Source organism: Anas platyrhynchos, chromosome 7 (assembly GCF_047663525.1).
Source record: "Anas platyrhynchos isolate ZD024472 breed Pekin duck chromosome 7, IASCAAS_PekinDuck_T2T, whole genome shotgun sequence".
NCBI lineage: Eukaryota > Metazoa > Chordata > Aves > Anseriformes > Anatidae > Anas > Anas platyrhynchos.
Window position 1 is genome coordinate 40,533,348 of NC_092593.1, and position 72,089 is coordinate 40,605,436.

Sequence of the window (72,089 nt, forward strand, 5' to 3'; positions counted from 1 at the left end):
AACTCCCCAGGGGAGCCTTTATGCAGCCCCACATGCAACTGGACCCTCCTTGTTCACTGTTTACGAGCAACCCTAAATATACCCCTAGCCACCATGGCAGAAGACTGAAAACTCGGGCTACAGAAAATGCGTTTCAAACCCCATTCACCCACCCAGAAGTGCCCCCAAAGGAAGGCTTTGGGTACAACTGAACTCCCCAGGGGAGCCTTTATGCAGCCCCACATGCAACTGGACCCTCAGGGTTCACTCTTTCACCGCAAGCCTAAATATAGCCCTAGGCGCAATGGGAGAAGACTGAAAAAGCGGGCCCCAGAAAACGCATTGCGATTCCCCTTGGACCATGCAAAAGTGCCCCCAGAGGAAGGCTTTGGGTACAACTGGACTCCCCAGGGGAGCCTTAACGCAGCCCCACATGCAACTGGACCCTCCGGGTTCACTCTTTCACCGCAAGCCTAAATGTAGCCCTAGCACGCCTGGCAGTCGACTGAAAGCTCGGGCCACAGAAAATGTGTTACGAGCCCCATTCGCCCATCCAAAAGTGCCCCCAAAGGAAGGCTTTGGGTACATCTGAACTCCCCAGGGGAGCCTTTATGCAGGCCCATATGCAACTGGACCCTCCGTGTTCGCTCTTTACAGCAACCCTAAATATAACCCTAGCCAACATGGCAAAAAACTGAAAACTCGGGCCACAGAAAAAGCGTTTCAAGCCCCTTTCGCCCATCCAGAAGTGCCCCCAAAGGAAGGCTTTGGGTACAAGTGAACTCCCCAGGGGAGCCTTTATGCAGGCCCATATGCAACTGGACCCCCCGTGTTCGCTGTTTACAAGCAACCCTAAATATAACACTAGCCAGCATGGCAGAAAACTGAAAACTCGGGCCATAGAAAAACTGTTAGAAGCCTAATTCGCCCATCCAAAAGTGCCACCAGAGGAAGGCTTTGGGTACAAGTGAACTCCCCAGGGGAGCCTTTATGCAGCCCCACATGGAACTGGACCCTCCGTATTCGCTCTTTCACCGCAAGCCTAAATATAGCCCTCGGCGCAATGGGAGAAAACTGAAAAAGCGGGCCACAGAAAACGCATTGCGATTCCCCTTGGACCATCCAAAAGTGCCCCCAAAGGAAGGCTTTGGGTACAACAGAACTCGCCAGGGGAGCCTTAACGCAGCCCCACATGCAATTGCACCCTCCGTATTCGCTCTTTCACAGCAACCCTAAATATAACCCTGGCCCGCCTGGCAGTCGAGTGAAAAGTTGGGCCCCAGAAAATGCATTAAAAGCCTAATTCGCCCATCCAAAAGTGCCCCCAGAGGAAGGCTTTGGGTACAACTGAACTCCCCAGGGGAGCCTTTATGCAGGCCCACATGCAACTGGACTCTCCGTGTTCACTCTTTCACCGCAAGCCTAAATATTGCCATAGCACGCCTGGCAGTCGACTGAAAGCTCGGGCCACAGAAAATGTGATACGAGCCTCATTCGCCCATCCAAAAGTGCCCCCAAAGGAAGGCTTTGGGTACATCTGAACTCCCCAGGGGAGCCTTTATGCAGCCCCACATGCAACTGGACCCTCCGTATTCGCTCTTTCACAGCAACCCTAAATATAACCCTAGCCAACATGGCAAAAAACTGAAAACTCGGGCCACAGAAAAAGCGTTTCAAGCCCCTTTCGCCCATCCAGAAGTGCCCCCAAAGGAAGGCTTTGGGTACAAGTGAACTCCCCAGGGGAGCCTTTATCCAGGCCCATATGCAACTGGACCCCCCGTGTTCGCTGTTTACAAGCAACCCTAAATATAACACTAGCCAGCATGGCAGAAAACTGAAAACTCGGGCCATAGAAAAACTGTTAGAAGCCTAATTCGCCCATCCAAAAGTGCCACCAGAGGAAGGCTTTGGGTACAAGTGAACTCCCCAGGGGAGCCTTTATGCAGCCCCACATGGAACTGGACCCTCCGTATTCGCTCTTTCACCGCAAGCCTAAATATAGCCCTCGGCGCAATGGGAGAAAACTGAAAAAGCGGGCCACAGAAAACGCATTGCGATTCCCCTTGGACCATCCAAAAGTGCCCCCAAAGGAAGGCTTTGGGTACAACAGAACTCGCCAGGGGAGCCTTAACGCAGCCCCACATGCAATTGCACCCTCCGTATTCGCTCTTTCACAGCAACCCTAAATATAACCCTGGCCCGCATGGCAGTCGAGTGAAAAGTTGGGCCCCAGAAAATGCATTAAAAGCCTAATTCGCCCATCCAAAAGTGCCCCCAGAGGAAGGCTTTGGGTACAACTGAACTCCCCAGGGGAGCCTTTATGCAGGCCCACATGCAACTGGACTCTCCGGGTTCACTCTTTCACCGCAAGCCTAAATATTGCCATAGCACGCCTGGCAGTCGACTGAAAGCTCGGGCCACAGAAAATGTGATACGAGCCTCATTCGCCCATCCAAAAGTGCCCCCAAAGGAAGGCTTTGGGTACATCTGAACTCCCCAGGGGAGCCTTTATGCAGCCCCACATGCAACTGGACCCTCCGTATTCGCTCTTTCACAGCAACCCTAAATATAACCCTAGCCAGCATGGCAGATGACTGAAAAATCGGGCCCCAGAAAACGTGCTTCAAGCCCCATTCGCCCATCCAATAGTGCCCCCAAAGGAAGGCTTTGGGTACATCTGAACTCCCCAGGGGAGCCTTAATACAGGCCCATATGCAACTGGACCCCCCTTGTTCGCTGTTTACAAGCAACCCTAAATATAACACTAGCCAGCATGGCAGAAAACTGAAAACTCGAGCTCACAGAAAAAGCGTTTCAAGCCCCATTCACCCATCCAGAAGTGCCCCCAAAGGAAGGCTTTGGGTACAAGTGAACTCCCCCGGGGAGCCTTTATGCAGCTCCACATGCAACTGGACTCTCCGGGTTCACTCTTTCACAGCAACCCTAAATATAGCCCTGGCCCGCCTGGCAGTCGACTGAAAACTCGGGCCCCAGAAAATGCGTTAAAAGCCTAATTCGCCAACCAAAAGTGCCCCCAGTGAAGGCTTTGGGTACAACTGAACTCCCCAGGGGAGCCTTTACGCAGCCCCACATGCAACTGGACCCTCCGTATTCGCTCTTTCACAGCAACCCTAAATATAGCCCTGGCCCGCCTGGCAGTCGACTGAAAACTCGGGCCCCAGAAAATGCATTAAAAGCCTAATTCGCCCATCTAAAATGCCCCCAGAGGAAGGTTTTGGGTACAACTGAACTCCCCAGGGGAGCCTTTACGCAGCCCCACATGCAACTGGACCCTCCGGGTTCGCTCTTTCACAGCAACCCTAAATATAACCCTAGCCAGCATGGCAGAAGACTGAAAACTCGGGCCACAGAAAAAGCGTTTCAAGCCCATTTCGCCCATCCAGAAGTGCCCCCAAAGGAAGGCTTTGGGTACAAGTGAACTCCCTAGGGGAGCCTTTATGCAGCCCCACATGCAACTGGACCCTCCGTATTCGCTCTTTCACAGCAAACCTAAATATATCCCTGGCCCGCCTGGCAGTCGACTGAAAACTCGGGCCCCAGAAAATGCGTTAAAAGCCTAATTCGCCCATCCAAAAGTGCCCCCAGAGGAAGGCTTTGGGTACAACTGAACTCCCCAGGGGAGCCTTAACGCAGCCCCACATGCAACTGGACCCTCCGTATTCGCTCTTTCACAGCAACCCTAAATATAACCCTGCCATGCATGGCAGAAGACTGAAAAGTCGGGATCAAGAAAATGCGTTTCAAGCCCCATTCACCCATCCAGAAGTGCCCCCAAAGGAAGGCTTTGGGTACAAGTGAACTCCCCAGGGGAGCCTTTACGCAGCCCCACATGCAACTGGACCCTCCTTGTTCACTGTTTACGAGCAACCCTAAATATACCCCTAGCCACCATGGCAGAAGACTGAAAACTCGGGCTCCAGAAAAATCGTTAAAAGCCCCTTTCGCCCATCCAGAAGTGCCCCCAAAGGAAGGCTTTGGGTACAAGTGAACTCCCCAGGGGAGCCTTTATGCAGCCCCACATGCAACTGGACCCACCGGGTTCACTCTTTCACCGCAAGCCTAAATATAGCCCTCGGCGCAATGGGAGAAGACTGAAAACGCGGGTCCCAGAAAACGCATTGCGATTCCCCTTGGACCATCCAAAAGTGCCCCCAAAGGAAGGCTTTGGGTACAACTGAACTCCCCAGGGGAGCCTTTATGCAGCCCCACATGCAACTGGACCCTCCGGGTTCACTCTTTTACCGCAAGCCTAAATATAGCACTAGCACGCATGGCATTCGACTGAAAGCTCGGGCCACAGAAAATGTGTTACGAGCCACATTCGCCCATCCAAAAGTGCTCCCAAACGAAGGCTTTGGGTACAACTGAACTCCCCAGGGGAGCCTTTACGCAGCCCCACATGCAATTGGACCCTCCGTATTCGCTCTTTCACAGCAACCCTAAATATAACCCTGGCCCGCATGGCAGACGACTAAAAAATCGGGCCCCAGAAAACGTGCTACAAGCCCCATTAGCCCATCCAAAAGTGCCCCCAAAGGAAGACTTTGGGTACAAGTGAACTCCCCAGGGGAGCCTTTATGCAGGCCCATACGCAACTGGACCCCCCGTGTTCGCTGTTTACAAGCAACCCTAAATATAACCCTAGCCAGCATGGCAGAAGACTGAAAACTCGGGCTCCAGAAAATGCGTTTCAAGCCCCATTCACCCATCCAGAAGTGCCCCCAAAGGAAGGCTTTGGGTACAAGTGAACTCCCCAGGGGAGCCTTTATGCAGCCCCACATGCAACTGGACCCTCCTTGTTCACTGTTTACGAGCAACCCTAAATATACCCCTAGCCACCATGGCAGAAGACTGAAAACTCGGGCTCCAGAAAAATCGTTAAAAGCCCCTTTCGCCCATCCAGAAGTGCCCCCAAAGGAAGGCTTTGGGTACAAGTGAACTCCCCAGGGGAGCCTTTATGCAGCCCCACATGCAACTGGACCCACCGGGTTCACTCTTTCACCGCAAGCCTAAATATAGCCCTCGGCGCAATGGGAGAAGACTGAAAACGCGGGTCCCAGAAAACGCATTGCGATTCCCCTTGGACCATCCAAAAGTGCCCCCAAAGGAAGGCTTTGGGTACAACTGAACTCCCCAGGGGAGCCTTTATGCAGCCCCACATGCAACTGGACTCTCCGGGTTCACTCTTTTACCGCAAGCCTAAATATAGCACTAGCACGCATGGCATTCGACTGAAAGCTCGGGCCACAGAAAATGTGTTACGAGCCACATTCGCCCATCCAAAAGTGCTCCCAAACGAAGGCTTTGGGTACAACTGAACTCCCCAGGGGAGCCTTTACGCAGCCCCACATGCAACTGGACCCTCCTTGTTCACTGTTTACGAGCAACCCTAAATATACCCCTAGCCACCATGGCAGAAGACTGAAAACTCGGGCTCCAGAAAATGCGTTTCAAGCCCCATTCACCCATCCAGAAGTGCCCCCAGAGGAAGGCTTTGGGTACATCTGAACTCCCCAGGGGAGCCTTTATGCAGCCCCACATGCAACTGGACCCTTTGTGTTCGCTCTTTACAGCAACCCTAAATATAACCCTAGCCAGCATGGCAGAAGACTGAAAACTCGGGCCACAGAAAAAGCGTTTCAAGCCCCTTTCGCACATCCAGAAGTGCCCCCAAAGGAAGGCTTTGGGTACAACTGAACTCTCCATGGGAGCCTTTATGCAGCCCCATATGCAACTGGACCCTCCGGGTTCACTCTTTCACCGCAAGTCTAAATATAGCCCTAGCACGCCTGGCAGTCGACTGAAAGCTCGGGCCACAGAAAATGTGTTACGAGCCCCGTTCGCCCATCCAAAAGTGCCCCCAAAGGAAGGCTTTGGGTACAACTGAACTCTCCAGGGGAGCCTTTATGCAGCCCCACATGCAACTGGACCCTCCTTGTTCACTGTTTACGAGCAACCCTAAATATACCCCTAGCTACCATGGCAGAAGACTGAAAACTCGGGCTCCAGAAAATGCGTTTCAAGCCCCATTCACCCATCCAGAAGTGCCCCCAAAGGAAGGCTTTGGGTACAAGTGAACTCCCCAGGGGAGCCTTTATGCAGCCCCACATGCAACTGGACCCTCCTTGTTCACTGTTTACGAGCAACCCTAAATATACCCCTAGCCACCATGGCAGAAGACTGAAAACTCGGGCTACAGAAAATGCGTTTCAAACCCCATTCACCCACCCAGAAGTGCCCCCAAAGGAAGGCTTTGGGTACAACTGAACTCCCCAGGGGAGCCTTTATGCAGCCCCACATGCAACTGGACCCTCAGGGTTCACTCTTTCACCGCAAGCCTAAATATAGCCCTAGGCGCAATGGGAGAAGACTGAAAAAGCGGGCCCCAGAAAACGCATTGCGATTCCCCTTGGACCATGCAAAAGTGCCCCCAGAGGAAGGCTTTGGGTACAACTGGACTCCCCAGGGGAGCCTTAACGCAGCCCCACATGCAACTGGACCCTCCGGGTTCACTCTTTCACCGCAAGACTAAATGTAGCCCTAGCACGCCTGGCAGTCGACTGAAAGCTCGGGCCACAGAAAATGTGTTACGAGCCCCATTCGCCCATCCAAAAGTGCCCCCAAAGGAAGGCTTTGGGTACATCTGAACTCCCCAGGGGAGCCTTTATGCAGGCCCATATGCAACTGGACCCTCCGTGTTCGCTCTTTACAGCAACCCTAAATATAACCCTAGCCAACATGGCAAAAAACTGAAAACTCGGGCCACAGAAAAAGCGTTTCAAGCCCCTTTCGCCCATCCAGAAGTGCCCCCAAAGGAAGGCTTTGGGTACAAGTGAACTCCCCAGGGGAGCCTTTATGCAGGCCCATATGCAACTGGACCCCCCGTGTTCGCTGTTTACAAGCAACCCTAAATATAACACTAGCCAGCATGGCAGAAAACTGAAAACTCGGGCCATAGAAAAACTGTTAGAAGCCTAATTCGCCCATCCAAAAGTGCCACCAGAGGAAGGCTTTGGGTACAAGTGAACTCCCCAGGGGAGCCTTTATGCAGCCCCACATGGAACTGGACCCTCCGTATTCGCTCTTTCACCGCAAGCCTAAATATAGCCCTCGGCGCAATGGGAGAAAACTGAAAAAGCGGGCCACAGAAAACGCATTGCGATTCCCCTTGGACCATCCAAAAGTGCCCCCAAAGGAAGGCTTTGGGTACAACAGAACTCGCCAGGGGAGCCTTAACGCAGCCCCACATGCAATTGCACCCTCCGTATTCGCTCTTTCACAGCAACCCTAAATATAACCCTGGCCCGCCTGGCAGTCGAGTGAAAAGTTGGGCCCCAGAAAATGCATTAAAAGCCTAATTCGCCCATCCAAAAGTGCCCCCAGAGGAAGGCTTTGGGTACAACTGAACTCCCCAGGGGAGCCTTTATGCAGGCCCACATGCAACTGGACTCTCCGGGTTCACTCTTTCACCGCAAGCCTAAATATTGCCATAGCACGCCTGGCAGTCGACTGAAAGCTCGGGCCACAGAAAATGTGATACGAGCCTCATTCGCCCATCCAAAAGTGCCCCCAAAGGAAGGCTTTGGGTACATCTGAACTCCCCAGGGGAGCCTTTATGCAGCCCCACATGCAACTGGACCCTCCGTATTCGCTCTTTCACAGCAACCCTAAATATAACCCTAGCCAACATGGCAAAAAACTGAAAACTCGGGCCACAGAAAAAGCGTTTCAAGCCCCTTTCGCCCATCCAGAAGTGCCCCCAAAGGAAGGCTTTGGGTACAAGTGAACTCCCCAGGGGAGCCTTTATCCAGGCCCATATGCAACTGGACCCCCCGTGTTCGCTGTTTACAAGCAACCCTAAATATAACACTAGCCAGCATGGCAGAAAACTGAAAACTCGGGCCATAGAAAAACTGTTAGAAGCCTAATTCGCCCATCCAAAAGTGCCACCAGAGGAAGGCTTTGGGTACAAGTGAACTCCCCAGGGGAGCCTTTATGCAGCCCCACATGGAACTGGACCCTCCGTATTCGCTCTTTCACCGCAAGCCTAAATATAGCCCTCGGCGCAATGGGAGAAAACTGAAAAAGCGGGCCACAGAAAACGCATTGCGATTCCCCTTGGACCATCCAAAAGTGCCCCCAAAGGAAGGCTTTGGGTACAACAGAACTCGCCAGGGGAGCCTTAACGCAGCCCCACATGCAATTGCACCCTCCGTATTCGCTCTTTCACAGCAACCCTAAATATAACCCTGGCCCGCATGGCAGTCGAGTGAAAAGTTGGGCCCCAGAAAATGCATTAAAAGCCTAATTCGCCCATCCAAAAGTGCCCCCAGAGGAAGGCTTTGGGTACAACTGAACTCCCCAGGGGAGCCTTTATGCAGGCCCACATGCAACTGGACTCTCCGGGTTCACTCTTTCACCGCAAGCCTAAATATTGCCATAGCACGCCTGGCAGTCGACTGAAAGCTCGGGCCACAGAAAATGTGATACGAGCCTCATTCGCCCATCCAAAAGTGCCCCCAAAGGAAGGCTTTGGGTACATCTGAACTCCCCAGGGGAGCCTTTATGCAGCCCCACATGCAACTGGACCCTCCGTATTCGCTCTTTCACAGCAACCCTAAATATAACCCTAGCCAGCATGGCAGATGACTGAAAAATCGGGCCCCAGAAAACGTGCTTCAAGCCCCATTCGCCCATCCAATAGTGCCCCCAAAGGAAGGCTTTGGGTACATCTGAACTCCCCAGGGGAGCCTTAATACAGGCCCATATGCAACTGGACCCCCCTTGTTCGCTGTTTACAAGCAACCCTAAATATAACACTAGCCAGCATGGCAGAAAACTGAAAACTCGAGCTCACAGAAAAAGCGTTTCAAGCCCCATTCACCCATCCAGAAGTGCCCCCAAAGGAAGGCTTTGGGTACAAGTGAACTCCCCCGGGGAGCCTTTATGCAGCTCCACATGCAACTGGACTCTCCGGGTTCACTCTTTCACAGCAACCCTAAATATAGCCCTGGCCCGCCTGGCAGTCGACTGAAAACTCGGGCCCCAGAAAATGCGTTAAAAGCCTAATTCGCCAACCAAAAGTGCCCCCAGTGAAGGCTTTGGGTACAACTGAACTCCCCAGGGGAGCCTTTACGCAGCCCCACATGCAACTGGACCCTCCGTATTCGCTCTTTCACAGCAACCCTAAATATAGCCCTGGCCCGCCTGGCAGTCGACTGAAAACTCGGGCCCCAGAAAATGCATTAAAAGCCTAATTCGCCCATCTAAAATGCCCCCAGAGGAAGGTTTTGGGTACAACTGAACTCCCCAGGGGAGCCTTTACGCAGCCCCACATGCAACTGGACCCTCCGGGTTCGCTCTTTCACAGCAACCCTAAATATAACCCTAGCCAGCATGGCAGAAGACTGAAAACTCGGGCCACAGAAAAAGCGTTTCAAGCCCATTTCGCCCATCCAGAAGTGCCCCCAAAGGAAGGCTTTGGGTACAAGTGAACTCCCTAGGGGAGCCTTTATGCAGCCCCACATGCAACTGGACCCTCCGTATTCGCTCTTTCACAGCAACCCTAAATATATCCCTGGCCCGCCTGGCAGTCGACTGAAAACTCGGGCCCCAGAAAATGCGTTAAAAGCCTAATTCGCCCATCCAAAAGTGCCCCCAGAGGAAGGCTTTGGGTACAACTGAACTCCCCAGGGGAGCCTTAACGCAGCCCCACATGCAACTGGACCCTCCGGGTTCACTCTTTCACTGCAAGCCTAAATATATCCCTCGGCGCAATGGGAGAAGACTGAAAAAGCGGGCCCGAGATAATGCGTTAAAAGCCTAATTCGCCCATCGAAAAGTGCCCCCAGTGGAAGGCTTTGGGTACAACTGAACTCCCCAGGGGAGCCTTTACGCAGCCCCACATGCAACTGGACCCTCCTTGTTCACAGTTTACGAGCAACCCTAAATATACCCCTAGCCACCATGGCAGAAGACTGAAAACTCGGGCTCCAGAAAATGCGTTTCAAGCCCAATTCACCCATTCAGAAGTGCCCCCAAAGGAAGGCTTTGGGTACATCTCAACTCCCCAGGGGAGCCTTTATGCAGCCCCACATGCAGCTGGACCCTCCTTGTTCACTGTTTACGAGCAACCCTAAATATACCCCTAGCCACCATGGCAGAAGACTGAAAACTCGGGCTCCAGAAAATGCGTTTCAAGCCCCATTCACCCATCCAGAAGTGCCCCCAAAGGAAGGCTTTGGGTACAACTGAACTCCCCAGGGGAGCCTTTATGCAGCCCCACATGCAACTGGACCCTCCGGGTTCACTCTTTCACCGCAAGCCTAAATATAGCCCTAGCACGCCTGGCAGTCGACTGAAAGCTCGGGCCACAGAAAATGTGTTACGAGCCCCATTCGCCCATCCAAAAGTGCCCCCAAAGGAAGGCTTTGGGTACATCTGAACTCCCCACGGGAGCCTTTATGGAGCCCCACATGCAACTGGACCCTCCGTGTTCGCTCTTTACAGCAACCCTAAATATAACCCTAGCCAACATGGCAGATGACTGAAAACTCGGGCCACAGAAAAAGCGTTTCAAGCCCCTTTCGCCCATCCAGAAGTGCCCCCAAAGGAAGGCTTTGGGTACAAGTGAACTCCCCAGGGGAGCCTTTACGCACCCCCACATGCAACTTGACGCTCTGTATTCGCTCTTTCACAGCAACCCTAAATATAACCCTGGCCCGCATGGCAGACGACTGAAAAATCGGGCCCGAGAAAACGTGCTACAATCCCCATTCGACCATCCAGAAGTGCCCCCAAAGGAAGGCTTTGGGTACAACTGAACTCCCCAGGGGAGCCTTTACGCAGCCCCACATGCAACTGGACCCTCCTTGTTCACTGTTTACGAGCAACCCTAAATATACCCCTAGCCAGCATGGCAGAAGACCGAAAATTCGGGCTCCAGAAAATGCGTTTCAAGCCCCATTCACCCATCCAGAAGTGCCCCCAAAGGAAGGCTTTGGGTACAAGTGAACTCCCCAGGGGAGCCTTTATGCAGCCCCACATGCAACTGGACCCTCCGGGTTCACTCTTTCCCCGCAAGCCTAAATATAGCCCTGGGCGCAATGGGAGAAGACTGAAAAAGCGGGCCTCAGAAAACGCATTGCGATTCCCCTTGGACCATCCAAAAGTGCCCCCAAAGGAAGGCTTTGGGTACAACTGGACTCCCCAGGGGAGCCTTAACGCAGCCCCACATGCAACTGGACCCTCCGTATTCGCTCTTTCACAGCAACCCTAAATATAGCCCTGGCCCGCCTGGCAGTCGACTGAAAACTCGGGCTCCAGAAAATGCGTTTCAAGCCCCTTTCGCCCATCCAGAAGTGCCCCCAAAGGAAGGCTTTGGGTACAAGTGAACTCCCCAGGGGAGCCTTTATGCAGCCCCACATGCAACTGGACCCTCCGTATTCGCTCTTTCACTGCAACCCTAAATATAACCCTGGCCCGCATGGCAGACGACTGAAAAATCGGGCCCCAGAAAACGTGCAACAAGCTCCATTCGACCATCCAAAAGTGCCCCCAAAGGAACGCTTTGGGTACAACTGAACTCCCCAGGGGAGCCTTTATGCAGGCCCATATGCAACTGGACCCCCGTGTTCGCTGTTTACAAGCAACCCTAAATATAACACTAGCCAGCAAGGCAGAAAACTGAAAACTCGGGCTCCATAAAATGCGTTTCAAACCCCATTCACCCATCCAGAAGTGCCCCCAAAGGAAGGCTTTGGGTACAAGTGAACTCCCCAGGGGAGCCTTTATGCAGCCCCACATGCAACTGGACTCTCCGGGTTCACTCTTTCACAGCAACCCTAAATATAACCCTGGCCCGCCTGGCAGTCGACTGAAAACTCGGGCCCCAGAAAATGCGTTAAAAGCCTAATTCGCCCATCCAAAAGTGCCCCCAGAGGAAGGCTTTGGGTACAACTGAACTCCCCAGGGGAGCCTTTACGCAGCCCCACATGCAACTGGACCATCCTTGTTCACTGTTTACGAGAAACCCTAAATATACCCCTAGCCACCATGGCAATAGACTGAAAACTCGGGCTCCAGAAAAATCGTTAAAAGCCCCTTTCGCCCATCCAGAAGTGCCCCCAAAGGAAGGCTTTGGGTACAAGTGAACTCCCCAGGGGAGCCTTTATGCAGCCCCACATGCAACTGGACCCTCCGGGTTCACTCTTTCACTGCAACCCTAAATATAGCCCTCGGCGCAATGGGAGAAGACTGAAAAAGCGGGCCTCAGAAAACGCATTGCGATTCCCCTTGGACCATGCAAAAGTGTTCCCAAAGGAAGGCTTTGTGTACAACTGAACTCCACAGGCGAGCCTTAACGCAGCCCCACATGCAACTGGACCCTCCGTATTCGCTCTTTCACAGCAACCCTAAATATAGCCCTGGCCCGCATGGAAGTCGACTGAAAACTCGAGCCCCAGAAAATGCGTTAAAAGCCTAATTCGCCCATCGAAAAGTGCCCCCAGAGGAAGGCTTTGGGTACAAGTGAACTCCCCAGGGGAGCCGTTACGCAGCCCCACATGCAACTGGACCCTCCTTGTTCACTGTTTACGAGCAACCAAAATAAACCCCTAGCCACCATGGCAGAAGACTGAAAACTCGGGCTCCAGAAAATGCGTTTCAAGCCCCATTCACCCATCCAGAAGTGCCCCCAAAGGAAGGCTTTGGGTACAAGTGAACTCCCCAGGGGAGCCTTTATGCAGCCCCACATGCAACTGGACCCTCCGGGTTCACTCTTTCACCGCAAGACTAAATGTAGCCCTAGCACGCCTGGCAGTCGACTGAAAGCTCGGGCCACAGAAAATGTGTTACAAGCCCCATTCGCCCATCCAAAAGTGCCCCCAAAGGAAGGCTTTGGATACATCTGAACTCCCCAGGGGAGCCTTAACGCAGCCCCACATGCAACTGGACCCTCCTTGTTCACTGTTTACGAGCAACCCTAAATATACCCCTAGCCACCATGGCAGAAGACTGAAAACTCGGGCTCCAGAAAATGCGTTTCAAGCCCATTTCGCCCATCCAGAAGTGCCCCCAAAGGAAGGCTTTGGGTACAAGTGAACTCCCCAGGGGAGCCTTTATGCAGCACCACATGCAACTGGACCCTCCGGGTTCACTCTCTCACCGCAAGCCTTAATATAGCCCTAGCACGCCTGGCAGGCGACTGAAAGCTCGGGCCACAGAAAATGTGTTACGAGCCCCATTCGCCCATCCAAAAGTGCCCCCAAAGGAAGGCTTTGGGTACATCTGAACTCCCCAGGGGAGCCTTTATGCAGCCCCACATGCAACTGGACCCTCCTTGTTCACTGTTTACGAGCAACCCTAAATATACCCCTAGCCACCATGGCAGAAGACTGAAAACTCGGGCTCCAGAAAAAGCGTTTCAAGCCCCATTCACCCATCCAGAAGTGCCCCCAAAGGAAGGCTTTGGGTCCAACTGAACTCCCCAGGGGAGCCTTTATGCAGCCCCACATGCAACTGGACCCTCCGGGTTCACTCTTTCACCGCAAGCCTAAATATAGCCCTAGCACGCCTGGCAGTCGACTGAAAGCTCGGGCCACAGAAAATGTGTTACGAGCCCATTTGCCCATCCAAAAGTGCCCCCAAAGGAAGGCTTTGGGTACATCTGAACTCCCCAGGGGAGCCTTTATGCAGCCCCACATGCAACTGGACCCTCCGTGTTCGCTCTTTACAGCAACCCTAAATATAACCCTAGCCAGCATGGCAGAAGACTGAAAACTCGGGCCACAGAAAAAGCGTTTCAAGCCCCTTTCGCCCATCCAGAAGTGCCCCCAAAGGAAGGCTTTGGGTACAACTGAACTCCCCAGCGGAGCCTTTATGCAGCCCCACATGCAACTGGACCCTTTGGGTTCGCTCTTTCACAGCAACCCTAAATATAACCCTGGCCCGCATGGGAGACGACTGATAATTCGGGCTCCAGAAAAACGGTTAAAAGCCTAATTAGCCCATCCAAATGTGCCACCAAAGGAAGGCTTTGGGTACAACTGGACTCCCCAGGGGAGCCTTTATGCAGCCCCACATGCAACTGGACCCTCCGGGTTCACTCTTTCACCGCAAGCCTAAATATAGCCCTAGCACGCCTGGCAGTCGACTGAAAGCTCGGGCCACAGAAAATGTGTTACGAGCCTCATTCGCCCATCCAAAAGTGCCCCCAAAGGAAGGCTTTGGGTCCAACTGAACTCCCCAGGGGAGCCTTAACGCAGCCCCACATGCAACTGGACCCTCCGTATTCGCTCTTACACAGCAACCCTAAATATAGCCCTGGCCCGCCTGGCAGTCGACTGAAAACTCGGGCTCCAGAAAATGCAATAAAAGCCTAATTCACCCATCCAAAAGTGCCCCCAGAGGAAGGCTTTGGGTACAAGTGAACTCCCCAGGGGAGCCTTTATGCAGCCCCACATGCAACTGGACCCTTCGGGTTCACTCTTTCACCGCAAGCCTAAATATAGCCCTAGCACGCCTGGAAGGCGACAGAAAGCTCGGGCCACAGAAAATGTGTTACGAGCCCCATTCGCCCATCCAAAAGTGCCCCCAAAGGAAGGCTTTGGGTACATCTGAACTCCCCAGGGGAGCCTTTACGCAGCCCCACATGCAACTGGACCCTCCGTGTTCGCTCTTTACAGCAACCCTAAATATAACCCTAGCCAGCATGGCAGAAGACTGAAAACTCGGGCTCCATAAAATGCGTTTCAAACCCCATTCACCCATCCAGAAGTGCCCCCAAAGGAAGGCTTTGGGTACATCTGAACTCCCCAGGGGAGCCTTTATGCAGCCCCACATGCAACTGGACCCTCCGTATTCGCTCTTTCACAGCAACCCTAAATATAACCCTGGCCCGCATGGCAGACGACTGAAAAATCGGGCCCCAGAAAACGTGCTACAAGCCCCATTTGACTATCCAAAAGTGCCCCCAAACGAAGGCTTTGGGTACAACTGAACTCCCCAGGGGAGCCTTTATGAAGGCCCATACGCAACTGGACCCCCCGTGTTCGCTGTTTACAAGCAACCCTAAATATAACACTAGCCAGCATGGCAGAAAACTGAAAACTCAGGCCACAGAAAAACTGTGAAAAGCCTAATTCGCCCATCCAAAAGTGCCCCCAGAGGAAGGCTTTGGGTACAAGTGAACTCCGCAGGGGAGCCTTAACGCAGCCCCACATGCAACTGGACCCTCCGTATTCGCTCTTTCACAGCAACCCTAAATATAGCCCTGGCCCGCCCGGCAGTCGACTGAAAACTTGGGCCCCAGAAAATGCGTTAAAAGCCTAATTCGCCCATCCAAAAGTGCCCCCAGAGGAAGGCTTTGGGTACAAGTGAACTCCCCCGGGGAGCCTTTATGCAGCCCCACATGCAACTGGACCCTCCTTGTTCACTGTTTACGAGCAACCAAAATAAACCCCTAGCCACCATGGCAGAAGACTGAAAACTCGGGCTCCAGAAAATCCGTTTCAAGCCCCATTCACCCATCCAGATGTGCCCCCAAAGGACGGCTTTGGGTACAAGTGAACTCCCCAGGGGAGCCTTTATGCAGCCCCACATGCAACTGGACCCTCCGGGTTCACTCTTTCACCGCAAGCCTAAATATAGCCCTAGCACGCCTGGCAGTCGACTGAAAGCTCGGGCCACAGAAAATGTGTTACGAGCCCCATTCGCCCATCCAAAAGTGCCCCCAAAGGAAGGCTTTGGGTACATCTGAACTCCCCAGGGGAGCCTTTATGCAGCCCCACATGCAACTGGACCCTCCTTGTTCACTGTTTACGAGGAACCCTAAATATACCCCTAGCCAGCATGGCAGAAGACTGAAAACTCGGGCTCCAGAAAATGCGTTTCAAGCCCCATTCACCCATCCAGAAGTGCCCCCAAAGGAAGGCTTTGGGTTCAGCTGAACTCCCCAGGGGAGCCTTTATGCAGCCCCACATGCAACTGGACCCTCCGCGTTCACTCTTTCACCGCAAGCCTAAATATAGCCCTAGCACGCCTGGCAGTCGACTGAAAGCTCGGGCCACAGAAAATGTGTTACGAGCCCCATTCGCCCATCCAAAAGTGCACCCAAAGGAAGGCTTTGGGTACATCTGAACTCCCCAGGGGAGCCTTTACGCAGCCTCACATGCAACTGGACCCTCTGTGTTCGCTCTTTACAGCAACCCTAAATATAACACTAGCCAGCATGGCAGAAGACTGAAAACTCGGGCTCCAGAAAAAGCGTTTCAAGCCCCTTTCGCCCATCCAGAAGTGTCCCCAGAGGAAGGCTTTGGGTACAAGTGAACTCCCCAGGGGAGCCTTTATGCAGCCCCACATGCAACTGGACCCTCCGGGTTCACTCTTTCACCGCAAGCCTAAATATAACCCTGGCCCGCCTGGCAGTCGACTGAAAACTCGGGCCACAGAAAATGCGTTGAAACCCAAATTCGCCCATCAAAAAGTGCCCCCAGAGGAAGGCTTTGGGTACAACTGAACTCCTCGGGGGAGCCTTAACGCAGCCCCACATGCAACTGGACCCTCCGTATTCGCTCTTTCACAGCAACCCAAAATATAGCCCTGGCCCGCCTGGCAGTCGACTGAAAACTCGGGCCCGAGAAAATGCATTAAAAGCCTAATTCGCCCCTCCAAAAGTGCCCCCAGAGGAAGGCTTTGGGTACAACTGAACTCCCCAGGGGAGCCTTTACGCAGCCCCACATGCAACTGGACCCTCCTTGTTAACTGTTTACGAGCAACCCTAAATATACCCCTAGCCACCATGGCAGAAGACTGAAAACTCGGGCTCCAGAAAATGCGTTTTAAGCCCCATTCACCCATCCAGAAGTGTCCCCAAAGGAAGGCTTTGGGTACAAGTGAACTCCCCAGGGGAGCCTTTATGCAGCCCCACATGCAACTGGACTCTCCGGGTTCACTCTTTCGCCGCAATCCTAAATATAGCCCTAGCACGCCTGGCAGTCGACTGAAAGCTCGGGCCACAGAAAATATGTTACGAGCCCCATATGCCCATCCAAAAGTGCCCCCAAAGGAAGGCTTTGGGTACATCTGAACTCCCCAGGGGAGCCTTTACGCATCCCCACATGCAACTGGACCCTCCGTGTTCGCTCTTTACAGCAACCCTAAATATAACCCTAGCCAGCATGGCAGAAGACTGAAAACTCGGGCCACAGAAAAAGCGTTTCAAGCCACATTCGCCCATCCAGAAGTGCCCCCAAAGGAAGGCTTTGGGTACAAGTGAACTCCCCAGGGGAGCCTTTATGCAGCCCCACATGCAACTGGACCCTCCGGGTTCACTCTTTCACCGCAAGCCTAAATATAGCCCTCGGCGCAATGGGAGAAGACTGAAAAAGCGAGCCTCAGAAAACGCATTGCTATTCCCCTTGGACCATGCAAAAGTGCCTCGAAAGGAAGGCTTTGGGTACAACTGGACTCCCCAGGGGAGCCTTTATGCAGCCCCACATGCAACTGGACCCTCCGTATTCGCTCTTTCACAGCAACCCTAAATATAGCCCTGGCCCGCCTGGCAGTCGACTGAAAACTCGGGCCCCAGAAAATGCATTAAAAGCTTAATTCGCCCATCCAAAAGCGCCCCCAGAGGAAGGCTTTGGGTACAACTGAACTCCCCAGGGGAGCCTTTACGCAGCCCCACATGCAACTGGACCCTCCTTGTTCACTGTTTACGAGCAACCCTAAATATACCCCTAGCCACCATGGCAGAAGACTGAAAACTCGGGCTCCAGAAAATGCGTTTCAAGCCCCATTCACCCATCCAGAAGTGCCCCCAAAGGAAGGCTTTGGGTACAACTGAACTCCCCAGGGGAGCCTTTATGCAGCCCCACATGCAACTGGACCCTCCGCGTTCACTCTTTCACCGCAAGCCTAAATATAGCCCTAGCACGCCTGGCAGTCGACTGAAAGCTCGGGCCACAGAAAATGTGTTACGAGCCCCATTCGCCCATCCAAAAGTGCCCCCAAAGGAAGGCTTTGGGTACATCTGAACTCCCCAGGGGAGCCTTTACGCAGCCCCACATGCAACTGGACCCTCCGTGTTCGCTCTTTACAGCAACCCTAAATATAACCCTAGCCAGCATAGCAGAAGACTGAAAACTCGGGCCACAGAAAAAGCTTTTCAAGCCCCTTTCGCCCATCCAGAAGTGCCCCCAAAGGAAGGCTTTGGGTTCAGCTGAACTCCCCAGGGGAGCCTTTATGCAGCCCCACATGCAACTGGACCCTCCAGGTTCACTCTTTCACAGCAACCCTAAATATAACCCTGGCCCGCCTGGCAGTCGACTGAAAGCTCGGGCCACAGAAAATGTGTTACGAGCCCCATTCGCCCATCCAGAAGTGCCCCCAAAGGAAGGCTTTGGGTACATCTGAACTCCCCAGGGGAGCCTTTATGCAGCCCCACATGCAACTGGACCCTCCTTGTTCACTGTTTACGAGCAACCCTAAGTATAACCCTAGCCAGCATGGCAGAAGACTGAAAACTCGGGCTCCAGAAAAAGCGTTTCAAGCCCCTTTCGCCCATCCAGAAGTGCCCGCAAAGGAAGGCTTTGGGTCCAACTGAACTCCCCAGGGGAGCCTTTACGCAGCCCCACATGCAACTGGACCCTCCGGGTTCACTCTTTCACAGGAACCCTAAATATAGCCCTAGCACGCCTGGCAGTCGACTGAAAGCTCGGGCCACAGAAAATGTGTTACGAGCCCCATTCGCCCATCCAAAAGTGCCCCCAAAGGAAGGCTTTGGGTACATCTGAACTCCCCAGGGGAGCCTTTACGCAGCCCCACATGCAACTGGACCCTCCGTGTTCGCTCTTTCACAGCAACCATAAATATAACCCTAGACACCATGGCAGAAGACTGAAAACTCGGGCCACAGAAAAAGCGTTTCAAACCCCTTTCGACCATCCAGAAGTGCCCCCAAAGGAAGGCTTTGGGTACAAGTGAACTCCCCAGGGGAGCCTTTATGCAGCCCCACATGCAACTGGACCCTCCGTATTCGCTCTTTCACAGCAACCCTAAATATAACCCTGGCCCGCATGGCAGACGACTGAAAAATCGGGCCCCAGAAAACGTGCTACAAGCCCCATTTGTCCATCCAAAAGTGCCCCCAAACGAAGGCTTTGGGTACAACTGAACTCCCCAGGGGAGCATTTATGCAGCCCCACATGCAACTGGACCCTCCGGGTTCACTCTTTCACCGCAAGCCTAAATATAGCCCTAGCACGCCTGGCAGTCGACTGAAAGCTCGGGCCACAGAAAATGTGTTACGAGCCCCATTCGCCCATCCAAAAGTGCCCCCAAAGGAAGGCTTTGGGTACATCTGAACTCCCCAGGGGAGCCTTAACGCAGCCCCACATGCAACTGGACCCTCCTTGTTAACTGTTTACGAGCAACCCTAAATATACCCCTAGCCACCATGGCAGAAGACTGAAAACTCGGGCTCCAGAAAATGCGTTTCAAGCCCCATTCACCCATCCAGAAGTGCCCCCAAAGGAAGGCTTTGGGTACAACTGAACTCCCCAGGGGAGCCTTTATGCAGCCCCACATGCATCTGGACCCTCCGGGTTCACTCTTTCAAAGCAACCCTAAATATAACCCTGGCCCGCCTGGCAGTCGACTGAAAGCTCGGGCCACAGAAAATGTGTTACGAGCCATATTCGCCCATCCAGAAGTGCCCCCAAAGGAAGGCTTTGGGTACATCTGAACTCCCCAGGGGAGCCTTTACGCAGCCCCACATGCAACTGGACCCTCCTTGTTCACTGTTTACGAGCAACCCTAAATATAACCCTAGCCAGCATGGCAGAAGACTGAAAACTCGGGCTCCAGAAAATGCGTTTCAAGCCCCATTCACCCATCCAGAAGTGCCCCCAAAGGAAGGCTTTGGGTCCAACTGAACTCCCCAGGGGAGCCTTTATGCAGCCCCACATGCAACTGGACCCTCCGTATTCGCTCTTTCACAGCAACCCTAAATATAACCCTGGCCCGCATGGGAGACGACTGAAAAATCGGGCCCCAGAAAACGTGCTACAAGCCCCATTTCACCATCCAAAAGTGCCCCCAAACGAAGGCTTTGGGTACAACTGAACTCCCCAGGGGAGCCTTTATGAAGGCCCATACGCAACTGGACCCCCCGTGTTCGCTGTTTACAAGCAACCCTAAATATAACACTAGCCAGCATGGCAGAAAACTGAAAACTCGGGCCACAGAAAAACTGTGAAAAGCCTAATTCGCCCATCCAAAAGTGCCCCCAGAGGAAGTCTTTGGGTAGAACTGGACTGCCCAGGGGAGCCTTAACGCAGCCCCACATGCAACTGGACCCTCCTTGTTCACTGTTTACGAGCAACCCTAAATATAACCCTGGCCCGCATGGTAGACGACTGAAAACTCGGCCCCCAGAAAACGTGCTACAAGCCCCATTCGACCATCCAAAAGTGCCCCCAAAGGAAGGTTTGGGGACAAGTGAACTCCCCAGGGGAGCCTTAACGCAGCCCCACATGCAACTGGACCCTCCTTGTTCACTGTTTATGAGCAACCCTATATATAACCCTAGCCACCATGGCAGAAGACTGAAAACTCGGGCTCCAGAAAATGCGTTTCAAGCCCCATTCACTCATCCAGAAGTGCCCCCAAAGGAAGGCTTTGGGTACAAGTGAACTCCCCAGGGGAGCCTTTATGCAGCCCCACATGCAACTGGACCCTCCGTATTCGCTCTTTCACCGCAAGCCTAAATATAGCCCTTGCACACCTGGCAGTCGACTGAAAGCTCGGGCCACAGAAAATGTGTTACGAGCCCCATTCGCCCATCCAAAAGTGCCCCCAAAGGAAGGCTTTGGGTACATCTGAACTCCCCAGGGGAGCCTTTACGCAGCCCCACATGCTACTGGACCCTCCTTGTTCACTGTTTACCAGCAACCCTAAATATAACCCTGGCCCGCATGGAGACGACTGAAAAATCGGGCCCCAGAAAACGTGCTACAAGCCCCATTCGACAATCCAAAAGTGCCCCCAAAGAAAGGCTTTGGGTACAACTGAACTCGCCAGGGAAGCCTTTATGCAGCCCCACATGCAACTGAACCCTCCGTATTCGCTCTTTACAGCAACCCTAAATATAACCATAGCCAGCATGGTAGACGACTGAAAATTCTGGCCCCAGAAAACGTGTTACAAGCCCCATTCGACCATCCAAAAGTGCCCCCAAAGGAAGGCTTTGGGTACAACTGAACTCGCCAGGGGAACCTTTATGCAGGCCCATACGCAACTGGACCCCCCGTGTTCGCTGTTTACAAGCAACCCTAAATATAACACTAGCCAGCATGGCAGAAAACTGAAAACTCGGGCTCCAGAAAATGCGTTTCAAGCCCCATTCACCCATCCAGAAGTGCCCCCAAAGGAAGGCTTTGGGTACAAGTGAATTCCCCAGGGGAGCCTTTATGCAGCCCCACATGCAACTGGACCCTCCGTATTCGCTCTTTCACCGCAAGCCTAAATATAGCCCTCGGCGCAATGGGAGAATAATGAAAAAGCGGGCCTCAGAAAACGCATTGCGATTCCCCTTGGACCATCCAAAAGTGCCCCCAAAGGAAGGCTTTGGGTACAACTGGACTCCCCAGGGGAGCCTTAACGCAGCCCCACATGCAACTGGACCCTCCGGGTTCACTCTTTCACCGCAAGCCTAAATATAGCCCTCGGCGCAATGGGAGAAGACTGAAAAAGCGGGCCTCAGAAAACGCATTGCGATTCCCCTTGGACCATCCAAAAGTGCCCCCAGAGGAAGGCTTTGGGTACAACTGAACTCCCCAGGGGAGCCTTTACGCAGCCCCACATGCAACTGGACCCTCCGGGTTCACTCTTTCACAGCAACCCTAAATATAACCCTGGCCCGCATGGCAGTCGACTGAAAACTCGGGTCCCAGAAAAAGCGTTTCAAGCCCCTTTCGCCCATCCAGAAGTGCCCCCAAAGGAAGGCTTTGGGTACAAGTGAACTCCCCAGGGGAGCCTTTACGCAGCCCCATACGCAACTGGACCCCCCGTGTTCGCTGTTTACATGCAACCCTAAATATAACACTAGCCAGCATGGCTGAAAACTGAAAACTCGGGCCTCAGAAAATGTGTTACGAGCCCCATTCGCCCATCCAAAAGTGCCCCCAAAGGAAGGCTTTGGGTACAACTGAACTCCCCAGGGGAGACTTTACGCAGCCCCACATGCAACTGGACCCTCCTTGTTCACTGTTTACGAGCAACCCTAAATATAACCCTAGCCACCATGGCAGAAGACTGAAAACTCGGGCTCCAGAAAATGCGTTTCAAGCCCCATTCACCCATCCAGAAGTGCCCCCAAAGGAAGGCTTTGGGTACAACTGAACTCCCCAGGGGAGCCTTTATGCAGCCCCACATGCAACTGGACCCTCTGGGTTCACTCTTTCACAGCAAGCATAAATATAGCCCTAGCACGCCTGGCAGTCGACTGAAAGCTCGGGCCACAGAAAATGTGTTACGAACCCCATTCGCCCATCCAAAAGTGCCCCCAAAGGAAGGCTTTGGGTACATCTGAACTCCCCAGGGGAGACTTTACGCAGCCCCACATGCAACTGGACCCTCCGTGTTCGCTCTTTACAGCAACCCTAAATATAACCCTAGCCAGCATGGCAGAAGACTGAAAACTCGGGCCACAGAAAAAGCGTTTCAAGCCCCTTTCGCCCATCCAGAAGTGCCCCCAAAGGAAGGCTTTGGGTACAAGTGAACTCCCCAGGGGAGCCTTTATGCAGCCCCACATGCAACTGGACCCTCCGTATTCGCTCTTTCACAGCAACCCTAAATATAACCCTGGCCTGCATGGCAGACGACTGAAAAATCGGGCCCCAGAAAACGTGCTACAAGCCCCATTCGACCATCGTAAAGTGCCCCAAAGGAAGGCTTTGGGTACAAGTGAACTCCCCAGGGGAGCCTTTATGCAGGCCCATACGCAACTGGACCCCCCGTGTTCGCTGTTTACAAGCAACCCTAAATATAACACTAGCCAGCATGGAAGAAATCTGAAAACTCGGGCCCCAGAATAAGCGTTTCAAGCCCCTTTCGCCCATCCAGAAGTGCCCCGAAATGAAGGCTTTGGGTACAAGTGAACTCCCCAGGGGAGCCTTTATGCAGCCCCACATGCAACTGGACCCTCCGGGTTCACTCTTTCACCGCAAGACTAAATATAGCCCTAGCACGCCTGGCAGTCGACTGAAAGCTCGGGCCACAGAAAATGTGTTACGAGCCCCATTCGCCCATCCAAAAGTGCCCCCAAAGGAAGGCTTTGGGTACATCTGAACTCCCCAGGGGAGCCTTTACGCAGCCCCACATGCAACTGGACCCTCCGTGTTCGCTCTTTACAGCAACCCTAAATATAACCCTAGCCAGCATGGCAGAAGACTGAAAACTCGGGCCACAGAAAAAGCGTTTCAAGCCCCTTTCACCCATCCAGAAGTGCCCCCAAAGGAAGGCTTTGGGTACAAGTGAACTCCCCAGGGGAGCCTTTATGCAGCCCCACATGCAACTGGACCCTCCGTATTCGCTCTTTCACCGCAAGCCTAAATATAGCCCTTGCACACCTGGCAGTCGACTGAAAGCTCGGGCCACAGAAAATGTGTTACGAGCCCCATTCGCCCATCCAAAAGTGCCCCCAAAGGAAGGCTTTGGGTACATCTGAACTCCCCAGGGGAGCCTTTACGCAGCCCCACATGCTACTGGACCCTCCTTGTTCACTGTTTACCAGCAACCCTAAATATAACCCTGGCCCGCATGGAGACGACTGAAAAATCGGGCCCCAGAAAACGTGCTACAAGCCCCATTCGACAATCCAAAAGTGCCCCCAAAGAAAGGCTTTGGGTACAACTGAACTCGCCAGGGAAGCCTTTATGCAGCCCCACATGCAACTGAACCCTCCGTATTCGCTCTTTACAGCAACCCTAAATATAACCATAGCCAGCATGGTAGACGACTGAAAATTCTGGCCCCAGAAAACGTGTTACAAGCCCCATTCGACCATCCAAAAGTGCCCCCAAAGGAAGGCTTTGGGTACAACTGAACTCGCCAGGGGAACCTTTATGCAGGCCCATACGCAACTGGACCCCCCGTGTTCGCTGTTTACAAGCAACCCTAAATATAACACTAGCCAGCATGGCAGAAAACTGAAAACTCGGGCTCCAGAAAATGCGTTTCAAGCCCCATTCACCCATCCAGAAGTGCCCCCAAAGGAAGGCTTTGGGTACAAGTGAATTCCCCAGGGGAGCCTTTATGCAGCCCCACATGCAACTGGACCCTCCGTATTCGCTCTTTCACCGCAAGCCTAAATATAGCCCTCGGCGCAATGGGAGAATAATGAAAAAGCGGGCCTCAGAAAACGCATTGCGATTCCCCTTGGACCATCCAAAAGTGCCCCCAAAGGAAGGCTTTGGGTACAACTGGACTCCCCAGGGGAGCCTTAACGCAGCCCCACATGCAACTGGACCCTCCGGGTTCACTCTTTCACCGCAAGCCTAAATATAGCCCTCGGCGCAATGGGAGAAGACTGAAAAAGCGGGCCTCAGAAAACGCATTGCGATTCCCCTTGGACCATCCAAAAGTGCCCCCAGAGGAAGGCTTTGGGTACAACTGAACTCCCCAGGGGAGCCTTTACGCAGCCCCACATGCAACTGGACCCTCCGGGTTCACTCTTTCACAGCAACCCTAAATATAACCCTGGCCCGCATGGCAGTCGACTGAAAACTCGGGTCCCAGAAAAAGCGTTTCAAGCCCCTTTCGCCCATCCAGAAGTGCCCCCAAAGGAAGGCTTTGGGTACAAGTGAACTCCCCAGGGGAGCCTTTACGCAGCCCCATACGCAACTGGACCCCCCGTGTTCGCTGTTTACATGCAACCCTAAATATAACACTAGCCAGCATGGCTGAAAACTGAAAACTCGGGCCTCAGAAAATGTGTTACGAGCCCCATTCGCCCATCCAAAAGTGCCCCCAAAGGAAGGCTTTGGGTACAACTGAACTCCCCAGGGGAGCCTTTATGCAGCCCCACATGCAACTGGACCCTCCTTGTTCACTGTTTACGAGCAATCCTAAATATAACCCTAGCCACCATGGCAGAAGACTGAAAACTCGGGCTCCAGAAAATGTGTTACGAACCCCATTCGCCCATCCAAAAGTGCCCCCAAAGGAAGGCTTTGGGTACATCTGAACTCCCCAGGGGAGACTTTACGCAGCCCCACATGCAACTGGACCCTCCGTGTTCGCTCTTTACAGCAACCCTAAATATAACCCTAGCCAGCATGGCAGAAGACTGAAAACTCGGGCCACAGAAAAAGCGTTTCAAGCCCCTTTCGCCCATCCAGAAGTGCCCCCAAAGGAAGGCTTTGGGTACAAGTGAACTCCCCAGGGGAGCCTTTATGCAGCCCCACATGCAACTGGACCCTCCGTATTCGCTCTTTCACAGCAACCCTAAATATAACCCTGGCCTGCATGGCAGACGACTGAAAAATCGGGCCCCAGAAAACGTGCTACAAGCCCCATTCGACCATCGTAAAGTGCCCCAAAGGAAGGCTTTGGGTACAAGTGAACTCCCCAGGGGAGCCTTTATGCAGGCCCATACGCAACTGGACCCCCCGTGTTCGCTGTTTACAAGCAACCCTAAATATAACACTAGCCAGCATGGAAGAAATCTGAAAACTCGGGCCCCAGAATAAGCGTTTCAAGCCCCTTTCGCCCATCCAGAAGTGCCCCGAAATGAAGGCTTTGGGTACAAGTGAACTCCCCAGGGGAGCCTTTATGCAGCCCCACATGCAACTGGACCCTCCGGGTTCACTCTTTCACCGCAAGACTAAATATAGCCCTAGCACGCCTGGCAGTCGACTGAAAGCTCGGGCCACAGAAAATGTGTTACGAGCCCCATTCGCCCATCCAAAAGTGCCCCCAAAGGAAGGCTTTGGGTACATCTGAACTCCCCAGGGGAGCCTTTACGCAGCCCCACATGCAACTGGACCCTCCGTGTTCGCTCTTTACAGCAACCCTAAATATAACCCTAGCCAGCATGGCAGAAGACTGAAAACTCGGGCCACAGAAAAAGCGTTTCAAGCCCCTTTCGCCCATCCAGAAGTGCCCCCAAAGGAAGGCTTTGGGTACAAGTGAACTCCCCAGGGGAGCCTTTATGCAGCCCCACATGCAACTGGACCCTCCTTGTTCACTGTTTACGAGAAATCCTAAATATAACCCTAGCCACCATGGCAGACGACTGAAAACTCGGGCCCGAGAAAATGCGTTAAAAGCATAATTCGCCCATCGAAAAGTGCCCCCAGAGGAAGGCTTTGGGTACAACTGGACTCCCCAGGGGAGCCTTAACGCAGCCCCACATGCAACTGGACCCTCCTTGTTCACTGTTTACAAGCAACCCTAAATATACCCCTAGCCACAATAGCAGAAGACTGAAAACTCGGGCTCCAGAAAATGCGTTTCAAGCCCCATTCACGCATCTGGAAGTGCCCCCAGAGGAAGGCTTTGGGTACAACTGGACGCCCCAGGGGAGCCTTTATGCAGCACAACATGCAACTGGACCCTCTGTATTCGCTCTTTCACAGCAACCCTAAATATAGCCCTGGCCCGCCTTGCAGTCGACTGAAAACTCGGGCCACAGAAAAAGCGTTTCAAGCCCCTTTCGCCCATCCAGAAGTACCCCCAAAGGAAGGCTTTGGGTACAAGTGAACTCCCCAGGGGAGCCTTTATGCAGCCCCACATGCAACTGGACCCTCAGTATTCGCTCTTTCACAGCAACCCTAAATATAACCCTGCCCCGCATGGCAGACGACTGAAAAATCAGGCCCCAGAAAACGTGCTACAAGCCGCATTCGACCATCGAAAAGTGCCCCCAAAGGAAGGCTTTGAGTACAACTGGACTCCCCAGGGGAGCCTTAACGCAGCCCCACATGCAACTGGACCCTCCGTATTCGCTCTTTCACAGCAACCCTAAATATAGCCCTGGCCCGCCTGGCAGTCGACTGAAAACATGGGCCCCAGAAAATGAATTAAAAGCCTAATTCGCCCATCCAAAAGTGCCCCCAAAGGAAGGCTTTGGGTACAACTGAACTCCCCAGGGAAGCCTTTCGCAGCCCCACATGCAACTGGACCCTCCTTGTTCACTGTTTACGAGCAACCCTAAATATACCCCTAGCCACCATGGCAGAAGACTGAAAACTCGGGCTCCAGAAAATGCGTTTCAAGCCCCATTCACCCATCCAGAAGTGCCCCCAAAGGAAGGCTTTGGGTACAAGTGAACTCCCCAGGGGAGCCTTTACGCAGCCCCACATGCAACTGGACCCTCCGGGTTCACTCTTTCACCGCAAGCCTAAATATATCCCTCGGCGCAATTGCAGAAGACTGAAAAAGCGGGCATCAGAAAACGCATTGCGATTCCCCTTGGACCATCAATAAGTGCCCCCAAAGGAAGGCTTTGGGTACAACTGGACTCCCCAGGGGAGCCTTAACGCAGCCCCACATGCAACTGGACCCTCCTTGTTCACTGTTTACGAGCAACCCTAAATATACCCCTAGCCACCATGGCAGAAGACTGAAAACTCGGGCTCCAGAAAATGCGTTTAAAGCCCCATTCACCCATCCAGAAGTGCCCCCAAAGGAAGGCTTTGGGTACAACTGAACTCCCCAGGGGAGCCTTTATGCAGCCCCACATGCAACTGGACGCTCCGGGTTCACTCTTTCCCCGCAAGCCTAAATATAGCCCTAGCACGCCTGGCAGTCGACTGAAAGCTCGGGCCACAGAAAATGTGTAACGAGCCCCATTCGCCCATCCAAAAGTGCCCCCAAAGGAAGGCTTTGGGTACATCTGAACTCCCCAGGGGAGCCTTTATGCAGCCCCACATGCAACTGGACCCTCCGTGTTCGCTCTTTCACAGCAACCCTAAATATAACCCTGGCCCGCATGGTAGACGACTGAAAAATCGGGCCCCAGAAAACGTGCTACAAGCCCCATTCGACCATCCAAAAGTGCCCCCAAAGGAAGGCTTTGGGTACAACTGAACTCCCCAGGGGAGCCTTTATGCAGGCCCATACGCAACTGGACCCCCCGTGTTCGCTGTTTACAAGCAACCCTAAATATAACACTAGCCAGCATGGCAGAAAACTGAAAACTCGGGCTCCAGAAAGTGCATTTCAAGCCCCATTCACCCATCCAGAAGTGCCCCCAAAGGAAGGCTTTGGGTACAACTGAACTCCCCAGGGGAGCCTTTATGCAGCCCCACATGCAGCTGGACCCTCCGGGTTCACTCTTTCACCGCAAGCCTAAATATAGCCCTAGCACGCCTGGCAGTCGACTGAAAGCTCGGGCCACAGAAAATATGTTACGAGCCCCATTCGCCCATCCAAATGTTCCCCCAAGGGAAGGCTTTGGGTACATCTGAACTCCCCAGGGGAGCCTTTACGCAGCCCCACATGCAACTGGACCCTCCTTGTTCACTGTTTACGAGCATCCCTAAATATACTCCTAGCCACCATGGCAGAAGACTGAAAACTCGGGCTCCAGAAAATGCGTTTCAAGCCCCATTCACCCATCCAGAAGTGCCCCCAAAGGAAGGCTTTGGGTACAACTGGACTCCCCAGGGGAGCCTTAACGCAGCCCCACATGCAACTGGACCCTCCGGGTTCACTCTTTCACCGCAAGCCTAAATATAGCCCTCGGCTCAATGGGAGAAGACTGAAAAAGCGGGCCTCAGAAAACGCATTGCGATTCCCCTTGGACCATCCAAAAGTGCCCCCAGAGGAAGGCTTTGGGTACAACTGAACTCCCCAGGGGAGCCTTTACGCAGCCCCACATGCAACTGGACCCTCCGGGTTCACTCTTTCACAGCAACCCTAAATATAACCCTGGCCCGCATGGCAGTCGACTGAAAACTCGGGTCCCAGAAAAAGCGTTTCAAGCCCCTTTCGCCCATCCAGAAGTGCCCCCAAAGGAAGGCTTTGGGTACAAGTGAACTCCCCAGGGGAGCCTTTACGCAGCCCCATACGCAACTGGACCCCCCGTGTTCGCTGTTTACATGCAACCCTAAATATAACACTAGCCAGCATGGCTGAAAACTGAAAACTCGGGCCTCAGAAAATGTGTTACGAGTCCCATTCGCCCATCCAAAAGTGCCCCCAAAGGAAGGCTTTGGGTACAACTGAACTCCCCATGGGAGCCTTTATGCAGCCCCACATGCAACTGGACCCTCTGGGTTCACTCTTTCACAGCAAGCATAAATATAGCCCTAGCACGCCTGGCAGTCGACTGAAAGCTCGGGCCACAGAAAATGTGTTACGAACCCCATTCGCCCATCCAAAAGTGCCCCCAAAGGAAGGCTTTGGGTACATCTGAACTCCCCAGGGGAGACTTTACGCAGCCCCACATGCAACTGGACCCTCCGTGTTCGCTCTTTACAGCAACCCTAAATATAACCCTAGCCAGCATGGCAGAAGACTGAAAACTCGGGCCACAGAAAAAGCGTTTCAAGCCCCTTTCGCCCATCCAGAAGTGCCCCCAAAGGAAGGCTTTGGGTACAAGTGAACTCCCCAGGGGAGCCTTTATGCAGCCCCACATGCAACTGGACCCTCCGTATTCGCTCTTTCACAGCAACCCTAAATATAACCCTGGCCTGCATGGCAGACGACTGAAAAATCGGGCCCCAGAAAACGTGCTACAAGCCCCATTCGACCATCGTAAAGTGCCCCAAAGGAAGGCTTTGGGTACAAGTGAACTCCCCAGGGGAGCCTTTATGCAGGCCCATACGCAACTGGACCCCCCGTGTTCGCTGTTTACAAGCAACCCTAAATATAACACTAGCCAGCATGGAAGAAATCTGAAAACTCGGGCCCCAGAATAAGCGTTTCAAGCCCCTTTCGCCCATCCAGAAGTGCCCCGAAATGAAGGCTTTGGGTACAAGTGAACTCCCCAGGGGAGCCTTTATGCAGCCCCACATGCAACTGGACCCTCCGGGTTCACTCTTTCACCGCAAGACTAAATATAGCCCTAGCACGCCTGGCAGTCGACTGAAAGCTCGGGCCACAGAAAATGTGTTACGAGCCCCATTCGCCCATCCAAAAGTTCCCCCAAAGGAAGGCTTTGGGTACATCTGAACTCCCCAGGGGAGCCTTTACGCAGCCCCACATGCAACTGGACCCTCCGTGTTCGCTCTTTACAGCAACCCTAAATATAACCCTAGCCAGCATGGCAGAAGACTGAAAACTCGGGCCACAGAAAAAGCGTTTCAAGCCCCTTTCGCCCATCCAGAAGTGCCCCCAAAGGAAGGCTTTGGGTACAAGTGAACTCCCCAGGGGAGCCTTTATGCAGCCCCACATGCAACTGGACCCTCCTTGTTCACTGTTTACGAGAAATCCTAAATATAACCGTAGCCACCATGGCAGACGACTGAAAACTCGGGCCCGAGAAAATGCGTTAAAAGCATAATTCGCCCATCGAAAAGTGCCCCCAGAGGAAGGCTTTGGGTACAACTGGACTCCCCAGGGGAGCCTTAACGCAGCCCCACATGCAACTGGACCCTCCTTGTTCACTGTTTACAAGCAACCCTAAATATACCCCTAGCCACCATAGCAGAAGACTGAAAACTCGGGCTCCAGAAAATGCGTTTCAAGCCCCATTCACGCATCTGGAAGTGCCCCCAGAGGAAGGCTTTGGGTACAACTGGACGCCCCAGGGGAGCCTTTATGCAGCCCCACATGCAACTGGACCCTCCGTATTCGCTCTTTCACAGCAACCCTAAATATAGCCCTGGCCCGCCTGGCAGTCGACTGAAAACATGGGCCCCAGAAAATGAATTAAAAGCCTAATTCGCCCATCCAAAAGTGCCCCCAAAGGAAGGCTTTGGGTACAACTGAACTCCCCAGGGAAGCCTTTCGCAGCCCCACATGCAACTGGACCCTCCTTGTTCACTGTTTACGAGCAACCCTAAATATACCCCTAGCCACCATGGCAGAAGACTGAAAACTCGGGCTCCAGAAAATGCGTTTCAAGCCCCATTCACCCATCCAGAAGTGCCCCCAAAGGAAGGCTTTGGGTACAAGTGAACTCCCCAGGGGAGCCTTTACGCAGCCCCACATGCAACTGGACCCTCCGGGTTCACTCTTTCACCGCAAGCCTAAATATATCCCTCGGCGCAATTGCAGAAGACTGAAAAAGCGGGCATCAGAAAACGCATTGCGATTCCCCTTGGACCATCAATAAGTGCCCCCAAAGGAAGGCTTTGGGTACAACTGGACTCCCCAGGGGAGCCTTAACGCAGCCCCACATGCAACTGGACCCTCCTTGTTCACTGTTTACGAGCAACCCTAAATATACCCCTAGCCACCATGGCAGAAGACTGAAAACTCGGGCTCCAGAAAATGCGTTTAAAGCCCCATTCACCCATCCAGAAGTGCCCCCAAAGGAAGGCTTTGGGTACAACTGAACTCCCCAGGGGAGCCTTTATGCAGCCCCACATGCAACTGGACGCTCCGGGTTCACTCTTTCCCCGCAAGCCTAAATATAGCCCTAGCACGCCTGGCAGTCGACTGAAAGCTCGGGCCACAGAAAATGTGTAACGAGCCCCATTCGCCCATCCAAAAGTGCCCCCAAAGGAAGGCTTTGGGTACATCTGAACTCCCCAGGGGAGCCTTTATGCAGCCCCACATGCAACTGGACCCTCCGTGTTCGCTCTTTCACAGCAACCCTAAATATAACCCTGGCCCGCATGGTAGACGACTGAAAAATCGGGCCCCAGAAAACGTGCTACAAGCCCCATTCGACCATCCAAAAGTGCCCCCAAAGGAAGGCTTTGGGTACAACTGAACTCCCCAGGGGAGCCTTTATGCAGGCCCATACGCAACTGGACCCCCCGTGTTCGCTGTTTACAAGCAACCCTAAATATAACACTAGCCAGCATGGCAGAAAACTGAAAACTCGGGCTCCAGAAAGTGCATTTCAAGCCCCATTCACCCATCCAGAAGTGCCCCCAAAGGAAGGCTTTGGGTACAACTGAACTCCCCAGGGGAGCCTTTATGCAGCCCCACATGCAGCTGGACCCTCCGGGTTCACTCTTTCACCGCAAGCCTAAATATAGCCCTAGCACGCCTGGCAGTCGACTGAAAGCTCGGGCCACAGAAAATATGTTACGAGCCCCATTCGCCCATCCAAATGTTCCCCCAAGGGAAGGCTTTGGGTACATCTGAACTCCCCAGGGGAGCCTTAACGCAGCCCCACATGCAACTGGACCCTCCTTGTTCACTGTTTACGAGCATCCCTAAATATACTCCTAGCCACCATGGCAGAAGACTGAAAACTCGGGCTCCAGAAAATGCGTTTCAAGCCCCATTCACCCATCCAGAAGTGCCCCCAAAGGAAGGCTTTGGGTACAACTGAACTCCCCAGGGGAGCCTTTATGCAGCCCCACATGCAACTGGACCCTCCGGGTTCACTCTTTCACCGCAAGCCTAAATATAGCCCTAGCATGCCTGGCAGTCGACTGAAAGCTCGGGCCACAGAAAATGTGTTACGAGCCCCATTCGCCCATCCAAAAGTGCCCCCAAAGGAAGGCTTTGGGTACATCTGAACTCCCCAGGGGAGCCTTTATGCAGCCCCACATGCAACTGGACCCTCCTTGTTCACTGTTTACGAGCAACCCTAGATATAACCCTAGCCACCATGGCAGAAGACTGAAAAATCGGGCCCCAGAAAACGTGCTACAAGCCCCATTCGACCATCCAAAAGTGCCCCCAAAGGAAGGCTTTGGGTACAACTGAACTCCCCAGGGGAGCCTTTATGCAGGCCCATACGCAACTGGACCCCCCGTGTTCGCTGTTTACAAGCAACCCTAAATATAACACTAGCCAGCATGGCAGAAAACTGAAAACTCGGGCCACAGAAAAACTGTTAAAAGCCTAATTCGCCCATCCAAAAGTGACCCGAGAGGAAGGCTTTTGGTACAACTGAACTCCCCAGGGTTGCCTTTATGCAGCCCCACATGCAACTGGACCCTCCGGGTTCACTCTTTCACAGCAACCCTAAATATAGCCCTGGTCCGCCTGGCAGTCGAATGAAAGCTCGGGCCACAGAAAATGTGTTACGAGCCCCATTCGCCCATCCAAAAGTGCCTCCGAAGGAAGGCTTTGGGTACATCTGAACTCCCCAGGGGAGCCTTTACGCAGCCCCACATGCAACTGGACCCTCCGGGTTCGCTCTTTACAGCAACCCTAAATATAACACTAGCCAGCATGGCCGAAGAGTAAAAAATTGGGCCACAGAAAACGTGCTACAAGCCACATTCGCCCATCCAAAAGTGCCCCCAAAGGAAGGCTTTGGGTACAACTGAACTCCCCAGGGGAGCCTTTATGCAGGCCCATACGCAACTGGACCCCCCGTGTTCGCTGTTTACAAGCAACCCTAAATATAACACTAGCCAGCATGGCAGAAAACTGAAAACTCGGGCCACAGAAAAAGCGTTTCAAGCCCCATTCACCCATCCAGAAGTGCCCCCAAAGGAAGGCTTTGGGTACAAGTGAACTCCCCAGGGGAGCCTTTACGCAGCCCCACATGCAACTGGACCCTCTGTGTTCGCTCTTTACAGCAACCCCAAATATAACCCTAGCCACCGTGGCAGAAGACTGAAAACTCGGGCCACAGAAAAATCGTTTCAAGCCCCATTCGCCCATCCAGATGTGCCCCCAAAGGAAGGCTTTGGGTACAAGTGAACTCCCCAGGAGAGCCTTTATGCAGGCCCATACGCAACTGGACCCCCCGTGTTCGCTGTTTACAAGCAACCCTAAATATAACCCTGGCCCGCCTGGCAGTCGACTGAAAACTCGGGCCCCAGAAAATGCGTTAAAAGCCTAATTCGCCCATCCAAAAGTGCCCCCAAAGGAAGGCTTTGGGTCCAACTGAACTCCCCAGGGGAGCCTTTATGCAGCCCCACATGCAACTGGACCCTCCGGGTTCACTCTTTCACCGCAAGCCTAAATATAGCCCTAGCACGCATGGCAGTCGACTGAAAGCTCAGGCCACAGAAAATGTGTTACGAGCCCCATTCGCCCATCCAAAAGTGCCCCCAAAGGAAGGCTTTGGGTACATCTGAACTCCCCAGGGGAGCCTTTACGCAGCACCACATGCAACTGGACTCTCCGTGTTCGCTCTTTCACCGCAAGCTTAAATATAGCCCTCGGCGCATTGGGAGAAGACTGAAAATCGGGCCTCAGAAAACGCATTGCGATTCCCCTTGGACCATCCAAAAGTGCCCCCAGAGGAAGGCTTTGGGTACAACTGGACTCCCCAGGGGAGCCTTAACGCAGCCCCACATGCAACTGGACCCTCCTTATTCGCTCTTTCACAGCAACCCTAAATATAGCCCTGGCCCGCCTGGCAGTCGACTGAAAACTCGGGCCCCAGAAAATGCATTAAAAGCCTAATTCGCCCATCCAGAAGTGCCCCCAGAGGAAGGCTTTGGGTACAAGTGAACTCCCCAGGGGAGCCTTTACGCAGCCCCACATGTAACTGGACCCTCCTTGTTCACTGTTTACGAGCAACCCTAAATATACCCCTAGCCAGCATGGCAGAAGACTGAAAACTCGGGCTCCAGAAAATGCGTTTAAAGCCCCATTCACCCATCCAGAAGTGCCCCCAAAGGAAGGCTTTGGGTCCAACTGAACTCCCCAGGGGAGCCTTTATGCAGCCCCACATGCAACTGGACCATCCGGGTTCACTCTTTCACCGCAAGCTTAAATATAGCCCTCGGCGCATTGGGAGAAGACTGAAAATCGGGCCTCAGAAAACGCAATGCGATTCCCCTTGGACCATCCCAAAGTGCCCCCAAAGGAAGGCTTTGGGTACAACTGGACTCCCCAGGGGAGCCTTTATGCAGCCCCACATGCAACTGGACCCTCCGTATTCGCTCTGTCACAGCAACCCTAAATATAGCCCTAGCACGCCTGGCAGTCGACTGAAAGGTCGGGCCACAGAAAATGTGTTACGAGCCCCATTCGCACATCCCAAAGTGCCCCCAGAGGAAGGCTTTGGGTACAACTGAACTCCCCAGGGGAGCCTTAACGCAGCCCCACATGCAACTGGACCCTCCGTATTCGCTCTTTCACAGCAACCCTAAATATAGCGCTGGCCCGCCTGGCCGTCGATTGAAAACTCGGGCCCCAGAAAATGCATTAAAAGCCTAATTCGCCCATCAAAAAGTGCCCCCAGAGGAAAGCTTTGGGTACAACTGAACTCCCCAGGGGAGCCTTTACGCAGCCCCACATGCAACTGGACCCTCCTTGTTCACTGTTTATGAGCATCCCTAAATATACTCCTAGCCACCATGGCAGAAGATTGAAAACTCGGGCCACAGAAAAAGTGTTTCAAGCCCCTTTCGCCCATCCAGAAGTGCCCCCAAAGGAAGGCTTTGGGTACAACTGAACTCCCAGGGGAGCCTTTATGCAGCCCCACATGCAACTGGACCCTCCGTGTTCGCTCTTTACAGCAACCCTAAATATTTCCCTAGCCAGCATGGCAGAAGACTGAAAACTCGGGCCACAGAAAAAGCGTTTCAAGCCCCTTTCGCCCATCCAGAAGTGCCCCCAAAGGAAGGCTTTGGGTACAAGTGAACTCCCCAGGGGAACCTTTATGCAGCCCCACATGCAACTGGACCCTCCGTATTCACTCTTTTCGAGCAACCCTTAATATACCCCTAGGCACCATGGCAGAAAACTGAAAACTCGGGCTCCAGAAAATGCGTTTCAAGCCCCATTCACCCATCCAGAAGTGCCCCCAAAGGAAGGCTTTGGGTACAAGTGAACTCCCCAGGGGAGCCTTTATGCAGCCCCACATGCAACTGGACCCTCCGGGTTCACTCTTTCACCGCAAGCCTAAATATACCCCTCGGCGCAATGGGAGAAAACTGAAAAAGCGGGCCTCAGAAAACGCATTGCGATTTCCCTTGGACCATCCAAAAGTGCCCCCAAAGGAAGGCTTTGGATACAACTGGACTCCCCAGGGGAGCCTTAACGCAGCCCCACATGCAACTGGACCCTCCATATTCGCTATTTCACCGCAACCCTAAATATAGCGCTGGCCCGCCTGGCCGTCGATTGAAAACTCGGGCCCCAGAAAATGCATTAAAAGCCTAATTCGCCCACCCAAAAGTGCCCCCAGAGGAAGGCTTTGGGTACAACTGAACTTCCCAGGGGAGCCTTTATGCAGCCCCACATGCAACTGGACCCTCCTTGTTCACTGTTTACGAGCAACCCTAAATATACCCCTAGCCACCATGGTAGAAGACTGAAAACTCGGGCCACAGAAAAAGTTTTTCAAGCCCCTTTCGCCCATCCAGAAGTGCCCCCAGAGGAAGGCTTTGGGTACAACTGAACTCCCAGGGGAGCCTTTATGCAGCCCCACATGCAACTGGACCCTCCGGGTTCAGTCTTTAACCGCAAGCTTAAAAATATCCCTAGCACGCCTGGCAGTCGACTGAAAGCTCGGGCCACAGAAAATGTGTTACGAGCCCCATTCGCCCATCCAAAAGTGCCCCCAAAGGAAGGCTTTGGGTACATCTGAACTCCCCAGGGGAGCCTTTACGCAGCCCCACATGCAACTGGACCCTCCGTGTTCGCTCTTTACAGCAACCCTAAATATAACCCTAGCCAGCATGGCAGAAGACTGAAAACTCGGGCCACAGAAAAAGTGTTTCAAGCCCCTTTGGCCCATCCAGAAGTGCCCCCAAAGGAAGGCTTTGGGTACAAGTGAACTCCCCAGGGGAACCTTTATGCAGCCCCACATGCAACTAGACCCTCCGTCTTCACTCTTTACGAGCAACCCTTAATATACCCCTAGGCACCATGGCAGAAAACTGAAAACTCGGGCTCCAGAAAATGCGTTTCAAGCCCCATTCACCCATCCAGAAGTGCCCCCAAAGGAAGGCTTTGGGTACAACTGAACTCCCCAGGGGAGCCTAAACGCAGCCCCACATGCAACTGGACCCTCCGGGTTCACTCTTTCACCGCAAGCCTAAATATAGCCCTCGGCGCAATGGGAGAAAACTGAAAAAGCGGGCCTCATTAAACGCATTGCGATTTCCCTTGGACCATCCAAAAGTGCCCCCAAAGGAAGGCTTTGGGTACAACTGGACTCCCCAGGGGAGCCTTAACACAGCCCCACATGCAACTGGACCCTCCGGGTTCACTCTTTCACAGCAACCCTAAATATAGCCCTAGCACGCCTGGCAGTCGACTGAAAGCTCGGGCCACAGAAAATGTGTTACGAGCCCCATTCGCCCATCCAAAAGTGCCCCCAGAGGAAGGCTTTGGGTACATCTGAACTCCCCAGGGGAGCCTTTACGCAGCCCCACATGCAACTGGGCCCTCCGTGTTCGCTCTTTACAGCAACCCTATATATAACCCTAGCCACCATGGCAGAATACTGAAAAATCGGGCCCCAGAAAACGTGCTACAAGCCCCTTTCGCCCATCCAGAAGTGCCCCCAAAGGAAGGCTTTGGGTACAAGTGAACTCCCCAGGGGAGCCTTTATGCAGCCCCACATGCAACTGGACCCTCCGTATTCGCTCTTTCACAGCAACCCTAAATATAACCCTGGCCCGCATGGCAGACGACTGAAAAATTGGGGCCCAGAAAACGTGCTTCAAGCCCAATTCGACCATCCAAAACTGCCCCCAAAGGAAGGCTTTGGGTACAAGTGAACTCCCCAGGGGAGCCTTTATGCAGCCCCACATGGAACTGGACCCTCCGGGTTCACTCCTTCACAGCAACCCTAAATATATCCCTGGCCCGCATGGCAGACGACTGAAAAATTGGGGCCCAGAAAACGTGCTTCAAGCCCAATTCGACCATCCAAAAGTGCCCCCAAAGGAAGGCTTTGGGTACAAGTGAACTCCCCAGGGGAGCCTTTATGCAGGCCCATACGCAACTGGACCCCCCGTGTTCGCTGTTTACAAGCAACCCTAAATATCTCCCTAGCCAGCATGGCAGAAAACTGAAAACTCGGGCCACAGAAAAAGCGTTTCAAGCCCCATTCACCCATCCAGAAGTGCCCCCAAAGGAAGGCTTTGGGAACAACTGAACTTCCCAGGGGAGCCTTTATGCAGCCCCACATGCAACTGGACCCTCCGGGTTCACTCTTTCACAGCAACCCTAAATATAGCCCTGGCCAGCCTGGCAGTCGACTGAAAACTCGGGCCCCAGAAAATGCGTTAAAAGCCTAATTCGCCATCCAAAAGTGCCCCCAAAGGAAGGCTTTGGGTACAACTGAACTCCCCAGGGGAGCCTTTATGCAGCCCCACATGCAACTGGACCCTCCGGGATTTCTCTTTTTCACCGCAAGCCTAAATATAGCCCTAGCACGCCTGGCAGTCGACTGAAAGCTCGGGCCACAGAAAAAGCGTTTCAAGCCCCTTTGGCCCATCCAGAAGTGCCCCCAAAGGAAGGCTGTGGGTACAAGTGAACTCCCCAGGGGAGCCTTTATGCAGCCCCACATGCAACTGGACCCTCCGTATTCGCTCTTTCACAGCAACCCTAAATATAACCCTGGCCCGCATGGCAGACGACTGAAAAATCGGGCCACAGAAAACGTGCTACAAGCCCCATTCGACCATCCAAAAGTGCCCCCAAAGGAAGGCTTTGGGTACAAGTGAACTCCCCAGGGGAGCCTTTATGCAGGCCCATACGCAACTGGACCCACCGTGTTCGCTGTCTACAAGCAACCCTAAATATAACACTAGCCAGCATGGCAGAAAACTGAAAACTCGGGCTACAGAAAAAGCGTTTCAAGCCCCATTCACCCATCCAGAAGTGCCCCCAAAGGAAGGCTTTGGGTACAAGTGAACTCCCCAGGGGAGCCTTAACGCAGCCCCACATGCAACTGGACCCTCCGTATTCGCTCTTTCACAGCAACCCTAAATATAGCCCTGGCCCGCCTGGCAGTCGACTGAAAACTCGGGCCCCAGAAAATGCATTAAAAGCCTAATTCGCCCATTCAAAAGTGCCCCCAAAGGAAGGCTTTGGGTACAACTGAACTCCCCAGGGGAGCCTTTATGCAGCCCCACATGCAACTGGACCCTCCGGGTTCACTCTTTCACAGCAACCCTAAATATAGCCCTAGCACGCCTAGCAGTCGACTGAAAGCTCGTGCCACAGAAAATGTGTTACGAGCCCCATTCACACATCCAAAAATGCCCCCAAAGGAAGGCTTTGTGTACATCTGAACTCCCCAGGGGAGCATTTACACAGCCCCACATGCAACTGGACCCTCCGTGATCGCTCTTTACAGCAACCCTAAATATAACCCTAGCCAGCATGGCAGAAGACTGAAAACTCCGGCCACAGTAAAAGCGTTTCAAGCCCCATTCACCCTTCCAGAAGTGCCCCCAAAGGAAGGCTTTGGGTACAAGTGAACTCCCCAGGGGAGCCTTTATGCAGCCCCACATGCAACTGGACCCTCCGGGTTCACTCTTTCACAGCAACCCTAAATATAACCCTGGCCCGCATGGCAGACGAGTGAAAAGTCGGGCCCCAGAAATTGCGTTAAAAGCCTAATTCGCCCATCCAAATGTGCCCCCAGAGGAAGGCTTTGGGTACAACTGAACTCCCCAGGGGAGCCTTTACGCAGCCCCACATGCAACTGGACCCTCCTTGTTCACTGTTTACGAGCAACCCTAAATATACCCCTAGCCACCATGGCAGAAGACTTAAAACTCGGGCTCCAGAAAATGCGTTTCAAGCCCCATTCACCCATCCAGAAGTGCCCCCAAAGGAAGGCTTTGGGTACAAGTGAACTCCCCAGGGGAGCCTTTATGCAGCCCCACATGCAACTGGACCCTCCGGGTTCACTCTTTCACAGCAACCCTAAATATAGCCCTAGCACGCCTGGCAGTCGACTGAAAGCTCGGGCCACAGAAAATGTGTTACGAGCCCCATTCGCCCATCCAAAAGTGCCCCCAAAGGAAGGCTTTGGGTACATCTGAACTCCCCAGGGGAGCCTTTACGCAGCCCCACATGCAACTGGACCCTCCGTGTTCGCTCTTTACAGCAACCCTAAATATAACCCTAGCCAGCATGGCAGAAGACTGAAAACTCTGGCCACAGAAAAAGCGTTTTTAGCCCCTTTGGCCCATCCAGAAGTGCCCCCAAAGGAAGGCATTGGGGACAAGTGAACTCCCCAGGGGAGCCTTTATGCAGCCCCACATGCAACTGGACCCTCCGTATTCGCTCTTTCACAGCAACCCTAAATATAACCCTGGCCCGCATGGCAGACGACTGAAAAATCGGGCCCCAGAAAACGTGCTACAAGCCCCATTCGACCATCCAAAAGTGCCCCCAAAGGAAGGCTTTGGGTACAACTGAACTCCCCAGGGGAGCCTTTATGCAGGCCCATACGCAACTGGACCCCCCGTGTTCGCTGTTTACAAGCAACCCTAAATATAACACTAGCCAGCATGGCAGAAAACTGAAAACTCGGGCCACAGAAAAAGCGTTTCAAGCCCCATTCACCCATCCAGAAGTGCCCCCAAAGGAAGGCTTTGGGTACAACTGAACTCCCCAGGGGAGCCTTTATGCAGCCCCACATGCAACTGGACCCTCCGGGTTCACTCTTTCACAGCAACCCTAAATATAGCCCTGGCCCGCCTGGCAGTCGACTGAAAACTCGGGCCCGAGAAAATGCATTAAAAGCCTAATTCGCCCATCCAAAAGTGCCCCCAGAGGAAGGCTTTGGGTACAAGTGAACTCCCCAGGGGAGCCTTAACGCAGCCCCACATGCAACTGGACCCTCCGTATTCGCTCTTTCACAGCAACCCTAAATATAGCCCTGGCCCGCCTGGCAGTCGACTGAAAACTCGGGCCCCAGAAAATGCGTTAAAAACCTAATTCGCCCATCCAAAAGTGCCCCAAGAGGAAGGCTTTGGGTACAACTGAACTCCCCAGTGGAGCCTTTATGCAGCCCCACATACAACTGGACCCTCCGGGTTCACTCTTTCACCGCAAGCCTAAATATAGCCCTAGCACGCCTGGCAGTCGACTGAAAGCTCGGGCCACAGAAAATGTGTTACTAGCCCCATTCACCCATCCAAAAATGCCCCCAAAGGAAGGCTTTGTGTAAATCTGAACTCCCCAGGGGAGCCTTTACGCAGCCCCACATGCAACTGGACCCTCCGTGTTCGCTCTTTACAGCAACCCTAAATATAACCATAGCAAGCATGGCAGAAGACTGAAAACTCCGGCCACAGAAAAAGCGTTTCAAGCCCCTTTGGCCCATCCAGAAGTGCCCCCAAAGGAAGGCATTGTGTACAAGTGAACTCCCCAGGGGAGCCTTTATGCAGCCCCACATGCAACTTTACCCTCCTTATTCGCTCTTTCACAGCAACCCTAAATATAACCCTGGCCCGCCTGGCAGTCGATTGAAAACTCGGGCCCCAGAAAATGCATTAAAAGCCTAATTCGCCCATCCAAAATTGCCCCCAGAGGAAGGCTTTGGGTACAACTGAACTCCCCAGGGTAGCCTTTACGCAGCCCCACATGCAACTGGACCCTCCTTGTTCACTGTTTACGAGCAACCCTAAATATACCCCTAGCCACCATGGAAGAAGACTGAAAACTCGGGCCACAGAAAAAGAGTTTCAAGCCCCTTTCGCCCATCCAGAAGTGCCCCCAAAGGAAGGCTTTGGGTACAAGTGAACACCCCAGGGGAGCCTTTATGCAGCCCTACATGCAACTGGACCCTCCGGGTTCAGTCTTTAACCGCAAGCTTAAATATATCCCTAGCACGCCTGGCAGTCGACTGAAAGCTCGGGCCACAGAAAATGTGTTACGAGCCCCATTCGCCCATCCAAAAGTGCCCCCAAAGGAAGGCTTTGGGTACATCTGAACTCCCCAGGGGAGCCTTAACGCAGCCCCACATGCAACTGGACCCTCCGTGTTCGCTCTTTACAGCAACCCTAAATATAACCCTAGCCAGCATGGCAGAAGACTGAAAACTCTGGCCACAGAAAAAGCGTTTCAAGCCCCTTTGGCCCATCCAGAAGTGCCCCCAAAGGAAGGCTTTGGGGACAAGTGAACTCCCCAGGGGAGCCTTTATGCAGCCCCACATGCAACTGGACCCTCCGTATTCGCTCTTTCACAGCAACCCTAAATATAACCCTGGCCCGCATGGCAGACAACTGAAAAATCGGGCCCCAGAAAACGTGCTACAAGCCCCATTCGACCATCCAAAAGTGCCCCCAAAGGAAGGCTTTGGGTACAAGTGAACTCCCCATGGGAGCCTTTATGCAGGCCCATACGCAACTGGACCCCCCGTGTTCGCTGTTTACAAGCAACCCTAAATATAACACTAGCCAGCATGGCAGAAAACTGAAAACTCGGGCCACAGAAAAAGCGTTTCAAGCCCCATTCACCCATCCAGAAGTGCCCCCAAAGGAAGGCTTTGGGTACAAGTGAACTCCCCAGGGGAGCCTTTATGCAGCCCCACATGCAACTGGACCCTCCGGGTTCACTCTTTCACAGCAACCCTAAATATAGCCCTGGCCCGCCTGGCAGTCGACTGAAAACTCGGGCTCCAGAAAATGCATTAAAAGCCTAATTCGCCCATCCAAAAGTGCCCCCAGAGGAAGGCTTTGGGTACAACTGGACTCCCCAGGGGAGCCTTAACGCAGCCCCACATGCAACTGGACCCTCCGTAGTCGCTCTTTCACAGCAACCCTAAATATAGCCCTGGCCCGCCTGGCAGTCGACTGAAAACTCGGGCCCCAGAAAATGCGTTAAAAGCCTAATTCGCCCATCCAAAAGTGCCCCCAGAGGAAGGCTTTGGGTACAACTGAACTCCCCAGTGGAGCCTTTATGCAGCCCCACATACAACTGGACCCTCCGGGTTCACTCTTTCACCGCAAGCCTAAATATAGCCCTAGCACGCCTGGCAGTCGACTGAAAGCTCGGGCCACAGAAAATGTGTTACCTGCTCCATTCGCCCATCCAAAAATGCCCCCAAAGGAAGGCTTTGTGTACATCTGAACTCCCCAGGGGAGCCTTTACGCAGCCCCACATGCAACTGGACCCTCCGTGTTCGCTCTTTACAGCAACCCTAAATATAACCATAGCAAGCATGGCAGAAGACTGAAAACTCCGGCCACAGAAAAAGCGTTTCAAGCCCCTTTGGCCCATCCAGAAGTGCCCCCAAAGGAAGGCATTGTGTACAAGTGAACTCCCCAGGGGAGCCTTTATGCAGGCCCATACGCAACTGGACCCCCCGTGTTCGCTGTTTACAAGCAACCCTAAATATAACCCTGGCCCGCATGGCAGACGACTGAAAAATCGGGCCCCAGAAAACGTGCTACAAGCCCCATTCGACCATCCAAAAGTGCCCCCAAAGGAAGGCTTTGGGTACAACTGAACTCCCCAGGGGAGCCTTTACCCAGCCCCACATGCAACTGGACCCTCCTTGTTCACTGTTTACGAGCAACCCTAAATATACCCCTAGCCACCATGGCAGAAGACTGAAAACTCGGGTTCCAGAAAATGCGTTTCAAGCCCATTCACCCATCCAGAAGTGCCCCCAAAGGAAGGCTTTGGGTACAAGTGAACTCCCCAGGGGAGCCTTTATGCATCCCCACATGCAACTGGACCCTCCGGGTTCACTCTTACACAGCAACCCTAAATATAGCCCTGGCCCGCCTGGCAGTCGACTGAAAACTCGGGCCCCAGAAAATGCGTTAAAAGCCTAATTCGCCCATCCAAAAGTGCCCCCAGAGGAAGGCTTTGGGTACAACTGAACTCCCCAGGGGAGCCTTTATGCAGCCCCACATGCAACTGGACCCTCCTTGTTCACTGTTTACGAGCAACGCTAAATATACCCCTAGCCACCATGGCAGAAGACAGAAAATTCGGGCACCAGAACATGCGTTTCAAGCCCTATTCACCCATCCAGAAGTGCCCCCAAAGGAAGGCTTTGGGTACAAGTGAACTCCCCAGGGGAGCCTTTATGCAGCCCCACATGCAACTGGACCCTCCGGGTTCACTCTTTCACCGCAAGCCTAAATATAGCCCTAGCACGCCTGGCAGTCGACTGAAAGCTCGGGCCACAGAAAATGTGTTACGAGCCCCATTCGCCCATCCAAAAGTGCCCCAAAAGGAAGGCTTTGTGTACATCTGAACTCCCCAGGGGAGCCTTTACGCAGCCCTATATGCAACTGGACCCTCCGTGTTCGCTCTTTACAGCAACCCAAATATAACCCTAGCCAGCATGGCAGAAGACAGAAAACTCCGGCCACAGAAAAAGTGTTTCAAGCCCCTTTCGCCCATCCAGAAGTGCCCACATAGGAAGGCTTTGCGAACAAGTGAACTCCCCAGGGGAGCCTTTATGCAGGCCCATACGCAACTGGACCCCAAGTGTTCGCTGTTTACAAGCAACCCTAAATATAACAGTAGCCAGCATGGCAGAAAACTGAAAACTCGGGCCACAGAAAAAGCGTTTCAAGCCCCATTCACCCATCCAGAAGTGCCCCCAAAGGAAGGCTTTGGGTACAAGTGAACTCCCCAGGGGAGCCTTTATGCAGCCCCACATGCAACTGGACCCTCCGGGTTCACTCTTTCACAGCAACTCTAAATATAAACCTGGCCCGCCTGGCAGTCGACTGAAAACTCGGGCCCCAGAAAATGCGTTAAAAGCCTAATTCGCCCATCCAAAAGTGCCCCCAGAGGAAGGCTTTGGGTACAACTGAACTCCCCAGGGGAGCCTTAACTCAGCCCCACATGCAACTGGACCCTCTGTATTCTCTCTTTCACAGCAACCCTAAATATAACCCTGGCCCCCCTGGCAGTCGACTGAAAACTCGGGCTCCAGAAAATGCATTAAAAGCCTAATTCGCCCATTCAAAAGGTCCCCCAGAGGAAGGCTTTGGGTACAACTGAACTCCCCAGGGGAGCCTTTACGCAGCCCCACATGCAACTGGACCCTCCGGGTTCACTCTTTCACCGCAAGCCTAAATATAGCCCTAGCACCCCTGGCAGTCGACTGAAAGCTCGGGTACAGAAAATGTGTTACGAGCCCCATTCGCCCATCCAAAAGTGCCCCCAGAGGAAGGCTTTGGGTACAACTGAACTCCCCAGGGGAGACTTTACGCAGCCCCACATGCAACTGGACCCTCCTTGTTCACTGTTTACGAGCAACCCTAAATATACCTCTAACCACCATGGCAGAAGACTGAAAACTCGGGCTCCAGAACATGCGTTTCAAGCCCCATTCACCCATCCAGAAGTGCAACCAAAGGAAGGCTTTGGGTACAACTGAACTCCCCAGGGGAGCCTTTATGCAGCCCCACATGCAACTGGACCCTCCGGGTTCACTCTTTCACCGCAAGCCTAAATATAGCCCTAGCCACCATGGCAGTCGACTGAAAGCTCGGGTACAGAAAATGTGTTACGAGCCCCATTCGCCCATCCAAAAGTGCCCCCAGAGGAAGGCTTTGGGTACATCTGAACTCCCCAGGGGAGCCTTTATGCAGCCCCACATGCAACTGGACCCTCCTTGTTCACTGTTTACGAGCAACCCTAAATATAACCCTAGCCACCATGGCAGAAGACTGAAAACTCGGGCTCCAGAACATGCGTTTCAAGCCCCATTCACCCATCCAGAAGTGCCCCCAAAGGAAGGCTTTGGGTACATCTGAACTCCCCAGGGGAGACTTTACGCAGCCCCACATGCAACTGGACCCTCCTTGTTCACTGTTTACGAGCAACCCTAAATATACCCCTAGCCACCATGGCAGAAGACTGAAAACTCGGGCTCCAGAAAATGCGTTTCAAGCCCATTCACCCATCCAGAAGTGCCCCCAAAGGAAGGCTTTGGGTACAAGTGAACTCCCCAGGGGAGCCTTTATGCAGCCCCACATGCAACTGGACCCTCCGGGTTCACTCTTTCACCGCAAGCCTAAATATAGCCCTAGAACGCCTGGCAGTCGACTGAAAGCTCGGGCCACAGAAAATGTGTTACGAGCCCCATTCACCCATCCAAAAGTGCCCCCAAAGGAAGGCTTTGGGTACATCTGAACTCCCCAGGGGAGCCTTTACGCAGCCCCACATGCAACTGGACCCTCCGTGTTCGCTCTTTACAGCAACCCTAAATATAACCCTAGCCAGCATGGCAGAAGACTGAAAACTCGGGCCACAGAAAAAGAGTTTCAAGCCCCTTTCGCCCATCCAGAAGTGCCCCCAGAGGAAGGCTTTGGGTACATCTGAACTCCCCAGGGGAGCCTTTATGCAGCCCCACATGCAACTGCACCCTCCTTGTTCACTGTTTACGAGCAACCCTAAATATAACCCTAGCCAGCATGGCAGAAGACTGAAAACTCGGGCTCCAGAAAAAGCGTTTCAAGCCCGTTTCGCCCATCCAGAAGTGCCCCCAAAGGAAGGCTTTGGGTACAAGTGAACTCCCCAGGGGAGCCTTTATGCAGCCCCACATGCACCTGGACCCTCCGGGTTCACTCTTTCACAGCAACCCTAAATATAGCCCTGGCCCGCCTGGCAGTCGACTGAAAACTCGGGCCACAGAAAATGTGTTACGAGCCATATTCGCCCATCCAGAAGTGCCCCCAGAGGAAGGCTTTGGGTACAACTGAACTCCCCAGGGGAGCCTTTACGCAGCCCCACATGCAACTGGACCCTCCTTGTTCACTGGTTACGAGCAACCCTAAATATACCCCTAGCCACCATGGCAGAAGACTGAAAACTCGGGCTCCAGAACATGCGTTTCAAGCACCATTCACCCATCCAGAAGTGCCCCCAAAGGAAGGCTTTGGGTACATCTGAACTCCCCAGGGGAGCCTTTACGCAGCCCCACATGCAACTGGACCCTCCTTGTTCACTGTTTACGAGCAACCCTAAATATACCCCTAGCCACCATGGCAGAAGACTGAAAACTCGGGCCCCAGAAAATGCATTAAAAGCCCATTCACCCATCCAGAAATGCCCCCAAAGGAAGGCTTTGGGTACAACGGAACTCCCCAGTGGAGCCTTTATGCAGCCCCACATGCAACTGGACCCTCCGGGTTCACTCTTTCACCGCAAGCCTAAATATAGCCCTCGGCGCTATGGGAGAAGACTGAAAAAGCGGGCCTCAGAAAACGCATTGCGATTCCCCTTGGACCATCCAAAAGTGCTCCCAAAGGAAGGCTTTGGGTACAACTGGTCTCCCCAGGGGAGCCTTAACGCAGCCCCACATGCAACTGGACCCTCCGTATTCGCTCTTTCACAGCAACCCTAAATATAGCCCTGGCCCGCCTGGCAGTCGACTGAATACTCAGGCCCCAGAAAATGCATTAAAAGCCTAAATCGCCTATCCAAAAGTGCCCCCAGAGGAAGGCTTTGGGTACTACTGAACTCCCTAGGGGAGCCTTTACGCAGCCCCACATACAACTGGACCCTCCTTGTTCACTGTTTACGAGCAACCCTAAATATACCCCTAGCCACCATGGCAGAAGACTGAAAACTCGGGCTCCAGAAAATGCGTTTCAAGCCCCATTCACCCATTCAGAAGTGCCCCCAAAGGAAGGCTTTGGGTACAACTGAACTCCCCAGGGGAGCCTTTATGCAGCCCCACATGCAACTGGACCCTCCGGGTTCACTCTTTCACCGCAAGCCTAAATATAGCCCTAGCACACCTGGCAGTCGACTGAAAGCTCGGACCACAGAAAATGTGTTACGAGCCCCATTCGCCCATCCAAAAGTGCCCCCAAAGGAAGGCTTTGGGTACATCTGAACTCCCCAGGGGAGCCTTTACGCAGCCCCACATGCAACTGGACCCTCCGTGTTCGCTCTTTCACAGCAACCCTAAATATAACCCTAGCCAGCATGGCAGAAGACTGAAAACTCGGGCCACAGAAAAAGCGTTTCAAGCCCCTTTCGGCCATCCAGAAGTGCCCCCAAAGGAAGGCTTTGGGTACAAGTGAACTCCCCAGGGGAGCCTTTATGCAGCCCCACATTCAACTGGACCCTCCGTATTTGCTCTTTCACAGCAACCCTAAATATAACCCTGGCTCGCTTGGCAGACGACTGAAAAATCGGGCCCCAGAAAACGTGCTACAAGCCCCATTCGACCATCCAAAAGTGCCCCCAAAGGAAGGCTTTGGGTACAACTGAACTCCCCAGGGGAGCCTTTATGCAGGCCCATACGCAACTGGACCCCCCGTGTTCGCTGTTTACAAGCAACACTAAATATAACACTAGCCAGCATGGCAGAAAACTGAAAACTCGTGCCCCAGAAAAAGCATTTCAAGCCCCATTCACCCATCCAGAAGTGCACCCAAAGGAAGGCTTTGGGTACAAGTGAACTCCCCAGGGGAGCCTTTATGCAGCCCCACATGCACCTCGACCCTCCGGGTTCACTCTTTCACAGCAACCCTAAATATAGCCCTGGCCCGCCTGGCAGTCGACTGAAAACTCGGGCCCCAGAAAATGAGTTAAAAGCCTAATTCGCCCATCCAAAAGTGCCCCCAGAGGAAGGCTTTGGGTACAACTGAACTCCCCAGGGGAGCCTTTACGCAGCCCCACATGCAACTGGACCCTCCGTATTCGCTCTTTCACAGCAACCCTAAATATAACCCTGGCTCGCATGGCAGACGACTGAAAAATCGGGCCCCAGAAAACGTGCTACAAGCCCCATTCGCCCATCCAAAAGTGCCCCCAAAGGAAGGCTTTGGGTACAAGTGAACTCCCCAGGGGAGCCTTTATGCAGCCCCACATGCAACTGGACCCTCCGGGTTCACTCTATCACCGCAAGCCTAAATATAGCCCTAGCACGCCTGACAGTCGACTGAAAGCTCGGGCCACAGAAAATGCGTTTCAAGCCCCATTCACCCATCCAGAAGTGCCCCCAAACGAAGGCTTTGGGTACATCTGAACTCCCCAGGGGAGCCTTTACGCAGCCCCACATGCAACTGGACCCTCCTTGTTCACTGTTTACGAGCAACCCTAAATATACCCCTAGCCACCATGGCAGAAGACTGAAAACTCGGGCTCCAGAAAATGCGTTTCAAGCCCCATTCACCCATCCAGAAGTGCCCCCAAAGGAAGGCTTTGGGTACAAGTGAACTCCCCAGGGGAGCCTTTATGCATCCCCACATGCAACTGGACCCTCCGGGTTCACTCTTTCACCGCAAGCCTAAATATAGCCCTCGGCTCAATGGGAGAAGACTGAAAAAGCGGGCCTCAGAAAACGCATTGCGATTCCCCTTGGACCATCCAAAAGTGCTCCCAAAGGAAGGCTTTGGGTACAACTGGACTCCCCAGGGGAGCTTTAACGCAGCCCCACGTGCAACTGGACCGTCCGTATTCGCTCTTTCACAGCAACCCTAAATATAGCCCTGGCCCGCCTGGCAGTCGACTGAAAACTCGGGCCCCAAAAAATGCATTAAAAGCCTAATTCGCCCATCCAAAAGTGCCCCCAGAGGAAGGCTTTGGGTGCAACTGAACTCCCCAGGGGAGCCTTTACGCAGCCCCACATGCAACTGGACCCTCCGGGTTCACTCTTTCACAGCAACCCTAAATATAGCCCTAGCCACCATGGCAGATGACTGAAAACTCGGGCTCCAGAAAATGCGTTTCAAGCCCCATTCACCCATCCAGACGTGCCCCCAAAGGAAGGCTTTGGGTACAAGTGAACTCCCCAGGGGAGCCTTTATGCAGCCCCACATGCAACTGGACCCTCCGGGTTCACTCTTTCACCGCAAGCCTAAATATAGCCCTAGCACACCTGGCAGTCGACTGAAAGCTCGGGCCACAGAAAATGTGTTACGAGCCCCATTCGCCCATCCAAAAGTGCCCCCAAAGGAAGGCTTTGGGTACATCTGAACTCCCCAGGGGAGCCTTTACGCAGCCCCACATGCAACTGGACCCTCCGTGTTCGCTCTTTACAGCAACCCTAAATATAACCCTAGCCAGCATGGCAGAAGACTGAAAACTCGGGCCACAGAAAAAGCGTTTCAAGCCCCTTTCGCCCATCCAGAAGTGCCCCCAAAGGAAGGCTTTGGGTACAAGTGAACTCCCCAGGAAAGCCTTTATGCAGCCCCATATGCAACGGGACCCTCCGGGTTCACTCTTTCACAGCAACCCTAAATATAGCCCTGGCCCGCCTGGCAGTCGACTGAAAACTCGGGCCCCAGAAAATGCGTTAAAAGCCTAATTCGCCCATCCAAAAGTGCCCCCAGAGGAAGGCTTTGGGTACAAATGAACTCCCCAGGGGATCCTTAACGCAGCCCCACATGCGACTGGACCCTCCGTATTCGCTCTTTCACAGCAACCCTAAATATAGCCCTGGCCTGCCTGGCAGTCGACTGAAAACTCGGGCCCCAGAAAATGCGTTAAAAGCCTAATTCGCCCATCCAAAAGTGCCCCCAGAGGAAGGCTTTGGGGACAACTGAACTCCCCAGGGGAGCCTTTATGCAGCCCCACATGTGTTGCAGGAAGCACGGCCGAAAGCACGACAGACACACAGTAGAGTCAGATCATGCTCCGTTTTATTGCCCGAATAGCCTAACTTTTATAGAGAACTTAACAGGGGTGGACAGTGTTTCACACAAGATTATTGGTCAAAAGCACTCAGACAAACAACTGCAAGAAAACAACCCCACCTGCAAGAAAACAACCCCCTTGTGATTAGCAGTCACATAGACCTTGTCCTTGAAGCCAGCTACTGGTAACAATATTTTTCTGAGTTCCTCAATTGGGCGATGTGGGAACACTGTCATGGGAACTTCTCATAGTTGCCCTGGTAGCTTGGTTTGCTCAGCTACAGCAAGCCATGGGATTTTTGCTGTTTCAAGAAATCCCTCAACAATTCCCCCTTCTTCTTTTGAGCAAACCAAGCCCGACACAGCAGTTTTACAAGTGACTCTTTAGCTATACTTACAACACACAACGATGATTACCACCACCATAAACCAAATCCTTAATCCCCTTGTGACTAAACCCAGCAACCATCTACACCTTGTTTCAAACAAGTCAGTGAACCATTGATTGAAAGGATTGATACCATACTGAATCTTTCTCATATGCTCTTTCAGGAAAGTAATGGATTTGTGAATTGACTCATTATGATCAGAAAGGTTTAAACAGTACATTCCCTTAAAGTCCTCACACCCATTCCTTTGAGCCAAAAGCAAGATGTCAATAGCAGCTTGATCCTGTAAAAGCAGATGTCGCAGACTATTTTGATCTGGTAACATCTCCTCAAGTATCTCTGTCGTGGCATAGGCTTGCCTCTTGGCCCAGCATACCAATTTTTCTAAGTTGTTACGTGCGGCCGCAGATGCCACTCCAGGCACTGAAATTGCTAATGCCGCTCTAGCTGCAACCCCACACAATTCAACATTATCATTGCAATCCGATGCAAGCAATGCCCATTTATGTCTGGTGATCTCACGCAACTGTAATAAGCTAGGAGCAAATACAATGAGTTTATCTAAGTAACATGGACATCTGATAGCATTTGCAGGGATACCTTGCCAGGCCCCATCCCCACAAATCAGAAGCACATCAGGAGGTAAGGCCAAAGCTGCACAATTGTTCCAAACACTGTAGTTGTTACCCCTTGTCTCCATGCTACAAACCCCTAAATCCTGCTTAGCAGCGTCATTGTAATCACAGGTGTTATTTGTGTTTTTGTACCAGTATGGCCCTTTCCCGGTTCCTGTAGCAGGATTCACCTGATAGCCACGGCTACGTTCACATTTGTAGCCACCTTTCAGGTTGATACAGATTTGACTACAGATACCAGGGTTTTGACATTCATCAATATCTCCACAGTTTCTCTTGTCTACAAACTCAAACCCAGCTGGACAGTCACATTCATGTATGTTGCATTCCTTCAGGGGCTCATCACCCCAGTCCTTGCAGTCTCTCTGCTGGTTACACACTTTGTTGATATCTATGCATTCTCCACTTCTGCACTTGAATTTGCCAGGTCCTGAGCACTGAATAACATCGTTACAGTTTGCTTCATCAGTGCCATCCAGACAGTCTCTCACACCACTGCACTGCCTACTCCCATGGACACAGTTCCCATCTTCACATCTGAACTGGTCTGGCCTGCAGGTCTGAGAAGGGCAGTTAATTTCATCACTTCCATCCTTGCAATCAGGATCTCTGTTACAGTCTTTTTCACCATCACATTTCCAGGACACCAGGATACACTGGGTTGACTGAGGACCACAGCTGATTTCATTTACCTGGCATGTTCTCATGTAACACAGATCAGCAATCTCATCAGACCCATTTTCACAGTCCGGATCCCCATCACACTGCCATCTGTTTGGCACACACTGACCACTGTTGCACACAAAGTCAGATTCAGCACACGTCTTCTTCACACAAGCACTCTCATCACTGCCGTCTGAGCAGTCTTCACATTTTGCTCTAGCACTGTCGGCAGCAGTGCACAGGCAGGTGAGGGCGAGCAGCAGGCAGAGCGCCCCACAGCGCGGCAGTGCCTGCCGCCGCCCTGCACCTATGTCACTTATACTACTCCTATTACCCGTGCTGTCAGTGTCAGTGGCATCCTCCTGGTACCATTTCTGTCTTTGCCGCCCCTTACTCTCCCCCTTTTCTTTTTGCCACTGACCATTCACCACAAATGGATGAGACACATGATTACTAGTTAGGAAAGAGAGTGTAACGTCTGCTATACGGCTGCAGGCAGTGCCGGCTGCAATCCTAGAAGCTGTTTGTGAACGAGCCTGCCGGTGGTCATTTGGCAGTGTAATCCGCGTCTCTGCACTCCTGCCCTGCAATAGAGCTAAATCGTCATTAATAGTCCGTAGACTGAGGCAACCCCACGGAATGTTATCCAGAAACATAGTTATAACACCGATCTGGGGACGAAGAGTCTTTTTTGCATTGCAAGATAAACCTCTTATAAAAAGAATGCCAAAGAGAAGCAGCACAGCCGCCGCTGCCTCCATGGTCACGTCAGACAGGCTGCAGGGTCCTGATGTCCGCCCCTCTGCTCTGTGCCGACTCGCCACACGCTGAGGGTCGGCTGCCGTTGTCCACTGATGCCTCTGGTCTCCCGTAGCAGCTCGATCTCGGATGTCCCGCATCGCACCGTGATCACGTCAATTTCCCGCGGCCCTCCGCAATTCCACGTCCCGCCGCGACTCTATTTCCCACCGTGTTCCGCGTCTCTCAGCGGGAGTACCGCGTCTCACCGTGAGGCCTGTGTACCGTGTGTCCGGGCCGGTGTCCGGTCTGCTCAAGCGCCGGTCGGATGGGCGCCCCGAAGTCCCGACGGCGCGGCGAGATCGCGGCGCCGCTGGTCCCGGCGCCGCCGGTCCCGGTGCCGCTGGTCTCCTGGTCTAAATGCGTTCCGATGTGCCGGTGCTGCTGGTGTCCCGCTGCGCTGCGATGTTTGTCCCGGCGAAGCTGCGATGTCCTGTTCGGGTCCTGTTCAGGTCTCAGCCTGTTCGGGCGCCATATGTTGCAGGAAGCACGGCCGAAAGCACGACAGACACACAGTAGAGTCAGATCATGCTCCGTTTTATTGCCCGAATAGCCTAACTTTTATAGAGAACTTAACAGGGGTGGACAGTGTTTCACACAAGATTATTGGTCAAAAGCACTCAGACAAACAACTGCAAGAAAACAACCCCACCTGCAAGAAAACAACCCCCTTGTGATTAGCAGTCACATAGACCTTGTCCTTGAAGCCAGCTACTGGTAACAATATTTTTCTGAGTTCCTCAATTGGGCGATGTGGGAACACTGTCATGGGAACTTCTCATAGTTGCCCTGGTAGCTTGGTTTGCTCAGCTACAGCAAGCCATGGGATTTTTGCTGTTTCAAGAAATCCCTCAACACACATGCAACTGGACCCTCCTTGTTCACTGTTTATGAGCAACCCTAAATATACCCCTAGCCAGCATGGCAGAAGACTGAAAAGTCGGGCTCCAGAAAATGCGTTTCAAGCCCCATTCACCCATCCAGAAGTGCCCCCAAAGGAAGGCTTTGGGTCCAACTGAACTCCCCAGGGGAGCCTTTATGCAGCCCCACATGCAACTGGACCCTCCGGGTTCACTCTTTCACCGCAAGCCTAAATATAACCCTAGCACGCCTGGCAGTCGACTGAAAGCTCGGGCCACAGAAAATGTGTTACGAGCCCCATTCGCCCATCCAAAAGTGCCCCCAAAGGAAGGCTTTGGGTACATCTGAACTCCCCAGGGGAGCCTTTACGCAGCCCCACATGCAACTGGACCCTCCGTGTTCGCTCTTTACAGCAACCCTAAATATAACCCTAGCCAGCATGGCAGAAGACTGAAAACTCGGGCCACAGAAAAAGCGTTTCAAGCCCATTTCGCCCATCCAGAAGTGCCCCCAAAGGAAGGCTTTGGGTACAAGTGAACTCCCCAGGGGAGCCTTTATGCAGCCCCACATGCAACTGGACCCTCCGGGTTCACTCTTTCACCGCAAGCCTAAATATAGCCCTCGGCGCAATGGGAGAAAATGAAAAACCGGGCCTCAGAAAACACATTGCGATTCCCCTTGGACCATCCAAAAGTGCTCCCAAAGGAAGTCTTTGGGTACAACTGGACTCCCCAGGGGAGCCTTAACGCAGCCCCACATGCAACTGCACCCTCCGTATTCGCTCTTTCACAGCAACCCTAAATATAACCCTGGCCCGCCTGGCAGTCGACTGAAAACTCGGGCCACAGAAAAACTGTTAAAAGCCTAATTCGCCCATCCAAAAGTGCCCCCAGAGGAAGGCTTTGGGTACAACTGAACTCCCCAGGGGAGCCTTTACGCAGCCCCACATGCAACTGGACCCTCCTTGTTCACTGTTTACGAGCAACCCTAACTATACCCCTAGCCAGCATGGCAGAAGACTGAAAACTCGGGCCACAGAAAATGCGTTTCAAGCCCCATTCACCCATCCAGAAGTGCCCCCAAAGGAAGGCTTTGGGTACATCTGAACTCCCCAGGGGAGCCTTTACGCAGCCCCACATGCAACTGGACCCTCCGTGTTCGCTCTTTACAGGAACCCTAAATATAGCCCTGGCCCGCCTGGCAGTCGACTGAAAACTCGGGCCCCAGAAAATGCGTTAGAAGCCTAATTCTCCCACCCAAAAGTGCCCCCAGAGGAAGGCTTTGGGTACAACTGAACTCCCCAGGGGAGCCTTAACGCAGCCCCACATACAACTGGACCCTCCGTATTCGCTCTTTCACAGCAACCCTAAATATAGCCCTGTCCCGCCTGGCAGTCGAATGAAAACTCGGGCTCCAGAAAATGCGTTAAAAGCCTAATTCGCCCATCCAAAAGTGCCCCCAGAGGAAGGCTTTGGGTACAACTGAACTCCCCAGGGGAGCCTTTACGCAGCCCCACATGCAACTGGACCCTCCTTATTCACTGTTTACGAGCAACCCTAAATATTCCCCTAGCCACCATGGCAGAAGACTGAAAGCTCGGGCCACAGAAAATGTGTTACGAACCCCATTCGCCCATCCAAAAGTGCCTCCAAAGGAAGTCTTTGGGTACATCTGAACTCCCCAGGGGAGCCTTTACGCAGCCCCACATTCAACTGGACCCTCCGTGTTCGCTCTTTAGAGCAACCCTAAATATAACCCTAGCCACCATGGCAGAAGACTGAAAACTCGGAGCACAGAAAACGTGCTTCAAGCCCCATTCGCCCATCCAGAAGTGCCCCCAAAGGAAGGCTTTGGGTACAAGTGAACTCCCCAGGGGAGCCTTTATGCAGCCCCACATGCAACTGGACCCTCCGTATTCGCTCTTTCACAGCAACCCTAAATATAGCCCTGGCCCGCCTGGCAGTCGACTGAAAACTCGGGCCACAGAAAATGCGTTAAAAGCCTAATTCGCCCATCCAAAAGTGCCCCCAGAGGAAGGCTTTGGGTACAACTGAACTCCCCAGGGGAGCCTAAACGCAGCCCCACATGCAACTAGACCCCCTGTGTTCGCTGTTTACAAGCAACCCTAAATATAACCCTAGCCAGCATGGCAGAAGACTGAAAACTCGGGCCACAGAAAACGTGCTTCAAGCCCCATTCGCCCATCCAGAAGTGCCCCCAAAGGAAGGCTTTGGGTACAAGTGAACTCCCAGGGGAGCCTTTATGCAGCCCCACATGCAATTGGACCCTCCGGGTTCACTCTTTCACAGCAACCCTAAATATAGCCCTGGCCCGCCTGGCAGTTGACTGAAAACTCGGGCCCCAGAAAATGCGTTAAAAGCCTAATTCGCCCATCCAAAAGTGCCCCCAGAGGAAGGCTTTGGGTACAACTGAACTCCCCAGGGGAGCCTTTACGCAGCCCCACATGCAACTGGACCCTCCGTATTCGCTCTTTCACAGCAACCCTAAATATAGCCCTGGCCTGCCTGGCAGTCGACTGAAAACTCGGGCCCCAGAAAATGCGTTAAAAGCCTAATTCGCCCATCCAAAAGTGCCCCCAGAGGAAGGCTTTGGCTACAACTGAACTCCCCAGGGGAGCCTTTATGCAGGCCCATACGCAACTGGACCCCCCGTGTTCGCTGTTTACAAGCAACCCTAAATATAGCCCTGGCCCCCCTGGCAGTCGACTGAAAACTTGGGTCCCAGAAAATGCATTAAAAGCCTAATTCGCCCATCCAAAAGTGCCCCCAGAGGAAGGCTTTGGGTACATCTGAACTCCCCAGGGGAGCCTTTACGCAGCCCCACATGCAACTGGACCCTCCTTGTTCACTGTTTACGAGCAACCCTAAATATACCCCTAGCCATCATGGCAGAAGACTGAAAACTCGGGCTCCAGAAAAGGCGATTCAAGCCCCATTCACCCATCCAGAAGTGCCCCCAAAGGAAGGCTTTGAGTACTACTGAACTCCCCAGGGGAGCCTTTATGCAGCCCCACATGCAACTGGACCCTCCGGGTTCACTTTTTCACCGAAAACCTAAATATATCCCTAGCACGCCTGGCAGTCGACTGAAAAATTGGGCCCCAGAAAACGTGCTACAAGTCCCATTCGCCCATCCAGAAGTGCCCCCAAAGGAAGGCTTTGGGTACAACTGAACTCCCCAGGGGAGCCTTTATGCAGCCCCACATGCAACTGGACCCCCCGTGTTTGCTGTTTACAAGCAACCCTAAATATAACACTAGCCAGCATGGCAGAAGACTGAAAACTTGGGCCACAGAAAACGTGCTACGTGCCCCATTCGACCATCCAAAAGTGTCCCCAGAGGAAGGCTTTGGGTAAATCTGAACTCCCCAGTGGAGCCTATATGCAGCCCCACATGCAACTGGACCCTCCTTGTTCACTGTTTACGAGCAACCCTAAATATACCCCTAGCCACCATGGCAGAAGACTGAAAACTCGGGCTCCAGAAAATGCGTTTCAAGCCCCATTCACCCATCCAGAAGTGCCCCCAAAGGAAGGCTTTGGGTACAACTGAACTCCCCAGGGGAGCCTTTATGCAGCCCCACATGCAACTGGACCCTCCGTATTCGCTCTTTCACCGCAAGCCTAAATATAGCCCTAGCACGCCTGGCAGTCGACTGAAAGCTCGGGCCACAGAAAATGTGTTACGAGCCCCATTCGCACATCCAAAAGTGCCCCCAGAGGAAGGCTTTGGGTACATCTGAACTCCCCAGGGGAGCCTTTACGCAGCCCCACATGCAACTGGACCCTTTGTATTCGCTCTTTCACAGCAACCCTAAATATAACCCTGGCCCGCATGGCAGACGACTGAAAAATCGGGCCCAGAAAATGCGTTAAAAGCCTAATTCTCCCATCCAAAAGTGCCCCCAGAGGAAGGCTTTGGGTACAACTGAACTCCCCAGGGGAGCCTTTACGCAGCCCCACATGCAACTGGACCCTCCTTATTCACTGTTTACGAGCAACCCTAAATATACCCCTAGCCACCATGGCAGAAGACTGAAAGCTCGGGCCACAGAAAATGTGTTACGAGCCCCATTCGCCCATCCAAAAGTGCCTCCAAAAGAAGGCTTTGGGTACATCTGAACTCCCCAGGGGAGCCTTTACGCAGCCCCACATTCAACTGGACCCTCCGTGTTCGCTCTTTATTGCAACCCTATATATAACCCTAGCCAGCATGGCAGAAGACTGAAAACTCGGGCCTCAGAAAACGTGCTTCAAGCCCCATTCGCCCATCCAAAAGTGCCCCCAAACGAAGGCTTTGGGTACATCTGAACTCCCCAGGGGAGCCTTTATGCAGGCCCATACGCAACTGGACCCCCCGTGTTCGCTGTTTACAAGCAACCCTAAATATAACACTAGCCAGCATGGCAGAAAACTGAAAACTCGGGCCACAGAAAAAGCGTTTCAAGCCCCATTCACCCATCCAGAAGTGCCCCCAAACGAAGGCTTTGGGTACAACTGAACTCCCCAGGGGAGCCTTTATGCAGCCCCACATGCAACTGGACCCTCCGGGTTCACTCTTTCACAGCAACCCTAAATATAGCCCTGGTCCTCCTGGCAGTCGACTGAAAACTCGGACCCCAGAAAATGCGTTAAAAGCCTAATTCGCCCATCCAGAAGTGCCCCCAGAGGAAGGCTTTGGGTACAACTGAACTCCCCAGGGGAGCCTAAACGCAGCCCCACATGCAACTAGACCCCCCGTGTTCGCTGTTTACAAGCAACCCTAAATATAACCCTAGCCAGCATGGCAGAAGACTGAAAACTCGGGCCACAGAAAACGTGCTTCAAGCCCCATTCGCCCATCCAAAAGTGCCCCCAAAGGAAGGCTTTGGGTACAAGTGAACTCCCCAGGGGAGCCTTTATGCAGCCCCACATGCAATTGGACCCTCCGGGTTCACTCTTTCACAGCAACCCTAAACATAGCCCTGGCCCGCCTGGCAGTCGACTGAAAACTCGGGCCCCAGAAAATGCGTTAAAAGCCTAATTCGCCCATCCAAAAGTGCCCCCAGAGGAAGGCTTTGGGTACAACTGAACTCCCCAGGGGAGCCTAAACGCAGCCCCACATGCAACTGGACCCTCCGTATTCGCTCTTTCACAGCAACCCTAAATATAACCCTGGCCCGCCTGGCAGTCGACTGAAAACTCGGGCCCCAGAAAATGCGTTAAAAGCCTAATTCGCCCATCCAGAAGTGCCCCCAGAGGAAGGCTTTGGGTACAACTGAACTCCCCAGGGGAGCCTTTATGCAGGCCCATACGCAACTGGACCCCCCGTGTTCGCTGTTTACAAGCAACCCTAAATATACCACTAGCCAGCATGGCAGAAAACTGAAAACTCGGGCCACAGAAAAACTGTTAAAAGCCTAATTCGCCCATCCAAAAGTGCCCCCAGAGGAAGGCTTTGGGTACAACTGAACTCTTCAGGGGAGCCTTTATGCAGCCCCACATGCAACTGGACCCTCCGGGTTCACTCTTTCATTGCAAGCCTAAATATAGCCCTCGGCGCAATGGGAGAAGACTGAAAAGCGGGCCTCAGAAAACGCATTGCGATTCCCCTTGGACCATCCAAAAGTGCTCCCAAAGGAAGGCTTTGGGTACAACTGGACTCCCCAGGGGAGCCTTAACGCAGCCCCACATGCAACTGGACCCTCCGTATTCGCTCTTTCACAGCAACACTAAATATATCCCTGGCCCGCCTGGCAGTCGACTGAAAACTCGGGCCACAAAAAATGCATTAAAAGCCTAATTCGCCCATCCAAAAGTGCCCCCAAAGGAAGGCTTTGGGTACATCTGAACTCCCCAGGGGAGCCTTTACGCAGCCCCACATGCAACTGGACCCTCCGTATTCGCTCTTTCACAGCAACCCTAAATATAACCCTGGCCCGCATGGCAGACGACTGAAAAATTGGGCTCCAGAAAATGTGTTACAAGCCCCATTCGCCCATCCACAAGTGCCCCCAAAGGAAGGCTTTGGGTACATCTGAACTCCCCAGGGGAGCCTTTACGCAGCCCCACATGCAACTGGACCCTCCGTATTCGCTCTTTCACAGCAACCCTAAATATAGCCCTGGCCCGCCTGGCAGTCGACTGAAAACTCGGGCCCAGAAAATGCGATAAAAGCCTAATTCTCCCATCCAAAAGTGCCCCCAGAGGAAGGCTTTGGGTACAACTGAACTCCCCAGGGGAGCCTTTACGCAGCCCCACATGCAACTGGACCCTCCTTATTCACTGTTTACGAGCAACCCTAAATATACCCCTAGCCACCATGGCAGAAGACTGAAAGATCGGGCCACAGAAAATTTGTTACGAGCCCCATTCGCCCATCCAAAAGTGCCTCCAAAAGAAGGCTTTGGGTACATCTGAACTCCCCAGGGGAGCCTTTACGCAGCCCCACATTCAACTGGACCCTCCGTGTTCGCTCTTTATAGCAACCCTATATATAACCCTAGCCAGCATGGCAGAAGACTGAAAACTCGGGCCACAGAAAAAGCGTTTCAAGCCCCATTCACCCATCCAGAAGTGCCCCCAAAGGAAGGCTTTGGGTACAACTGAACTCCACAGGGGAGCCTTTATGCAGCCCCTCATGCAACTGGACCCTCCGGGTTCACTCTTTCACAGCAACCCTAAATATAGCCCTGGCCCTCCTGGCAGTCGACTGAAAACTCGGGCCCCAGAAAATGAGTTAAAAGCCTAATTCGCCCATCCAGAAGTGCCCCCAAAGGAAGGCTTTGGGTACAACTGAACTCCCCAGGGGAGCCTTTACGCAGCCCCACATGCAACTGGACCCTCCGTATTCGCTCTTTTACAGGAACCCTAAATATAGTCCTGGCCTGCCTGGCACTCGACTGAAAACTCGGGCCACAGAAAATGCATTAAAAGCCTAATTCACCCATCCAAAAGTGCCCCCAGAGGAAGGCTTTGGGTACAACTGAACTCCCCAGGGGAGCCTTTATGCAGCCCCACATGCAACTGGACCCTCCGGGTTCACTCTTTCACCGCAAGCCTAAATATAGCCCTAGCACGCCTGGCAGTCGACTGAAAACTCGGGCCCCAGAAAATGCGTTAAAAGCCTAATTTGCCCATCCAAAAGTGCCCCCAGAGGAAGGCTTTGGGTACAACTGAAATCCCCAGGGGAGCCTAAAGGCAGCCCCACATGCAACTAGACCCCCCATGTTCGCTGTTTACAAGCAACCCTAAATATAACCCTAGCCAGCATGGCAGAAGACTGAAAACTCGGGCCACAGAAAATGTGTTACGAGCCCCATTCGCCCATCCAGAAGTGCCCCCAAAGGAAGGCTTTGGGTACAACTGAACTCCCCAGGGGAGCCTTTATGCAGCCCCACATGCAACTGGACCCTCCGGGTTCACTCTTTCACTGCAACCCTAAATATATCCCTGGCCCTCCTGGCAGTCGACTGAAAACTCGGGCCCCAGAAAATGCGTTAAAAGCCTAATTCGCCCATCCAGAAGTGCAACCAAAGGAAGGCTTTGGGTACATCTGAACTCCCCAGGAAAGCCTTTACGCAGCCCCACATGCAACTGGACCCTCCGTATTCGCTCTTTCACAGCAACCCTAAATATAGCCCTGGCCCGCCTGGCAGTCGACTGAAAACTCGGGCCCCAGAAAATGCATTAAAAACCTAATTCACCCATCCAAAAGTGCCCCCAGAGGAAGGCTTTGGGTACAACTGAACTCCCCAGGGGAGCCTTTACGCAGCCCCACATGCAACTGGACCCTCCTTATTCACTGTTTACGAGCAACCCTAAATAGACCCCTAGCCACCATGGCAAAAGACTGAAAGCTCGGGCCACAGAAAAGGTGTTACGAGCCCCATTCGCCCATCCAAAAGTGCACCCAAAGGAAGGCTTTGGGTACATCTGAACTCCCCAGGGGAGCCTTTACGCAGCCCCACATTCAACTGGACCCTCCGTGTTCGCTCTTTACAGCACCGCTATATATAACTCTAGCCAGCATGGCAGAAGACTGAAAACTCGGGCCACAGAAAACGTGCTTCAAGCCCCATTCGCCCATCCAAAAGTGCCCCCAAACGAAGGCTTTGGGTACATCTGAACTCCCCAGGGGAGCCTTTATGCAGCCCCACATGCAACTGGACCCTCCGTATTCGCTCTTTCACCGCAAGCCTAAATATAGCCCTAGCAAGCCTGGGAGTCGACTGAAAGCTCGGGCCACAGAAAATGTGTTACGAGCCCCATTCGCCCATCCAAAAGTGCCCCCAAAGGAAGGCTTTGGCTACATCTGAACTCCCCAGGGGAGCCTTTACGCAGCCCCACATGCAACTGGACCCTCCGTGTTCGCTCTTTACAGCAACCCTATATATACCCCTAGCCACCATGGCAGAAGACTGAAAATTCGGGCCACAGAAAACGTGCTTCAAGCCCCATTCGCCCATCCAAAAGTGCCCCCAAAGGAAGGTTTGGGTACATGTGAACTCCCCAGGGGAGCCTTTATGCAGGCCCATACGCAACTGGACCCCCCGTGTTCGCTGTTTACAAGCAACCCTAAATATAACACTAGCCAGCATGGAAGAAAACTGAAAACTCGGGCCACAGAAAAAGCGTTTCAAGCCCCATTCACCCATCCAGAAGTGCCCCCAAAGGAAGGCTTTGGGTACAACTGAACTCCCCAGGGGAGCCTTTATGCAGCCCCACATGCAACTGAACCCTCCGGGTTCACTCTTTCACCGCAAGCCTAAATATAGCCCTAGCACGCCTGGCAGTCGACTGAAAGCTCGGGCCACAGAAAATGTGTTACGAGCCCCATTCGCCCATCCAAAAGTGCCCCCAAAGGAAGGCTTTGGGTACATCTGAACTCCCCAGGGGAGCCTTTACGCAGCCCCACATGCAACTGGACCCTCCGTGTTCGCTCTTTACAGCAACCCTAAATATAACCCTAGCCAGCATGGCAGAAGACTGAAAACTCGGGCCACGGAAAAAGCATTTCAAGCCCCTTTCGCCCATCCAGAAGTGCCCCCAAAGGAAGGCTTTGGGTACTACTGAACTCCCCAGGGGAGCCTTCATGCAGCCCCACATGCAACTGGACCCTCCGTATTCGCTCTTTCACAGCAACCCTAAATATAACCCTGGCCACATGGCAGACGACTGAAAAATCGGGCCTCAGAAAACGTGCTACAAGCCCCATTCGACCATCCAAAAGTGCCCCCAAAGGAAGGCTTTGGGTACATGTGAACTCCCCAGGGGAGCCTTTATGCAGCCCCACATGCAACTGGACCCTCCGTGTTCACTCTTTCACAGCAACCCTAAATATAGCCCTCGGCGCAATGCGAGAAGACTGAAAAAGCGGTCCTCAAAAAACGCATTGCGATTCCCCTTGGACCATCCAAAAGTGCTCCCAAAGGAAGGCTTTGGGTACAACTGGACTCCCCAGGGGAGCTTTAACGCAGCCCCACATGCAACTGGACCCTCCGTATTCGCTCTTTCACAGCAACCCTAAATATAGCCCTGGCCCGCATAGCAGTCGACTGAAAATTCGTGCCCCAGAAAATGCATTAAAAGCCTAATTCGCCCATCCAGAAGTGCCCCCAAAGGAAGGCTTTGGGTACAACTGAACTCCCCAGGGGAGCCTTTATGCAGCCCCACATGCAACTGGACCCTCCGGGTTCACTTTTTCACCGCAAGCCTAAATATATCCCTGGCCCGCCTGGCAGTCGACTGAAAACTCGGGCCCCAGAAAATGCATTAAAAACCTAATTCACCCATCCAAAAGTGCCCCCAGCGGAAGGCTTTGGGTACAACTGAACTCCCCAGGGGAGCCTTTATGCAGCCCCACATTCAACTGGACCCTCCGTGTTCGCTCTTTACAGCAACCCTATATATAACTCTAGCCAGCATGGCAGAAGACTGAAAACTCGGGCCACAGAAAACGTGCTTCAAGCCCCATTCGCCCATCCAAAAGTGCCCCCAAACGAAGGCTTTGGGTACATCTGAACTCCCCAGGGGAGCCTTTATGTAGCCCCACATGCAACTGGACCCTCCGGGTTAACTTTTTCACCGCAAGCCTAAATATATCCCTGGCCCGCCTGGCAGTCGACTGAAAACTCGGGCCCAGAAAATGCGTTAAAAGCCTAATTCTCCCATCCAAAAGTGCCCCCAGAGGAAGGCTTTGGGTACAACTGAACTCCCCAGGGGAGCCTTTACGCAGCCCCACATGCAACTGGACCCTCCTTATTCACTGTTTACGAGCATCCCTAAATATACCCCTAGCCACCATGGCAGAAGACTGAAAGCTCGGGCCACAGAAAATGTGTTACGAGCCCCATTCGCCCATCCAAAAGTGCCCCCAAAGGAAGGCTTTGGGTACAACTGAACTCCCCAGGGGAGCCTTTATGCAGCCCCACATGCAACTGGACCCTCCGGGTTCACTCTTTCACCGCAAGCCTAAATATAGCCCTAGCACGCCTGGCAGTCGACTGAAAACTCGGGCCCCAGAAAATGCGTTAAAAGCCTAATTCGCCCATCCAAAAGTGCCCCCAGAGGAAGGCTTTGGGTACAACTGAAATCCCCAGGGGAGCCTAAACGCAGCCCCACATGCAACTAGACCCCCCATGTTCGCTGTTTACAAGCAACCCTAAATATAACCCTAGCCAGCATGGCAGAAGACTGAAAACTCGGGCCACAGAAAACGCATTGCGATTCCCCTTGGACCATCCAAAAGTGCTCCCAAAGGAAGGCTTTGGGTACAACTGGACTCCCCAGGGGAGCCTTAACGCAGCCCCACATGCAACTGGACCCTCCGTATTCGCTCTTTCACAGCAACCCTAAATATAGCCCTGGCCCGCCTGGGAGTCGACTGAAAACTCGGGCCACAGAAAATGCATTAAAAGCCTAATTCGCCCATCCAAAAGTGCCCCCAGAGGAAGGCTTTGGGTACAACTGAACTCCCCAGGGGAGCCTTTACGCAGCCCCACATGCAACTGGACCCTCCTTATTCACTGTTTACGAGCAACCCTAAATAGACCCCTAGCCACCATGGCAAAAGACTGAAAGCTCGGGCCACAGAAAAGGTGTTACGAGCCCCATTCGCCCATCCAAAAGTGCCTCCAAAAGAAGGCTTTGGGTACATCTGAACTCCCCAGGGGAGCCTTTACGCAGCCCCACATTCAACTGGACCCTCCGTGTTCGCTCTTTACAGCACCGCTATATATAACTCTAGCCAGCATGGCAGAAGACTGAAAACTCGGGCCACAGAAAACGTGCTTCAAGCCCCATTCGCCCATCCAAAAGTGCCCCCAAACGAAGGCTTTGGGTACATCTGAACTCCCCAGGGGAGCCTTTATGCAGCCCCACATGCAACTGGACCCTCCGTATTCGCTCTTTCACCGCAAGCCTAAATATAGCCCTAGCACGCCTGGGAGTCGACTGAAAGCTCGGGCCACAGAAAATGTGTTACGAGCCCCATTCGCCCATCCAAAAGTGCCCCCAAAGGAAGGCTTTGGCTACAACTGAACTCCCCAGGGGAGCCTTTACGCAGCCCCACATGCAACTGGACCCTCCGTGTTCGCTCTTTACAGCAACCCTATATATAACCCTAGCCAGCATGGCAGAAGACTGAAAATTCGGGCCACAGAAAACGTGCTTCAAGCCCCATTCGCCCATCCAAAAGTGCCCGCAAAGGAAGGTTTGGGTACATGTGAACTCCCCAGGGGAGCCTTTATGCAGGCCCATACGCAACTGGACCCCCCGTGTTCGCTGTTTACAAGCAACCCTAAATATAACACTAGCCAGCATGGAAGAAAACTGAAAACTCGGGCCACAGAAAAAGCGTTTCAAGCCCCATTCACCCATCCAGAAGTGCCCCCAAAGGAAGGCTTTGGGTACAACAGAACTCCCCAGGGGAGCCTTTATGCAGCCCCACATGCAACTGGACCCTCCGGGTTCACTCTTTTACCGCAAGCCGTAATATAGCCCTAGCACGCCTGGCAGTCGACTGAAAGCTCGGGCCACAGAAAATGTGTTACGAGCCCCATTCGCCCATCCAAAAGTGCACCCAAAGGAAGGCTTTGGGTACATCTGAACTCCCCAGGGGAGCCTTTACGCAGCCCCACATGCAACTGGACCCTCCGTGTTCGCTCTTTACAGCAACCCTAAATATAACCCTGGCCACATGGCAGACGACTGAAAAATCGGGCCTCAGAAAACGTGCTACAAGCCCCATTCGACCATCCAAAAGTGCCCCCAAAGGAAGGCTTTGGGTACATGTGAACTCCCCAGGGGAGCCTTTATGCAGCCCCACATGCAACTGGACCCTCCGGGTTCACTCTTTCACAGCAACCCTAAATATAGCCCTCGGCGCAATGGGAGAAGACTGAAAAAGCGGTCCTCAAAAAACGCATTGCGATTCCCCTTGGACCATCCAAAAGTGCTCCCAAAGGAAGGCTTTGGGTACAACTGGACTCCCCAGGGGAGCTTTAACGCAGCCCCACATTCAACTGGACCCTCCGTGTTCGCTCTTTACAGCAACCCTATATATAACCCTAGCCAGCATGGCAGAAGACTGAAAATTCGGGCCACAGAAAACGTGCTTCAAGCCCCATTCGCCCATCCAAAAGTGCCCGCAAAGGAAGGTTTGGGTACATGTGAACTCCCCAGGGGAGCCTTCATGCAGGCCCATACGCAACTGGACCCCCCGTGTTCGCTGTTTACAAGCAACCCTAAATATAACACTAGCCAGCATGGAAGAAAACTGAAAACTCGGGCCACAGAAAAAGCGTTTCAAGCCCCATTCACCCATCCAGAAGTGCCCCCAAAGGAAGGCTTTGGGTACAAGTGAACTCCCCAGGGGAGCCTTTATGCAGCCCCACATGCAACTGGACCCTCCGTATTCGCTCTTTCACAGCAACCCTAAATATAACCCTGGCCACATGGCAGACGACTGAAAAATCGGGCCCCAGAAAACGTGCTACAAGCCCCATTCGACCATCCAGAAGTGCCCCCAAAGGAAGGCTTTGGGTACAAGTGAACTCCCCAGGGGAGCCTTTATGCAGCCCCACATGCAACTGGACCCTCCGTATTCGCTCTTTCACAGCAACCCTAAATATATCTCTCGGCGCAATGGGAGAAGTCTGAAAAAGCGGGCCTCAGAAAACGCATTGCGATTCCCCTTGGACCATCCAAAAGTGCTCCCAAAGGAAGGCTTTGGGTACAACTGGACTCCCCAGGGGAGCCTTAACGCAGCCCCACATGCAACTGGACCCTCCGGGTTCACTCTTACACAGCAACCCTAAATATACCCCTAGCCACCATGGCAGAAGACTGAAAAATCGGGCCACAGAAAATGTGTTACGAGCCCCATTCGCCCATCCAGAAGTGCCCCCAAAGGAAGGCTTTGGGTACAACTGAACTCCCCAGGGGAGCCTTTATGCAGCCCCACATGCAACTGGACCCTCCGGGTTCACTCTTTCACTGCAACCCTAAATATATCCCTGGCCCTCCTGGCAGTCGACTGAAAACTCGGGCCCCAGAAAATGCGTTAAAAGCCTAATTCGCCCATCCAGAAGTGCCCCCAAAGGAAGGCTTTGGGTACATCTGAACTCCCCAGGAAAGCCTTTACGCAGCCCCACATGCAACTGGACCCTCCGTATTCGCTCTTTCACAGCAACCCTAAATATAGCCCTGGCCCGCCTGGCAGTCGACTGAAAACTCGGGCCCCAGAAAATGCATTAAAAACCTAATTCACCCATCCAAAAGTGCCCCCAGAGGAAGGCTTTGGGTACAACTGAACTCCCCAGGGGAGCCTTTACGCAGCCCCACATGCAACTGGACCCTCCTTATTCACTGTTTACGAGCAACCCTAAATAGACCCCTAGCCACCATGGCAAAAGACTGAAAGCTCGGGCCACAGAAAAGGTGTTACGAGCCCCATTCGCCCATCCAAAAGTGCCTCCAAAAGAAGGCTTTGGGTACATCTGAACTCCCCAGGGGAGCCTTTACGCAGCCCCACATTCAACTGGACCCTCCGTGTTCGCTCTTTACAGCACCGCTATATATAACTCTAGCCAGCATGGCAGAAGACTGAAAACTCGGGCCACAGAAAACGTGCTTCAAGCCCCATTCGCCCATCCAAAAGTGCCCCCAAACGAAGGCTTTGGGTACATCTGAACTCCCCAGGGGAGCCTTTATGCAGCCCCACATGCAACTGGACCCTCCGTATTCGCTCTTTCACCGCAAGCCTAAATATAGCCCTAGCACGCCTGGGAGTCGACTGAAAGCTCGGGCCACAGAAAATGTGTTACGAGCCCCATTCGCCCATCCAAAAGTGCCCCCAAAGGAAGGCTTTGGGTACAAGTGAACTCCCCAGGGGAGCCTTTACGCAGCCCCACATGCAACTGGACCCTCCGTGTTCGCTCTTTACAGCAACCCTATATATACCCCTAGCCACCATGGCAGAAGACTGAAAATTCGGGCCACAGAAAACGTGCTTCAAGCCCCATTCGCCCATCCAAAAGTGCCCGCAAAGGAAGGTTTGGGTACATGTGAACTCCCCAGGGGAGCCTTTATGCAGGTCCATACGCAACTGGACCCCCCGTGTTCGCTGTTTACAAGCAACCCTAAATATAACACTAGCCAGCATGGAAGAAAACTGAAAACTCGGGCCACAGAAAAAGCGTTTCAAGCCCCATTCACCCATCCAGAAGTGCCCCCAAAGGAAGGCTTTGGGTACAACTGAACTCCCCAGGGGAGCCTTTATGCAGCCCCACATGCAACTGGACCCTCCGGGTTCACTCTTTCACCGCAAGCCTAAATATAGCCCTAGCACGCCTGGCAGTCGACTGAAAGCTCGGGCCACAGAAAATGTGTTACGAGCCCCATTCGCCCATCCAAAAGTGCACCCAAAGGAAGGCTTTGGGTACATCTGAACTCCCCAGGGGAGCCTTTACGCAGCCCCACATGCAACTGGACCCTCCGTGTTCGCTCTTTACAGCAACCCTAAATATAACCCTAGCCAGCATGGCAGAAGACTGAAAACTCGGGCCACGGAAAAAGCATTTCAAGCCCCTTTCGCCCATCCAGAAGTGCCCCCAAAGGAAGGATTTGGGTACTACTGAACTCCCCAGGGGAGCCTTCATGCAGCCCCACATGCAACTGGACCCTCCGTATTCGCTCTTTCACAGCAACCCTAAATATAACCCTGGCCACATGGCAGACGACTGAAAAATCGGGCCTCAGAAAACGTGCTACAAGCCACATTCGACCATCCAAAAGTGCCCCCAAAGGAAGGCTTTGGGTACATGTGAACTCCCCAGGGGAGCCTTTATGCAGCCCCACATGCAACTGGACCCTCCGGGTTCACTCTTTCACCGCAAGCCTAAATATAGCCCTCGGCGCAATGGGAGAAGACTGAAAAAGCGGTCCTCAGAAAACGCATTGCGATTCCCCTTGGACCATCCAAAAGTGCTCCCAAAGGAAGGCTTTGGGTACAACTGGACTCCCCAGGGGAGCTTTAACGCAGCCCCACATGCAACTGGACCCTCCGTATTCGCTCTTTCACAGCAACCCTAAATATAGCCCTGGCCCGCATGGCAGTCGACTGAAAATTCGTGCCCCAGAAAATGCATTAAAAGCCTAATTCGCCCATCCAGAAGTGCCCCCAAAGGAAGGCTTTGGGTACAACTGAACTCCCCAGGAAAGCCTTTACGCAGCCCCACATGCAACTGGACCCTCCGTATTCGCTCTTTCACAGCAACCCTAAATATAGCCCTGGCCCGCCTGGCAGTCGACTGAAAACTCGGGCCCCAGAAAATGCATTAAAAACCTAATTCACCCATCCAAAAGTGCCCCCAGAGGAAGGCTTTGGGTACAACTGAACTCCCCAGGGGAGCCTTTACGCAGCCCCACATGCAACTGGACCCTCCTTATTCACTGTTTACGAGCAACCCTAAATAGACCCCTAGCCACCATGGCAAAAGACTGAAAGCTCGGGCCACAGAAAAGGTGTTACGAGCCCCATTCGCCCATCCAAAAGTGCCTCCAAAAGAAGGCTTTGGGTACATCTGAACTCCCCAGGGGAGCCTTTACGCAGCCCCACATTCAACTGGACCCTCCGTGTTCGCTCTTTACAGCACCGCTATATATAACTCTAGCCAGCATGGCAGAAGACTGAAAACTCGGGCCACAGAAAACGTGCTTCAAGCCCCATTCGCCCATCCAAAAGTGCCCCCAAACGAAGGCTTTGGGTACAACTGAACTCCCCAGGGGAGCCTTTATGCAGCCCCACATGCAACTGGACCCTCCGTATTCGCTCTTTCACCGCAAGCCTAAATATAGCCCTAGCACGCCTGGGAGTCGACTGAAAGCTCGGGCCACAGAAAATGTGTTACGAGCCCCATTCGCCCATCCAAAAGTGCCCCCAAAGGTAGGCTTTGGCTACAACTGAACTCCCCAGGGGAGCCTTTACGCAGCCCCACATGCAACTGGACCCTCCGTGTTCGCTCTTTACAGCAACCCTAAATATAACCCTGGCCACATGGCAGACGACTGAAAAATCGGGCCTCAGAAAACGTGCTACAAGCCCCATTCGACCATCCAAAAGTGCCCCCAAAGGAAGGCTTTGGGTACATGTGAACTCCCCAGGGGAGCCTTTATGCAGCCCCACATGCAACTGGACCCTCCGGGTTCACTCTTTCACAGCAACCCTAAATATAGCCCTCGGCGCAATGGGAGAAGACTGAAAAAGCGGTCCTCAAAAAACGCATTGCGATTCCCCTTGGACCATCCAAAAGTGCTCCCAAAGGAAGGCTTTGGGTACAACTGGACTCCCCAGGGGAGCTTTAACGCAGCCCCACATGCAACTGGACCCTCCGTATTCGCTCTTTCACAGCAACCCTAAATATAGCCCTGGCCCGCATGGCAGTCGACTGAAAATTCGTGCCCCAGAAAATGCATTAAAAGCCTAATTCGCCCATCCAGAAGTGCCCCCAAAGGAAGGCTTTGGGTACAACTGAACTCCCCAGGGGAGCCTTTATGCAGCCCCACATGCAACTGGACCCTCCGGGTTCACTTTTTCACCGCAAGCCTAAATATTTCCCTGGCCCGCCTGGCAGTCGACTGAAAACTCGGGCCACAGAAAATGCATTAAAAACCTAATTCACCCATCCAAAAGTGCCCCCAGCGGAAGGCTTTGGGTACAACTGAACACCCCAGGGGAGCCTTTATGCAGCCCCACATTCAACTGGACCCTCCGTGTTCGCTCTTTACAGCAACCCTATATATAACTCTAGCCAGCATGGCAGAAGACTGAAAACTCGGGCCACAGAAAACGTGCTTCAAGCCCCATTCGCCCATCCAAAAGTGCCCCCAAACGAAGGCTTTGGGTACATCTGAACTCCCCAGGGGAGCCTTTATGTAGCCCCACATGCAACTGGACCCTCCGGGTTAACTTTTTCACCGCAAGCCTAAATATATCCCTGGCCCGCCTGGCAGTCGACTGAAAACTCGGGCCCAGAAAATGCGTTAAAAGCCTAATTCTCCCATCCAAAAGTGCCCCCAGAGGAAGGCTTTGGGTACAACTGAACTCCCCAGGGGAGCCTTTACGCAGCCCCACATGCAACTGGACCCTCCTTATTCACTGTTTACGAGCATCCCTAAATATACCCCTAGCCACCATGGCAGAAGACTGAAAGCTCGGGCCACAGAAAATGTGTTACGAGCCCCATTCGCCCATCCAAAAGTGCCCCCAAAGGAAGGCTTTGGGTACAACTGAACTCCCCAGGGGAGCCTTTATGCAGCCCCACATGCAACTGGACCCTCCGGGTTCACTCTTTCACCGCAAGCCTAAATATATCCCTAGCACGCCTGGCAGTCGACTGAAAGCTCGGGCCACAGAAAATGTGTTACGAGCCCCATTCGCCCATCCAAAAGTGCACCCAAAGGAAGGCTTTGGCTACATCTGAACTCCCCAGGGGAGCCTTTACGCAGCCCCACATGCAACTGGACCCTCCGTGTTCGCTCTTTACAGCAACCCTAAATATAACCCTAGCCAGCATGGCAGAAGACTGAAAACTCGGGCCACAGAAAAAGCATTTCAAGCCCCTTTCGCCCATCCAGAAGTGCCCCCAAAGGAAGGCTTTGGGTACT